Source organism: Calonectris borealis, chromosome 2 (genome assembly GCF_964195595.1).
Source record: "Calonectris borealis chromosome 2, bCalBor7.hap1.2, whole genome shotgun sequence".
NCBI lineage: Eukaryota > Metazoa > Chordata > Aves > Procellariiformes > Procellariidae > Calonectris > Calonectris borealis.
In genome coordinates, this window is record NC_134313.1 from 135424694 (window position 1) to 135481546 (window position 56853).

The following is a 56853-nucleotide window of genomic DNA, read 5'->3' on the forward strand; positions in this document are numbered from 1 at the left end:
GCCTTATGCAGATCATTTAGGCCGGTTTGCTGTGGAAGGGATGTGTATTCAACAGTCCTGACCCAGGGCAAACGTGAAGAAATCTTTAACAAGGTTTGAAGCAAGATATGAATAGTAGTTAAACTTTTTTTGGGGGGGAGGCTGCTTTTTACCTAGTCTTTACTTTGGTGCTGTCAGTGTGATGAAGCTGTGTAATGAACGTGGCCCTAGAAGCTTGGATAGGCAGAACCAGTCACACTAGCAAGCAAATGTGATGGCAACCTGTATCTTGCTCCTACCACCACCACCACCCAAACACACACCAATTGCCAGTGAGGCGGTATTGCCTCTCTCTTTAGATCCTTGTTAACATTATTTGGAATAGAAATGAGACTAGATGTTTAACTGAATGCTTTAGAGTGAGAGGGAAGGGTTTGGGTGGAAAACCAAACTTGTTTTCCAAACTCTTGCACTCTCCCACTTGTCTTCACAGTTCATTTACTGGGACCAACCAGCAGAAAGAGAAGAAATCATGTCTGTAGAAGACACTGCATAGGGTATTGCATTTTACAGGGAACTCTAAGCTCATTTTTCATGCCAATATTGAGCTATCTTCTCAGAACTGGCATCCCTGCCATTTGAGCAACATAAGAAGTTAAGCCTTCCTCTGTATTGCTGGTGCATTTGTGACAGCTAAACCTCTGACTGTTTTAAGCATTTGCTTAACCATGATGCTTTTATTTGCTTCTAACTTTCCAAAGCTTTTATTCCTAAGCTGCAATTTCAAAGGCATGCGCTCTTTGTATTAGTTTCCATTAAGTGAAGCATGTACGCTGTGCAGGACAGCATGGTCTCAACATGGTACTAGGGCACAGGATCTTTAAACGAACATGAAAAATTGTGGAGTAAGCACTCAAGCTGGGCTGTAACAGAGATGTTAGCTCGACTGATGAATGCAAACAGTGCTTGATAACGAAGTTACTCAAATGCAGTGCAGGAAATTGGTGAAATGATGACAAAAGTTTCACCTTGATAGTTGTTTCTCCTGTTTATCCCATCATCAAGGGATCCTACACAGAGCCAAACCTGCATGTACCTCTGTACAGGATGAATCTATAGACACATTGGACAAGCTGCTCAGTATTTGTATTTTACACAGAAATCACCGGATTGGTAGAACTGAAACATTCCCAAATGTTTTCCTTCCAAATGGGGTTTAATGTTGCATGGTACTGATCATTCAGACTGTCTTTGTTAATTCCTAGGTCCCAGCTTTTAAGAGCGTCAGCCCAAAGGCTCACCAAGTCAGGCAGGTAACCTGGCTGCTTCTGTTAAATGGGGGATGAGGAAGTTCTTTTCCTCTGCTAGCAGTTCTGATTATTTAATAGCAACCAGTGGATGTTCTATATAAGCCTTTTTCACAATGTGCTTTCGCAGTAAATTCAGTTATACTTTTTTGTTTATTTTACTGGGTTTTGTCTCCTCAGTTAATTTGATATTTTTTTTTTCCCCCCCTTGGGGGTGGGCGTGGGGGGTCTTGTCTTACAGACTATTACCCCTTTCCAGCTGAAAGAGTCCTAGTCTGTTCACACGGAAGCTGTTCCTTATCTCCTACCGTTCTTTTCCGGGCGCTCCTTTTGTTACTGTGCTCTCTGAGGCAGGATACTGTATGCGGTTCATATAATGGTGTAATGTTTGCTGAACCTGAGTAAGGTTCATCTAATATCACTTACCTTCAGCAGCAGCAGTAAAAGGCAAATGGTTTCAGGGAATGATCCAAAGTTACTCCTACGTATCTCTCCTAGGAGGAAATGCCTGATTTAGAATCCATCACTCTGTAAGACAGCCAAGGTTATCCTTCCCCCATGTGGATTACTTATTGCCAAGTATCATGAAGCATTTTGAAAATCTTTCTTTACAGTCAGATTTACCACCAATACCTTTATTTTGTGGGCAAAGATGTTTTATCTGCATAGTTTAACTACATTTAATAAATGCTCCTTGCTTAATTTGTAGAACTATCTGCTGCCTCATGTCAAGGAGCAGGTGAACTCAGGGGCAGTTATTCCTGAAAGAACAGAGGCTAGACACAGCAAGAAAACATGACCAGTCTGAAATGAGGGAGGTTTTTTGTTTTTAAAAACAAAACAAAAGACACACATGCACCCTTCCTCCTAAACAACACAACCATGTAAGCAAAAACCAAGGTCATGTTCTTTGAGCATTCCAAACAGCAGCTGCTCTGCAGGGAAGAGATGCAGAGAAAGCTTCAAGTAGTTTGTGGAGCTATGGGGGAAAAAGGTCATTGCCCTCAGGGTTCCTGCTTCCTGAGGCATGGCAGAGCAAGCTCCTGTAGTGGAGAGAAGCATCTTGTTTTATATAGACAAATTTTATTACCATCTTGAAGCTCTTCTAACTGGTTATTAGACCATGCAGCACTCAAAGAACACACTGCGCAATGACTTCTGAAGATGGTGAACAGTCCATTAGCAGCAAGTAATGCTCAGCGACTAAGGGCTTCCTTTAGAACTACTTTCACCCACTCTGAAGGAGCTGAAGGTTTACACTGCCATAGCATGTTGCCTCAGTGCCCTTTTCCAGAAACTAGGTGAGAGGACAGCTAGGAGAGGGGCCAACTGCACACTTAGAATGAGCTGCACGTTTTAACATGAAGACAAGGAATTTAAGCTCTTTGGGTTTTTTTTTTATTAAAAACAGATTGGCCTTGCTGAAAAACTGACTTACTGTTCTGTTAACTGAAGACACATCTATTTGTCATTGCTGCTCTTCGCTTTTATGCGCTCAGTAACACCAGTCTGTTTTCTCCTTCAATTCAGAGCATGACTTGCTTCGTCGTGACCAGAAGCAAATGGCTTAATACAAGAAGCCTCATGTAAACTGTACTATTTCCCGTAGTTTTTCCTTGCAGCACTCAAGTCTTTTTTGCACTGCTGCTACAGGCAGGACTTTCAAAGATACCAGAAAAACAATTACTGTAGAGGCTGAGCATGAGTTTTAGGGTAAGTAGCTTAAGCAGCTGTCTTTGCCCCACTCTTCTTACTGCAAACTCCATTGAGACAGTGACTCACCCAGGAAGCTCCCTTATGATAGGATTCCTCCTTTGACATTTTATGTTTAGACTCGATCTTAAGTGTCTTTTCCAACCTAAATGATTCTAATGATTCTATGAACATTTTTGTAGCTTGTTTAGAACTTTACCTAGGCACATCCAATAAATACACTGTTTTGTACTTATCAACTGTAGTGACTGGTAAGTCAGTAATCAAGACCGTATGTCTCTCTCAGATCTGTGAAGGCACACTCATTTCTCTTTCCACTCAGCAGCTGCATTAAGTTCTTGTCTCAAGATGATCACTGCTGTTAGGAGTCAGTCCAAATATAAAGTCTTCTGGCAGTGACTGTGGAGTCATCTGTGCCAACTGATCATCATAGGAACCGAGCGTCCATAGCTTCTCTAATTCGTAAGCCTCTCGCGTCTCTGGCAGCATGAAATGCATCACTATGCTACCTGCACAGAAGAGAAATTCACAATAAATTAACGTGAACTGTAAAGCACTACTACACTTCCACGAAGTCTTCAACCCCCATTCTGGCTAGATGTAACAGGTCAGCTGATGGCAGTCTCTTCTTAAGTCGCTGATTCCAGTTCTTTTAAACAGAGTTAGGAATTGGTCAGTCCTTCAAAAGACTCCAAGACTACAGCCACGAGAATGAGAGGGACAAATCTCTGCTTTAAATTAAAACACTATCACAAGATTCCAGACCAAAGAACTTACGACTTCTAGGGGAAAGAAGGAAGTAAGCTGAAAGAAATTTTACTTGAAAGAGTCCCCTCCCTAAGGTTAGAGATGGATTTTCAGCTTTCCTATATTACCAGCAACATTCAGCTACAGCCAAGCAATTTTCCTTAGGTGCGTTGCTCACACTTCTCGGGTGGTTTTTATAATGAAACAGGTCCAAACTTTAACATAAAAAGGTTTTTCTTACAGGTTTTCATTAATTCTGCGCAAACAATAGTAGAGAACATTAATTCCAGTGTACTTCTAATGCACTTTTTTCTAGTTATGCCCTTAAATTTCAATTGGTTTTCAGTTATAACTAAATATCAAAATCATTGACAGTAAAGTAACCAAGGCTTAACATCATTGGCTGCAGTGCTCGTCACCCACCTGTGCACCCTTTTAAGCCAAAACACAAAGTTAGAGGGTGAGAATCTACAGCTAGCAGTGAAGGAGAAATGCTTTCTGAATGCAAAGTCTTTTATATTTGTGTAGAGAGTTTCACACTTGTAGAATAAATATTTAAACTCAATTTTTTAGGACTGAGGTTTTACCCCGTGTCCTGGTATGATCTGGACAGTGGAAAAGTCTGTTCAAAAGTTCACTACCAGGGCAGCATACAAAGAGCCTCCACCCCCTCAGACAGGGATTATAAAAACCTGAGAAAATTGACTGAAGTAGCTTTTCTCTTTCCACTACTGTTATCTTCAATTTATTGAGACCTGTTTTAGCCACTGAAGAGTAGCTACTGCTTTCTTCTCAGTGCCAATGATCTTTAGTGAAAATTTATTTAGTATTTCAATGAGTTCAAGCAACAACAACTCAATTCCAAAACAGCAGAGTATTGTGAACTCTCCACGGCAACGAGGTTCATGGTGAGATGCTTCCTTCAACAAAGAGCTCAGGCAGAACTTCCTATTTGTCAGATTCACAAATATTTACCAAAATCAATGCACAGCCAGTCATCCGTCTCTTTCCCTTCAATCTGAGTATGAGGATCACTTTCTTCTTTGTGATGCTTGTACTGAGAGAGAAGCAATGGCAGAAAATTAAATACTTTTCATTTACTTAAAAGCACTCAAACCTAACAGATAAGCTGGACTTTGCTGAGTTGTCTAGAGTTGTTTTAAATCTGAAATGGCTTAGATTACTCAATGTTGGTTATGGAGTTTGCACAAAAAAGAATAACATACACTTGCAGCAGTGGAAAATAAGTACAATGGGATTTAGTATCAAATTTGGATGCTCAGAATTCCCGTACAGTTATCCATGAATTTTATAGGTGTCCATTTTTATCAAGGTGAATATTGAATACAATTGCTTAGCATTAGTCTTTCAGTTCTAGGTTCCCTGTAACTGCCATTACCACTTTTCTTTCCTTTCAGTTACCTTTCATTGTTGTTTTACATTGGCTAGTTAAGGATGCAGAAATGGAGATGCCAAACTTATCCTCTTCTCAGATGGGGGGGGTGGGGAGAAAACAGGTTTCAACCCATGCCATGAGGAAGGCATTTAAATAAGCCTCCTGCCTCTTGAGAGCACACTCTCAAGACTCATTGCAAGATGGGGGGAAAACACGACCGGCACACAGGTTTCCAAGCTACGAAGCACTGTGAGAGAGGGGAGAGGGTAGCTCGAAGCTGGACTGCAAAAGCTCAGCTAGGGCAAGGTACTTGGTTCCCTATGCAACACAGTAGCTTTCGCAGATGCCAGCTTGAGAGGCCCAGCTCTCCCCACCTGATACATAAAGCACCTAAGCACCCACCAAAGCTGAAGAAATTTGACAACTAGAGGCTTAAGTACTGTCTCTTTCGGATCTGGCCATAACCTACTCATTTCTTTTCAAAAAGCAACAATAGAAAAAAAATGGGATGAAGTCAGCTGCGTCTTCACAGAGCTCCTTTATTCAAATTTCTACCTTATTTCTAGCTGATGCAGCCAATCAAAAAAAAATATGGAAACCTTTTTCAACCTAAAATTAAAAAAACCCCAAAAAATCACAGCTTCACCACAAGGCCACAAGGAAACAGTGAAACTGCATGGCTCTGCCATGAAAGACAAAATACAAAATAACAAGTTGTAACAGCATGGCTGGCTAGCAAATGAGTCCTACTTCACTGGGAAAGCAATTATCACAAAATGCAACTGCTCCTCATCGTTCCCATGCAATGCTAGCTGCTGGACAATGGCCCCAGTTTGCAAACCAGAATGGAGAACTTTCAAAATGTAATTCAGAACTAGTTCTACCTTTCTTTAAGATAGCTTGTGAGATATCCTCAAAAGCAGGTTATTGTCAAAGACTCTCTGAAAGTCTGCTTAAAATAACTAAAGAGCACTGCGTGCACTGCCATCAGCTGTGTAACAGAGGTTGGAAAGGCTGATCTCCACTACAAGTTTCCTTCAGCCTTGTCTTTAAAGGCTGTGTAATAGTGAACAGATTATAATAAAGCCAAGTGTTAGTTTCTTCCTCTAACATGAAACCAGATGGGAAGGGATAAGCAGTAGTTGAGACTGCCATTTACAAACTACTGGAAGAAAAGCGGGAAGACCTCATGCTACACATGAGCACCTCTGCATTTCAGTGTGAGTAAATCATGCATTACCGTAACGTTTTAGATACTGCAATGGTAAAGCTAGCCAGCTGCCTAGCAGCACTCCCGAGCACCTGCTCTGCTTTACATCTTAAGCTTCAGCTTAAGCTTCAGCTTACTTTTTGCCTAGAAAACTTTCAATGGCAGGCAAGCTCAGCCACTCCTGAGTACTTGGCCAGGCTTCCCGGTTTCTCAGGGTGCCCAGGAGGACGCCACGTCTCCCCAGAGGCTTTGCCCTTGCAGAAGAGCTGCTCTTACAGCCACCAGAGGGAGCAGCCAGTTGTAGCAGAGGCATGTATTTGCAGGGTGGGTGGCATTCACTGATCTCTCCTGGCCTGGGGGAGATGGAGAGCTGTTGATTTAAGACCAGCAAGTTATGCAAGCAATAGAGTACATATTAAGCACTTTAAATTTAGTATATTCAAATCACACTAATACAACTTCTAGCTTGAGGCAAAATTTTAGTTTGCAAAGATGCATCAGTTCCTGCAGAGAACACAAGAACCTCCCCTCACCCACTCAGAAAGGCACTGAAAAGCAATAACATCTCCCCCTCTCTCCTTCCCCCCTTCAAGTTTCATAGCTGAAACCAATGGGACTGGAAGGAAGAAAGTACAACCAAGAGCCAAAGGAAAAATGGGGTCAGTAAGGGAAAGAAAGCACGTGAAGAGAAGGCAAGCTACAGGTTAAGAGTACACTGTGCTTTGTAACACAGCTGGCTTTTTTTCTGGATGTAAAGTTTCTCCCTCCCTGAGCCTGGTCCTTATTCCTAAACTCTACCTGTATTTTTATTCTGACCTCTATTTTTGTACTGAAAAGCTCACACTCTGCCAAAACCAAACAGTGCAAGATTTCTCTGCAGGATGGCTGCTGCTGCTTCTCGTTTCCTCCTCTACATGCACAGTTATGGTGACTATTAACTAGCAGTTTGCTTTAGTAAGCCCATGAGGGGATCCTGTGCCTCATAACATCCCGTCTTTTTTCCACCCTTAAGATACACCTGAGAACCTGGAAATTTTACGGATTAGGGTTTGAGAACAGTCAGATTAAGCTATTTTGAATGAGTGGGAAGAGCTACAAAGCTTGCTGGATGGCAGACAAAAGTGGACACAGGTCGTCATCACCATTTCACATCACTCTTGTTCTAACCGCCAAACTATGCTAGTGTCATCACTGTTCTAAATACAGAGAGGTCTGGTTTTAAAATATATTCTCCACATTTTGAATAGTACTGATAAAGGAAAAAAGTACAGTTAGTTGCTAGATGTATTCAGGACTAAATGACATAAAGATAATTAGTTTCATCTTGCCTGGTACACTCCTGTATGTGCAATCCTGGGGAAATTCCTTTCACAACATAAAACCATTCCCCAAAACCCAGAGAGTGCAGCGGGAACTGTCTTACCATTTTCAGCATGTAATGTGCCATTGCATGGAGATGTCGTGTTGAAGATCCACTCACAATTATAAAATAATTACAGTATTTTATTTCTGGAGGTAGCTGGATGACACAGATATCTTTAGCATTTTCTTGCCTTAGCAGAGCTACAACAAAGTCAATGTTGAACTTTGGAAGAACAGTATCTGGAACAGACAGAAAAAAAGAATACAGTGGCAATTTATGTTTTTAATTGCAAAAATCAACCACTTAAGAAGACATAAAATGGCACTGAACTGAATTATAGCTTAAGCTAGCCACTCACTATGGAATTTGGTTTGATACTGACAATGCAACATGAACTGCAGATTTTTAAAAACCATTTTTAAAACCATGAAAGTTGAGAATTAAGCACTCTTCTGGTAAATAACACTCTATCACTAGCAAACATCAAAGTTTCTTTCAGCTTACTTATTTCTTGTTGTTAGTACTTAAGAGGCAATGCTATCATCAGATATTTGTCAATTAAGATGAATGAAACCTAAGTACTTCAACAGACATTATTTAAACAACAGACAAAAATATTTCAGAACAACGCTTTCTGACAGGCCTATGATAATACATGGTGATGAAATTACTCTAAAATTTCAAGTAGATGAAATCAATATATTGAAAATGGAGCTGATGTGATGGCAGTGTGAAGGTACTTTTTGAGTAAAGCCACTACTTTTTCTTTTTCCCTAGCCTGTTCTGTCACAGACGATTATGATATTGTAGACAAAGATTTAGTCCTTCAACAGTTTAAGCAAGCCAGCTTAGAAGCTAGTAAATTAGTGCAACTACCTTCTGTTCACACCATGAAATCAGTTTATTTCTAATCTGCCCTAATTAGGTAAATGCAACTTGTGTGCATACTTAAGGCATAATTTGAATCTGTCAGCAATGCATGCCTGCCACTATAAAATGAATGTTAGTGCAGACCGAGCATCAGCACAAAGCCAAGCTTTATATTTACCAATATAAAGAAAAAGCCAAACAAAAGAACAATAGCTACACATACTTATAGGCATGAATGGGGATATGAAATTGGATCAGATCTCTGTAAATGAAAGCTTTTGAGCTTAGGGACTCATGCACTCTTTCAACTTTTGCTGTGGTCACACATGCAGAAAATTAGCAGTGGCCACAGCTCCTCCACATGCAGCGGTTACAAAAGTTAAATATTTGCCTGGTAGCCACATGTGAAGTCTCTAGTGCCTCCTTAGAGAACCGAATGGTCTAAACAACCCCAGGCACACCCTGCCACACTGAACGTCATGGTCAGATCTAGACTAGAGAAGATTTGCGGAACAGCTACAACAACAAACCAGCTCTGTACAAACAATGCTTATACCCATAACCAGCCATCGTGCTACCAAAACTGTTACCTACACAGGGAAATTTCTTTGTGAGTGTACATCAGAGAAACACACTCCAACTCAGCACCACTATTCTCACAGAAGTTCATGTATGTATCTACACACACGCTCACTCTGCGCTAGCCACCGACTCCTCACTTTACAGCAGGACTTCGGAGGCGACGATGGTTCAGCACAAACGCCGTGACCCTGAGGCCTGCGGTCTCAGCCGAGATAAAGGCAATTCCATCCCACTACGCACCCCTAGGATCCTCCCGCAGCTGCAGAATGAGATCTCATGCAGTTACTTTCTTCCCGAGGCGTTAATTTCGCTAAGGGCACCATTTCAGAGAGCTGGAGAGCGCAGAGCAGAGCCAAGGGCCTTCGAGTCAGCGGCCTCCTTGACGTGCCGCCTCACGACCACGCTTGGGCCTGCCAGGCCAGCGCCTTACCTCGCGCGGAGGCCGCGATGCCGTTATTAGCCAGCGTTTCACGCCCGCGGAGGTACCAACTTTGAGGGCGCTTGAGCCGTGCCTGACTAGCAGGAGAGGGCCTGCTCGACACACAGGTTCCCTCACACGCTGTGAGGCCGCGGGCCTGCGGGAGCCCTCTGAGAACACCTCGAGAACGACTAAGCTTAACAATCATGAAAGAACCAGAGCGAAGTACCAAGCGGGAAGTCAAAAGGACAACGACCGGTGTCGCGCACCGAGAGGACCCGCTGGTTTACCCCGGTAGCTCGGGCCTCCCGGCTAGGCCGCCCTTCGCTGGGCCCTACCTGCCGACCGGCGCCGCTCCGCCACCGCCCCCAGCGCCCCGGCTCCGCCGCCTCCCGCGCCCCGCGCCGCCGCGCAGCCCCCGCGGGGTGCCCCGGCCACCCGAGGGGGCAGCTCCGGCCGGGGAGCGCCCCCCACGGCGGCGGAGACAGGCCGCAGCAGCCGGCGCCCGGCCAACACCGCCCGCCACATGCCCGCCGCCGCGCTCCGACACCGCGGCCCGCCCCCCACCCCGGGCTGCCGCCCAGCGATTGGCCAGCGGCGGAGACGCCCCTCTCACCCCACTGGCGCATCCTCCCGTCGGTCGGGCACCGCCGTTGGGCGCGTGCGCAGAGCTGTATCGAGGCAGCGGTGGTCCCCGCGCCTCCACCGCAGGCCGGGATGATGGCGGGGCGGCTGCGTGCTCGGCCTTGGGGACCCCCACGGGGAGCGGCCGCTTTCTGAGGAGCGGCTCCTCTCCGAGGAGCGCCCGCTGGGGCCGTCGTGTTCCGTCCCCGCACGGCCCAGCCCCGGGGCGCCCCCGCTCCCCTGTCGGCGTCCCGGTGTGAGGGCTCGGGGTGTAGATAGGAACGTCGGGGCGGGCAGTGGCTCGGCCTCGCCTTCCCCGTGCCCGAGTTGCGCTTCTGGTCAGTGTTTCCTGAGGGGTGTCTGAGCCACGAGGCGGTGAAAGGGGAGGGATCGGAGAGAAGGGACGGGGCCTGGACGCCGGTAACCAGCGCTCCGCTGTGGGGGTTTGTTGGGAAGCCCGAGAGGAGCGGACACAAGACGCGGGCACTGCCATATAAACCCTGATGACGTATCCCAGTTCAAGCCTTGTGCCCCCTTTTAAAGGCTATGGTTTTGTCTAAAAAGCTGCAGCTGGTTTAAAACTAATACATTTTTCTTGGGTAAGTGTATTTTACATTTGTGCAATTCTCACATAGTGTCAATGGGTGTAGGGTAGTAGTGTTGCTATGTTTGTTTTGCTATGGAGAATGTTGTCAAGGCTTAAAAAGCTATGACCTAAGCAAGTTCAAGCATTTGCATTTACTGTGGGTGAAAGATGTTTCCTTCCGCCCCCTTCCCCTGGAGATGTTGGCATTTACACTGACAGTAAAATAAAAGAATTACTGTTCAGACTGTTTTTCCCTCCCTCACTGAGTATGATGGTAAAACATTGGTATTAAGACTTAAAAGGCATAATCATGTGAATTATAAAGACCTGTAGTGATAAAAGCTTTAAAGGAAATTTGACTATGCTGTACAATGCTGAAGGTGGTCAGTTATACTAATAGGCCACAGTGTCTCGATGTCTCTTGCAATGCTTAGTTTGATTGCTCTACAATTCCTGCAGGGGCTGGTGTTTTTTAGCCTGAGTTTCAGCTTAGAAATACTTTTGGTAAGAAAAAAATGTTACATCTGATGAGTCTCTTAATTGTGTGGTATAAAAAGTGTTCAAGAAGAAAAGAGGGGAGGAACAAAACAAGGAGTTTGAAATAATACTTCATTGCTTTTAGTCATTTTTAACAAACCTGTTATCCAACTAATGTTTCTGTTTCTCTTGATGACATATTTGAAAAGATGTTGTTTCTAAAGATGATGTACATTCATGTTTGATGTCATTCTTTGATGTTATTTCTCCAAAGGGGATGCCTGAAACCTGTCTTGTAACATTTGCTGACATTCACAAACCTGTTGTTTGTCAGCTCTTCTTGCCTTTGAACGACATGAAATTCGTTTGTATCCTGATCTGTTCGAAATTGGGTTCCTCAGCTGTCGTCTGGTTATTAAGAAAGTCTCCTCACTTCTCAGGTTCGTGGTGCCATTGCTCTGAGTACACTTGAAGGGAGACTGCAAAAACTGCTAGGTAACCAACAACAGTACCAGATATGCATAAGTGAACTAAGACTAAGGCAAATCCAGTTGTGTTTTCTGGAGGTAGGTACTGTTTTGGTCAGTAAGTAGGCAACTCATCAAGTTGCTATCTCTGTCTGAGACAAAGGAAATGTACTCTTTAAAATCATTAGATGGTTTATTTGTCAATGCAGCAGTTAGATTCCATTGTATAAAAGTAAAGATGTATGAAATGGAAGTTACAGCTGAAAAGGCAAAATCAAATTATAAAAATCTAATATTCTGACATAATATTAAAGGAAGATAGTGCAAGCTATTCTGTATACTTAGGTTAAAGGATATAAAAAGTTTTTAAAATATGCCCAAAAGTTGGTTTCTATGCAAAAGCCTAAGATGTCTCTGAGCATCTAACATGCAGTGTTTTGCTGAACAAGATGCTTTCTGCATATAACCTAGGTGAGCGGTAGCCTGTGTCATCATTGATCCTAAGCATTATAGCTGTGACAGACCTTATTTTTTCATGCTGCATTACAGGTCATCTTAAGCTTTTGACTAAACCTCTGTCCTGCCTCAAGCCAGAGCAACAAATACAAATTACAGTTCTTCCTGTCAGCAGTCTGACTGATAACAGAGGACATAACATTCAGACGGTAATCTTTGCAGGAAATGTGTTTTCTGTTTAAGTCAGAGAGTAGTTTTAGATGCCCAGTTATGGTTAGATAATAGGATGTTACGTATAAGGAAGATGTAACAATAGCAAATATGGTGCTTTTAATAATATAACTGAAATGGCCACAAAAGAATTAAAACAATTGGACAACCTGGAAACAAAAGAAGAAAAAAGGCTGTTGAATTTTGTAACTGAAGAACTAATCTCACAGGTATGTCGCAATCTGCATTTTTTTATATCCTCAAGTCATTTAAAGGTATCCATGCACACTGGGGAAGTGGTAGGGAAGGCTACATTCAGGTTGTGAATGATAAGCATTTGACGGGTCTGCTAAGATACGAGGAAAATATGTTTATGCTTATATATCGCATCAGGAACTGAGAACAATATGTATCTGAGATGTTCCAAGACACAGTAAATAAGCTAAATATATTGAAATACAGATCTTCAAAGAATTCAGTGCTTGGAAATGGATTGTGTAAAGTCATTTGCCCAGCCCTCAACTGAAAGTTAATTTCATTTTGATTATAAACTTCAATAGTAACAGAAAGGCTCTTATGGAAAATGAACCATTTAAAGCATTTTTTAGTCAGTTTTCTTGCAGAAGTTTACACTTTCTAAGCTGCATCATGCAAAAGCAGAAACTGGAGCATAGTGCTTTATTTAGATTGGGGTTTTCATTTATTTGATTAAGTGGTCAAAGACAGAGGGATGGAGGAGCAAGCAGAAATTAATGTGTCTTTACCGCTGGAGAGAGAGGAATGGAAAGAGAAGGGAAAAAGAGAGCCGAACGCTGCTACTCCCTGCTACGACCCTCATTCTGTTGACCCTTGTCTGTGGAGCACTTATCTGCCCTCTGGGGAGCGGTGGTGCCAATCCAGTGTCTCAAGACCAGTGGAAACAAAGGAGGCAAAGACGGCATCAGCAATTGCATCTAAGGATTTTACATGGGACTCAGAGTAAAAGTTTCAGCAGGGAGAGTCAAGCAGATGGGCCTCATCAATCTTGTTGCTCGGGTGTCTGTGGTCTAGTTTCTAGTGAGACTCGTGCACTGGTAGCCATGTCCAGTAGGAAGCTAAATGTGTCCAGCCCTGTTTTCTGGCCGTGAGGCCAACTGGCATGTAATGAGCTGTATCCATGCTATTGAACCCTGCAAAACAGGGTGCCTGCTGCCAAACTCCCGGTGGGGAACAGTGCCTCTGGTGGTTCCCAGAATCTGGGGTTTGCTTGGTGGGGAGCTAGCCAGCCTGGGGCAAGACTGTGCTCGGACCTCCTGAACAGTGTAACAGTGTCAGCAGTTCGGTGCCAATGCCTGGGAATAGGCCATGGCACGTTTCATTCCACAAGACATAACATGTGCCTGCCCCCCGTGTCTGTCTTTCTAGCAAAGGCATGAATCCTGCTAAGGCAGTAAGCAGCTATACTGGACTGTCTATTTAAGACTAAGTATTTACAAGTTGGTGTGGTTTTTTTTTTTTAAATTAACCTTTTTTTCCCCTCCAGGTTATGGATCTGATTAGTTTTGCAGGTAGTTAACCTAGAAGTAAGAAAACCCAGAAGAGGGAGGGGGGATGTTAGTTTTCAAAAGTGTGTATCCTAGATCACAAGCAAGGACAGCAAGTGCTCAAAACTACCTCATTGTTTTCTACGAAGGACTATTTTAATACTTCTAATTGCACCAAGACCCCAAAGTTACCATCCCATCTATATGTGCTTTCACCTTACCCACTGTTTTTTTATAGCAACAAGAAAACCCCATCAAAGTACAGTTCAGATATGAGTCCTGTACGTAATCTAATAGTCAGTGCTAGACTAAAGGTTTAAACAATGCCTGGTTTGCTTTTCAGCAGAGGATTTTTCTCAGTGCTACTGGGGAAGAAAATTGCTTTGAAATTGCTGAAGTAAGCAGTTAGTCCCGCCTGGTTCTCTGCTTGTCCTGCGCTTCTCTCAATAGGCTTGTATTGCTTGTATCTCCTGCAAAGAATGTGCACAGTTAGTTGCTGAAAGACATTTAAATGAAAGTCCACATTTAGCATGTGACCAGCGCGTAAGAGAATTAATCACATATTCATAACATATATTCTCTCTCCTCCTTCCCTCTTCAATCCCATCTAATGGTTAACAGCCATAGGTCAGTAGTGGTGACTAAGGCCTGGTTAATGAGAAGGCTCCGTTGCTTAGTGGAGTACTGTTGCTCTGTGGAGGTATTTCTTTCTCACCACTGACTGTGAAGGGTGAGCATACTCTTGACTCGGGAGTCTTGGTGCAGTCTTAAAGTTTCATGAGAAACATCCAAGCTAATAATGCAGTAACGTGTGCTTCTGTTAACTACTTTCCTGCATGTCCAGTGCTTTTTTCCCAAAGAATTTGTTTGTCAATTATTTAATGAAGAATTTTGGTGATTAGTTCTTGATCTGTCAGTCATTTGCAAACACTTCTTGTAAGAGTTTTAGAGCTAAATCAAATCTCTGTTTGTTAGGTTTTACTGCATATATAAATCACATCATGCAGTCTAAGTTTGCTTACTGCTTACATGCAGTTCCCAGCCCTTCTAGTATTACTATTTGCGCTTATAAGCACAGAATGTAATTTTCTATGGAAGTCTTTAACATTTGCATATTTTCCAATGGTTTTGTGGCTTAAGCCAGTAATCTCATTTTCTTGAATATTTGCCAGAATATTTGTGAACAACAATGAAAAAGGAACAAAAATATAGCTAATGCAATTTTAAGTTGTTGGTTTTGTTAATTTAAACTAGTATTTTTGGCAGTTCCTTGAACTGTTTTTGATCCTAGAAACTAGCAACTTACTTGTAAAGGACAAAAGCTCCAATGGCGGCAAACACTGCCAACAAACCAAGGAAGATAAAGACACCTTCTGTTGTTCCTGATGATGACCCTAGAGTTCAGAAAGTAGTTTGATTAAAAGTTAGCCTCGTTTTCACAGTGAGAGAGATTTTCTAAAGAAAACGTCATTTTTACTTGATTGCTGTAGAGATTGAAGTACACTTAATGCTTCTAATACGCCAAGCGTCGGAGGTCAGTGACTTTGGCAGGAGGTGGTGCTTTTACATCCTAATTGGTTTAATTCTTAGTTCCACCAGAGTGTGAGTTGGGCTTTGCCAGTTTTCTCATATCGGCCATGCTCCCGAGACACATGGCTGCCCTTCCAGCATGGAAGAGAACGGAGGGTCTTGCTGGCACTCCACGAGGTGAGGCTAATTTGCTCCTTGCCGATTGCTATGCTAGGGAAACGTTTACACTGAGAGTATAAGAAATGCAATCTCTTTATAAGCTTTAATGTTAGAATCAGCTTCATCTTTCTCTTAGGGATGATGGCCAGGGGGAAAGGGGATAAAAAAGGAGTTTCTTAAATGTTATTGTTTGTTGCAGTCCCATATGCTAAGATGGCAGAGTGTGGCTGAGAGCTTGATGGACTTAGGCTTGTTTGCCTTATCCAAGAGCTGAGGGCTCTGCTTTTTTAACGGGCTCATTCTGGGAAATTAACTTTGGGCTGTGCCTGTCATTGAACTCTGCCTTCTGGTTTGCCATCAACCATTTCACTCACATCTACTCCTAATTCCATCGTATCTGATGGAAGAAGCCAAATCATTACAAGTATTTTTTAAAAAAATTTCTGTTAAATATCTTAATTTTCCAGTCCACAGCCTGTACCTTTATTGAGTTTACTGACACTGTGACACATTCTTGGTCCTCATATTAACAACAGTGTTTATACAATGAAGTAACCTAGAGGTGCATGTTGGCTTACCTTTCCACTTAGTAACGTACAATTGCTGTCTATGAAAATCAAGATATCAAATCAGGGTTTACCATTTACGAGGTACATGTGCCTCATATATTTCTCAGTTTGTTGATACAATTGTTTATGAAGGCTTGACCTCATTCCTAGTTTACGCAATATTTTTGCTGAGACCGTAGGGATTTACCTTATTTTACGAATAAGGTAGGTCCTTGGACTAGTTTGCAAAGCAACACATACTGATGGGATGGGTCTAAATCATAGGACTGCAACTCATTCAACAGCAGCTTAAGCAAATTAAGAGCGGATGTTTTGTGCAATGCCTACATAACCCAGGCACAGTCCTGCCAAATTTCAAGGGCCAGATGTTTAGGCACCAAATTATGGGATTTTCAGAAATTCATAATTACTTGCCTTCTCTTGAAATGAGTGGAAAATTGTGGCACATGAGAGATGTTTGCAAACGTTAGATGGGCTCCTCCAGAAGGTGTCTCAAAGCAGCAACCCCTCTTAGATCCTAATTCTGCTTTGATTACAGGGGGAGCTCCAAAGTACAACTTAGCTTTGCCCTCTGGAGGAAACCTAGGAGGACCAGCCTTGTTGGGCTAAAGTTAGCCTTTGTGAATACAGTTTTGAAAAATCGTACTGCATGCTTATTTTCATCTTTAGGAGCTGGAATGCACTTACAGGTCAGGCACTGTGCCTTAGTCATCACGAACTGATTTTGGTACAGCTAAATTTATACCTAGATTAAATAAAATCAGCCAAAAATACTGTGGCAAATGACCACAAAGGGTCAGTTGCTTGGGTGATAGTAATTAAGAATTCAGAAGAGTCACTAGGACATTGTAGTGGGAGGTCATGAAGGCAATGGAGTGGGAGCAGAGAGACAGCATGATCATTTAGACTTCTGATTGAGGCTGAGTTTAATACCTGGTTCTGTCAAAGCCTGCTTTGATAACCATGAGCAAGACACACAGCGATACTCATCCAACCAAAGGTAAACCTCCTGTTCTGAAATAGTCACCCTGAGCAGACTCCGTAGCCAATGAATGTTACACAGATCTTTCCAGAACCTGATTCATGTTATCCTCATGTAGAAATAGAAACCTGGTCAAGGTCAATGGGCTACAAAGAGGGCCCAGGGCAGCCAGCTCAGCTGCCGACATTGATTCCGTCTCAAGTGAGCTGAATTCCTCTCTGTTTCTCCTATTTCTCCATGTGTGGAGTAAGCTGGCTGGCATGTCCCCCACCTGCTTTTCTGCCCAACAGAGTTATTCGGTGGAAAAACACATTATGGCTTAAGAACTGTTCATATTCTGTGATACTGAAGGGCTTGTATAATTACTGTACTCATTGGATCGTAAACATAAATCAAACCAAGTTCTAACATCTAAAATTCCTTTAGGGAAAGAATCATCTCTTCATCTTTGCATGGACTCTCACACAAGCTGGCGCAGTCTCAGCTGAGGCCTCCAGGCATAATAAAAACCCATATAAATTCCTGTGCTCTTCCCCCCTGCAGGGAAATGACCACAGGGAGAAGCTATTCACAGATGACCCGCATCTGCTCTGTGTGGACTCACCTCCATTTACGGAAATCAGTGCGCTGGCAAGGGCTTGACTTGTCTCATCCCCCAAGGTGATGTTTATACAGTATGTTCCAGGTTCCTCAAAAGCTCTCCTGATGGTGAGTAAGCATTCATCGGTGACGATGATAGGGTCACATACCACACTCTTGGACACCTGGCACGTGGGGTCAGAAACTACTGTGCAGACATCTGTGGGGAGACTGGGATGGGAAGAGAGAACACACTGCATCTGTGGAGTCCTGTTAGCCAGTTCATAGACACATTGCAGTGATGCCCCCGTTTTACGCTGGTGCTGTTTACTGAAATCAGTGGCACTATAGTGATTTCAGAGTGTTTTATTAATATATTATATATCTATTTTATACATACTTATACATTTTATATATACAGACATGTGGATTTTATATAAAATGCATATATACAATCTATAAAATTATCTGCTTGTTTCACGTATCATTTAACATTTTATGGTGATCACAGTATTACCTGCCTCAAATCAGCTTATAAAGTCTGTTACCTTTAATAAACATCATTAAGAAAGGAATGCAGATTCTTATATGTAGTATCATGTGCCGAAAAAGTAAACACTAACTTAAAAGAGGTTAATTTTTTTCCAGTTGCATTACCAAGACGATCCTATCAACTCTAATCCCCTTCTAGGAGCTAGGAATATTAGTGCAATGTTTTCCTGTCCAAGAAATTGCTTGGACACACCCATTTACTCTAAGTGTCAAAAAATCATGGCCAAAAAGAAAGGGTTTCCTTCCAATTTCAGTAGACTGCTTCCCATTTTACAGTAAGTGCTGAAATCTTGTCTTGGCCAGGAAAATATAGAATTGTTTCTCCCCACTATCTAGTTCTCTTGTTTTTACTGAGGCTTGACATTTGCTCTGAATCCTAAGAGCCTGGCAGTAACCTCTGTTGCCATGGTTTACAAATGAGTCTTGCATTATCTTTAGTTCCAGTCAAGAAATAGAAACACTGCAGTTCCCAACTTTTGTTCATGCAGCTGCATCTAAGTGCAGACAGCGTTCCAGCACCTAATTATTTTTAAAGAGGGAAGATTGACAGTTTCATTCACACACTTACCTCCCTTGGCAGGTAACAACAAAGTCAACCAGTGAGTTTTCAGCTTGACTTTCTGTCATCTGGATGCTTGTCATCTGAATAATATTTACCTCAAGGATTCCCTCTGGGAGAGGAAACAGATGTCAACGGTAGGACACATGACAAGCTCTGAAGTCTGTGTGTGCAGAACCTCAAGTGCTTGGCTGATGCTCAGTTCAGGTCTTGTTTTCCATAACCTCCTCCCTCCCTTAGCACTCCTCTTGAAGGGTTTGAAAGCTGAGAAATTTTCCAGTGCTTTCCCTGTAAGGCTGCTCCTTTCTGCTCTGCTTTCTTTTTCCATTATTATTATTTACTTATTTATTTTACTAAATCACTTCCCCATCCCACTACCCATGACTTCTGTGCATGCCAAGGTCAATTTAACCTTATGTGACCCACTGCTGGCCAGTATGCTTCAGGCATGGCAGGTTCAGAAGTTGATGATACAGAAAGTGATACGGAGCACATCCCCACCAGCCATTTTCCAGCCCAAGTGCCTGGAGACACCACATGTAGCATGGCGGCAGCTAGGTCCAAGAGAAGGATCTTATTGTGGGTCTCACGCATTTGATAAAAGGGAGCCTAAATAAACATTATCTCTACCATAGATATGTGCATTATTAACCCCATTCCTCTGTTCAGGTGTTGACCCACATCCTTACCTACGACAGAGATACCAGTTCCATAGTATCCATTTCTGTAAATATGGCAACCTCCGTCAGGATTATCTTCCATTGACTCGACAGTGGTAGAGGAGTCTGAATTAGAAGATGCTCCGGTCGTTACTGTTGCGTTGAGGGAGAAAGAATAGATACGCAGCTTTAGAACAAGTTCTGCTTAGAGGTATTCTGAACATGGCCATATGTTTTAACTGCATGTGTTACATAGGTCACTAGTGACTGGTTTGCAGCTGTGCAGTCATGTATGTATCTGTATGGGATCATGGTAATAAGCCTTAAACATACATGCCCAGCTGTAGAACCGTGGAGTGGCCTGGGTAGCCTCACTCTAAAAGCCACCTTGCTAGTCACCCATCTCTGTGAAATAAAAGTGACACTGCAAGGTTTCATATAATTAAACACTTCTTTAAAATTCCCAAATCAATTATAGAAGAAATCCAAAGGCCAATAAAAGGTTTAAAATGATTTCTTTAAAAGCAGGTATTTTCCCATTGGTCTACATTACAGCCAGTGGAAAAATGAAAAGGGGAAGTGGTGAAAATTATATCTTTCCTTTCATTTTTCATTCTCACTCAACATTTTGGTAAAAGCACATATTAAAATTCTGAAATTTGAAAAATATAGCCACATTTACAATTTAATAGTAGTAGTATTATAACTACCCAGGCTGAAACTGCAGGCCTTTTGCAAACCTTAAAACCCTCTGAGATGATAAACCAATGCTGAACATAATGAAAGTTATTCTGAAATATGATAGTGCATAAATTTTAAGTAGAAAAGCCATTCTGGGTTAATGCCATATGGAAATCCCATATTTTGGAATATGAGTAAGTTTTTTCTAGTTCAATCCAATATCATTTAATTTTGGCTGGAAGTTAATGCAAACCAGAAAGGAACTGGCTATAAGAGTGTTCTGAAATACCTCTTTCTCACTTAAAATTTACATCTTACCTCAGAAGATGACTCTGAGTAGGCAAGGCTAAAACCCTTGACTTGGCGTGGTAGAGGGTATAAAAACAAATTTATATGTACTGCATGTCCACCTGAAGACCTCTGTGTGCTGTCACTGTGGTGGTAGAACTGGAAGTGTAATGTGTTAAATGTGTAAGTGATGCCTACCATAAAATCATAGAAGCGTTTATGCGTATTGATTCTGTTTCTAAACCAATTTATAGAGGGTTTGCAGGGACTTGCAATTCTTTCATTGATGACAGTAAAACTTCTAAAGATATGATCTTAGAGTATCAGAATTTAGAGTTTTAGCACAGCTCCTAGTATCACTGCTGTTTGATAAACTCTTACCTGCTGAGGGCAGTGGTGCAGTGGGTGTTACTGGCCTGCAAGGTACAGGTATAATGGCTTGGACAGTTAAATTCAGAGTGAAGTTTCCTTGCAGAGTATAGGTGTGAGACGTAGTGGAACTGCTGGCTACAAATAACCCACTTCCATCTCCGAAGTTCCACTTGTAGGAGATGGCAGAATTATTAAGATAGTAGCTGGGATCATGGATCTTCACATCAAATGTGATTGGTGAGTCTTTGATAAAAATGGAGTCTGAGATGTTGCGGTCATGTTTTTGGAACATAGTCACAAATATTGGAATTTTGTCTGGAGGGGAAAAAAAAGAAGTAAATAAATAAAGCATAAGTACCTGGCTGCAAACAACAAACAGCTCCAAAATCCCTGAACAGCAACAGTCAGAATGTGAGACATTAATATCTTTTAACCCAGGTTTCTACTTTAATTTGATTTACTGATCTGAGGAGTGAATGTCAATAGGAAACCGTTACCCAGAAAAGTATGGGAACAAATGAGGAATTACAGGCATCTGTGGAAGATTTCATTTCCTCTCATAAATCATTTTTCATTACAAAGTAAAGGTGTCACAACTGAGCTAGATACAAAGGTAAATTACACTACTCAAGGCAATTCACCAGAGATTCCACATTCATATTAAAAACTTTTCTCAGGCTAATGGCTTCTTTTCATGCCAGGTGATCCTTGTGCTGAATTCTTTTAACACCTAAACAACAAATACCCCCAGTATTTTATTACAGTTTATTCCAGCACGCTCACCTGTTACAACGTAAATGACACTTGCTTTTGCAATTGGAACGTATGCTGAGTACCCTCTCCTGTAAATGGATACCGCCATCGTGTGTTTGCCAAGAGTGATATTTGCTGTGTTGACTGAAAGCATTGCTGAAGATCGTCCAGTTGTTTGGTAGTACTGACCTGAAACAGAACATGAACTTACATGTTTTCCCCTTTAGCCTAGCTACAAGTTGTTTTAAGAGAAGGAATATCTCTCTGAATCTTGGATTGTCTAAATCAAAATGAATAGTTTAGAATTGTCTTTCAGTTATCTGGCAGGTGTTTTTGGAGGACTGAATACTTTTACAATGCGTTTACTCCCACTGTTTCTGTGTTTTTTCAAAGGCATCAGAAAGATGTCCCAAATTTCACTAATCTAAGAAAAATTTGCCAAGGCATCTACATCTTTCCAAAGCAATTACATTACATTAAGTCATTAGGATTATGTAGTGGATGGTGTTACCTCTTAGGTATTTTAAGTGATCTTGTGTTTGTACACTTTCAGTGTAGCAAGAAGATACAATACCTCTTGCTTCATAACTTAGAGCCCTTTGTATACATTTGCTTATTTGTCTTTGTAACAGCTGATTAAGGTAGGTAAATAGTATGACCTCTACGTAAAATTTGGGACATTATTATTATTACTCATGCTGATACTGATGATAATGCTGATTTAGCCAAGCTAACTTAGGATACTAAGATTTAGTATGTAGCCAATGTCAGGAATAGCCCAAGTGTTACATACTCAGGAGCTGGAAACACTGAAAATCAGCCTCTGTGACCAGATCAGTACCACGCAGTCAGTGGCAGTTTTCACCTCCCCAGAGGCAGGAAGTGCTGCACCATCAAACTGATCTGAAGATGTACAGTGCTATGGTCTCTCTTAAATTTAAGAATCTGAAGTGGCAGTGAGCGGTCAACAAATCATCTGACTGACCTGCTCAGACCCTCTGTTTTCCTAGGAAAGGATCTTGAGTACTACTGAAAGGAAATTAATTTTCTTCAGTGGTAGTACTGTGAATGCCGATTTAAAGAGAATCTCCTGGTAATCTATGATTTCCAGACTGAGCAGCTCATGGCCTCTCTGGAAAGCGGAGAATGAATTCCACTCAAGAACGTGGAACTCCTTTAAAAGGACTTCTAATAAAACATACTCGACAAATAAGTTAGTGTGAATGTAAGTTTGCAGCGTCAGCCAAACCAAGGGATGTGTTGCAGTACTAACCAAACGTGTGAAACACGTAGACAAAGTTCCTTCTCCGCCAGCCTGGATAATAAGGGAAGGGTCTCCCATCTGGGAATACATTATGGCTGTAGTTGCTTGTGCAGTTTTCCCAGCCACAGTTGTCAATCCATTCAGTCCAGTTGTAGACATAGACTTCCTGATCCTGGGAAGTTGGAGGATTCTGGGAAGCTGGAGGATCTAAGTGTAGAAATAGGACATGTTCCCGGTCAGCTGAGAAATGTACAGAAAGTCAGGAAACAGGAGGCAGACACCCCAGGTTAGAGCAGTTATTGCGCTTAAGCAATAGGTTAAGTGGGGAATTTTTAGACTGACATTCGTTTTTTCTAAGATTGTGCTTTGTTTGGTTTTTAATGTAAACACCGAATTGTTTTGGCTTGGTGTTGGTTAATTTAGAAGCTTAAAAAAATTTTACTGTCTCATGGGCCAGACATAATTTAAAATTGCTTGCCCAAAACCTGCTATCGACTACACAGGACGCTACTGTTTCACTGGAGTTAGTGGGGCTACCTGAACATTTGGCAAACAGAATCTAAAATTTTAAGTCGAAATAGCAGCTGTAGAAGCACTGTGAGGAAGTGACTTAGTTTGTTTTGTCAGAAAAGTTTTCTATGGCACCTTTAAATAACTTAGACATGAATTTCAGTTCCTTTCTGAATAATAAGAAGACAGTTTCCTTCCTCAAACGGCACAACAGATATTAAGTAGAGAATGGATATCAGCAGTTAACAAAACATTAGACAGTCAGAAAGTAGAACTCAGGGTGACAAAAAATTTGCTCATATGCCTTGGAATGAAAATTACTTTGATCCGTAAAAAAATTTGTTGAACATTTATGAATTCAAAGGAAGAAAAGTACAACAGCCTGTTTCACTCTAGATCAAGCAGCTTCAAACATTGGAATTAGGATAGATTTTTTGCTCCGCGTAACAGTAGATAAGGTGAAAAAAGGTGATTCTCTGATGAAAAGACTGCTTGATTTTTAAATGTTTGTTTGTTTGTTTTTAGGTCTTAAAATGTGGGAGTGTGAGATTTACTCTTTCTTGAGGGTTTTTCAAGTTGCAGTTGATGGTTAGTGAGTTCTACAATTCCTAGTTGAAAAAAAAATCTCAATTTTATAATTTGACAGCTTTATAAATTTGGAAGAAAACAGTATGACTGTGCAACCTTGTGATTGAGCTGAAAAGCAGTAACAGTTTTGTTAGGAAGCCAAATTAACATCACTGTTTCGGGAAGACAATTTATAGTGAAGGCAAATCTTAAATTACCTGGTCATTATATATAGCGGGTGCAGAACAGTAAAAATACCACCGTGATCTTCTGAGGAAAGAAACTGGTGTGGCACAGGTTAGACACGAGTATAGTTATCAGATAAAAGCAACATGGCTGTTGTGCATAGGGTGTGCCTCTGATGTTTTCAAAGATTCATGACATGTTCACAGGAGCACCATAGCCAGACGTGTGTATAGTGCAGGGAGGTTGCCGTTACCTACCCTGGGTGCAGTTTCTCTTGTATATTATGTTGCCACCATTATCTTCTTTCTGGCACTTGGGAAACTGGAGAGTCACAACAAAGGTCACGTTGGATCCTACCAGTGCTGGGCTATCACTGTCCAATTTGGCTGTCACCCTTCCGCCTGTAGAAAAGAAAATTGGTCTTCATTGCAGTAAAGGATGCATCAGAGCAGCAGCTACCTTCAACTGTGCAGTATTTACATTAGAAATGCTTTATTGATTCCTCTGTTTCCAAGGGGTTTTGTGTTCCTAAGTCACTTGCACTCTTATCAAAACCCCATCTTAGAACAATCAGAGGGACTCATCATATCCCTCACATCGCTTACTGTCATTCATTTCCTTCTTAGAGCTAAGAATATGGTTTTTTTACACATGGGGGTCAATGTATTCCAAAGGAGAATATTTTTGTTTCTCCTCAGGGATGCAGCCTTTACACCTCAGCTCAGACTAGGTGATAAAAAGGGTCTTCACCAAAGTTGTCAAACTGAAGCCCACAATGCCCTACTGAGGTAGCAGTTGAAGCTACCTGTCCTCTAGGGCATGTTTCAAATAATGGATTGTCCTACAGCCCTGGTCATCAATACTTCTTAGTAAGTATTAATGTCTGAGACTATGAGTCATGGGAAAGCATTTACTGTAACAACTCACTGTTCTGCTTCCTCAGACACCGTACTGGGAATGGTATCAAAGCCAATCGGCTCTAATTTGCTATTCCTTGCAGCAGTGGTGGATATTGCACCTATGAAAAAGCACTATAGCACTTGCACTCTTCAATGAGGTGGATTTTCTGGCCAATTTTCTCAGTGTCTTTGAAATGCATATGTGCGATCACCTTTCCAGCAGTCCTTCCATCTCGGATCTCCTTCTTCCCAGAAAGGATAAAGCTTTTCATTCCATTTATTTTGATCGCTAGACCAGCCTTGTAGCTTCTTGTAGGATGTGACAGGAGAAGTTCTTCCATGGCTCAGCACATCTTGAAACCCTAGAGAGAAAAACGAACATGCAATGTAATAGCATTTTCCCTACCACCCTATAAAGACATTGCTCTCGTGCTGAACAGCCTTCTTATGACTATATTCTTGTACTGATCAGAAAACTCTTCACCAGTAGAAAGTTACGGAATTTTATCATCGCAGCTATAAACACTTACATCAACTATAACCAACATAAAGACCACCACTGACAGACTGACATTTTTCTACTTGCACTATTGCAAGCTTTCCGGAGAAAGAATAAAAAGGTTTACAACATTTCGACCATATCAGAGCAATTGTTTGTATGAATGGACATAACCCTGCAACAATCAGGCTAGTTGTACAGAGGTTGCTTGATTGCTGACTGCTTTGTGCTTGCCTGATAATAAATCTATGAGTAAAAGGCTAACAGGATAAATTCACTCTGTGTCTGAGTTGTGCTCTAGTGGAAGTTATGCCAGGAATTAATTTTGACCAGTGAAGCTTTTTTGGTGAGTTGGCTGGTGGTTTGGGTGGGAGGGGTGGAACCAATTGTAACAGAAGCTGGTATTTCCAGAAAAGGAAATTTAGAGCCGAATAGTAAATTCAATGTGTTTATAATATAACAACAAAAACATACTACCTTCATGCCTATTACTTTAAAATGGTTCAGATATTAAATAACTTCAATAACCTCTTTCTTCTCATATTACTACAAATGATGGGCTCAAACTTTTCCCAGGCCGTCTAGGATCCCTTTTTCTGTCACAAAGTACACATAATGAAAGGCAAAGTAAATATCCAAGTAACCTGTAGGAACATGTCAACCACTGTAGGATGCCATAAAAATATATTCTTAAGTAGGTTCATAGGCAGAGTTCCATTAAAGCCTGGGGGCTTTAAACAACTCTCATGTTAATCAGGTAACTGCTGGGCATGCCATTCCGCCACAACATCAAGGGAGTTAGGATTTGTGCTTTTCATGGCTTTATTTTAAAGGCAACTGATGCTGAATGCTTCTGAGATTTATACCCAAGTGCAACAAAGAGGTGGATGACTTCAAGGAAAATGCAGAGACCTGTAAGAAGGGCAAAAATGGCCCCGTGCGCTGTAACGAAACTGGCTGTGTTGGAATTTCTCCAAGTTTTGGAAAAGGCACAGAGCAGGTGTAGCCAGTCTAAGCACGGTCTTTATGGGCATGTGACTCTTAATTTTACTGCAAGGGAGAACCAGAGAAACAGCACTGAAGAAGAGGCAGGAGCTGCTTTCTCTTGATGTTTTATTGCCCGGTGAGATTTCTGCTGGGCAGGAAGGACATGCCTTGGCCAGTCCCATCTCAATGGTCACTCGGAACTGACGCTGGTAGCTCTCTTCTCCAGTCTTGAGGACTGAAAGGTTCGAGGAAAAGAACAGATTTTGCACTCAGACATATTCTCCCATGGTCTTTTGCCCTACAGGAACTCCCCGCAGTTTCACTTAATCACTTGAATCAAGTCTTTCCTGCAGATTTAATATATTTTGATGTGAGCAAAGCGTAACATCATGACTGGTATTTACTTAACGGCCTGTATCACATGCTGTATTGTTTTCAGTCTTGGTCAGAAGAAGAGTTGAGTAATGTTGTCCTTCAGAAACTTTTCTCAGGAAAAAACCAGATTAGCAACTATAAAAGTATTTCACAAAGGCTTATCAAGTTCAATTACATTTTAGGTCATTAAATTAATGTGTCATCTTATTTGAAAGTAAGTGGCTAGGGATTTTTCCTAATTTCTTTTTCCCATTCTCTTTGATTTTATCTAAAAATTAATTAATAAAAATGTTTTGATTTTGTCTGATCAAAACATTTCAATCATTGTTTTTTCCCAACTGCTCAATTCATCAAAAAGAGCTGGAGTACTTTTAATTTTATAAATGCTTTTAATTTTGAATTTTCAATAACAATCCTTGAATTCAGAAGTAATTTTCTTGTCCAGCTTTGGTAATAACTGTGGTCACTGCTTCTAAATCACAAGCTCCTTAGGCATTTCTGTGCCTCCCTGATGTGCTTTGTTTATTTCAATCGAATATAAAACATTTCACAAGCTTCAGGACAAGACAAAGACATTTTTTCAGATGAGCAAAGACTTCAGCACTAGTTTCTCTAACACATGGAACTGAAGATTTTCAGTTGCTGAATTTAAAGGAACAAAAAGCTTTAATGTATTTCTTCTTTAACAATGAAAAACACTCAAGAACAGATGTTGGTCATAACCAAAATTAGAGCAATTCAGTTCAAAATAGATAGAGTAATATTACACTACAAGGAAATGATTACTGTAATGGTTTTGGTGAGGTGATCATAGGAGAAAAGATCTTATACTCTGATTGACTTTCTTCTTTCTCGTTCTGGTTTTCATTTTGGTGAAAAATGTAGCAAAGGCAAGAAGTTCAGCATTTCCTGTGATAGTGTGTTAGCCATGAAAGAGAGAACAAAAGCCAATGTTAGAACAACAGCAATAAAAAGATGGCCCAGCAAAAGAGGATGGAAGTGTATTAGAAGTAAAAAGGCTGATGGTACGGCCAAGCTAAGAAGACAGAAAATAACGTTAACTCTCTCAAGTTACATGTAGAAACCTAATAAAGCAGGACAAAAAAGAATTTGAGGAACAACTTGCAAAAACATAAAAACTACTAATTAATCTTTTTTTCAAATACAGAAGTAGTGGAAAGCTTGCCAGAAAGTCTGTGGGGCCAAAAGATGATGTAGATATAAAAGAAGCATTCAGGGAAGATAAAGGACGAAAGTCAAATACATTAGTTTACGTTTTCATTCACAAAGGAGGAGCATAAGAGGTTTCTGTGCTAGAATTTTCCTTTACAATGTTGGAGAATCTCTCTCTAACGGAAGTGTTGGCACAAAAAAAATAATTATAGTACAAATCAACAAAATGAAGAAGTTGTCTAGATTGGGTGGCTCAAAAAGTCTGGAAGTTATTCAAGAGTGAAATAAACGAGCTATTAACCATAGCATGTAACATCTTGCTTAAAACTGCTTCAGTGGCCAAGAAACCAAAGTTGGCAAATGTGATGACAGTTTTTAAAAACACTTCCAGGGAAGATTTAGTTAGGATTACAAAAAGTTTGAGGCTCAAATTGGAGAAGCTGGTAGAAACAGCAGTGAAGAGCAGAATTAGCAGATATAGTGGATTAATATGATATGCCGTAAAAGGAGTGCATTCCTCACAAATATATTCGAGTTTCGCTGAGGGAGCCAGAGAGCATGGGAACAAGGCTGACCTGCTTATTATAGTCTGCTTGAGTTCCAGACAGCATTTGATGAGGTCCCTCGCTAAAGGCACATAAAGGAACTAAGTTACCGTGGGATAAGAATGAAGGATTTCACATGAATAAATAATCGGTTAGGATATATGAACCAAAAGTTATGAATAAGTGGCCAGTTTTCTCAATTGTTGAAATAATTTAAAATGTTCATAATTTGGAAAACAGAGGTAAACAGTAAAGTTCTTTAATCTGCTAAAGACAGTGTCTTAAGGTAGTAGAGCGGAGGACTGTATGAGACTCAATGACTCAAGAATAAAACCATATGAAATTCAGCATAGTTTAATGTAACTTTACTTACAGAACAAGGGGCTCTAAAGTAGCTATTGCCACTCAGAAACGAGATCTCATAGCTTTACAGTTTTGAGTGCAGTGCTCATTGGTAGTTGAAAAACTAGGAAAAGGCTAGGTAGAGAACGAAGATGAAAATGTCATTACAGCATTGTATAATTCCATGTGTGTTCATGTCTTGAATACTGTATGCTGCTCTGTTCTCTGCAGCTCAAGCAGGGTATAAGAGAACTGAAAAAATACAGAGAAAGGTGGCGAGGAGGCTACGAAAGGATAGAATTGGTTTCCGTATGAGGAACAGCTAAATAGTCTGTGTCTTAAGACTGGAGAAGAGGTGACAGAGGAGAATATAAAAACAGAATCACGAACAGCATGGAGGAAGAAGCAATTTGTCACTATTTCTGGAAGTACAAAAGTTAAGGAGAATCAAATGAAACCAGCAGGTTACAGGTTCTAAGCGCATAAAAGGTATTTCTTCATGTAAGGCACAGTTAAGGTGTGAAATTTCTTGCTGGCTGGATGTTGTGTGTGCCAAAAATTTACACGGGTTGCAATCAAAACCCAAGTGCATGAACAGATGGAAGAAAAGTCCAGTAAAAACTGCTAAATACAATGACTCTGCATCTGACAGAGGCAGTTCTGGTGCTATAAATCATCAGAGGCTGGGAAAGTGTCCTGAGTAAATAGCAGTATACATTTGCCCAGTTACACACCCATTACTGTTTCCCATTGGAGACAGGTAGAAGGCTAGATGGATGCTTAGCTGGACCTCAGCCTTTAAGGTCTTCGGTTTCCTTACTGTAGATTCTGGAATTGGAGCCTAAAATCCCATTTCTGGGTTCCCAGCCCTGAGCTCAGGGAGTGGACCTAAGACTTGAGTCAAGCTGGGAGCTTGTAAAGAAGCAGAGGACCAGCCCAGAGCCTGCCAACCATGGCTTGAGGATCTAATTCCTTGATTGGGCTGCCTGAGCTTGGGGATCCACAGGTCTGGGTGTCCAGGTGGGAAGCACTGCCTCTGACCTGGCCTCTCCCAGCCACAGCTGAGCTGAGCAAACTGGGAGAAGTCCATTCTGCATCTGCCTTTTTAGCCACGCTTGAGCTGGGGAAATATTGTTAGAAATTTGTTGAAATGAGCCAAGGTTTAGCTCCGGATGGCTCTATGTATCTGTGGAGTGCGCAAAATAGACAACTGAACAGCTCTCGGCATATTTCTCCAGCTCAGGTGACATTTCTAGCCAGAGCCAGGGAACCCTGAGGTGGAGCTAGCTGTTGCCTACTGGTTCCCAAGCACAGCTCCAGCAACCGCTGCACGTGCGAAAAGCAGCCGTTTTTACCGCACTGGCTCAGGATGTCGAGCCCGCGGAGGCAGGGGGAGAGGACAGAGTGAAGGAAGCACTCACGTGTGGTGGCAGCACACAGCACCGCTTCGGCCAGGAGCAGGAATCCGAGGTGGCGGCGAACACCGCTCATGGTGCCGGAGACCCTGCGTCGGCTCCGCGCGCGCAGAGGAGCAGAGGGTGCCCGGTGCCTGCACACGGTAACTCCTCCGGTCCCCACTGAGAAGTGAGAATGAAGTTTCTCTGCTGCTCTGCTCTCCGATTAAATGAAGGGCCCCAGGACTCATCATGTGATGGAATTAAGCAGAGATGCATGATTTTGTCTTCAGCTTCTTTCAGCTCATGTGCTTATGACTCACTCCCTTTGCTTTCAGCGTTCCCTGGGATTTCTGAGACCTGTTTAGAGCCACACCATTTACCTCGCAGGCATTTTTATACTAGTTTTGCACCATGATCAATTTTTGTATTTAATTTGTTTTTAAATTAGGAATGTTTATTTCCAGAAATCCAAATTAACTCTTGCCCCAGCCCGATTTGCAAATGTTACTGCAACAGCTCACTGCATTTGATGGACCCATCCTTACTTAACCATGTGCCCACATCCTGGGCAACAACTGTAAACTAAATGGAGACCGGCCAATTCTAACACATCCCTGGACTTGACTCCTTGTTAAGGAGAATGTTATTTAACCATTTAGTGGGCACATGCGTGTACCATCCGACCACGGTTGCACAATACGATGTGCCCATGGTTAGAGGTGTAATCACAGACCATATGTAGTGCTGGCCAGTCAATATCTAGCTCACAAGTTGCCATGACCTACACACAGACAAGTAATTCATTGTATATGCTTAATGGTGTGTAAAGAGAAAGGAAAAACAGACGTTGCTGCCCAACCTAATAATGAGGTATAACCGATGGCTCAGGAGGAGTAGGGTAATACAGGCAGATTGGCAAACACTGCACTTAGTGGTTCAAATTCAGGTTCAACATGCTTCACCAGCCCAGGTGTTCTTCTGCAGGCAGTGCAGCAACTGAATTTTGCTGCAGCCGTGGCAGCCTCATGAAGTTTCTTGCTTTTGTTTGCAGCAAAGAACAAGCTTTGGTGAGATGACATGGCATAGAAGTAAGTATGGTCGTCAAGACAGGAGTTCAGTGGTGGTTTCCGTGATCCCAAAGTATAGCACTAGCAAGTAAGACACTAGCTAGCCAGAAACCAGCAAGTTGGGCAACACTAAACCGTTTTTATGTTGGGCAGGACAGGTGGAAATCTGTAAGTCCAAGGCACTGTCAACAGAATGAAGAGATTGCCCAATGGAAGGAGATTTTAGAACTGCAACTACTTATAATTTTTATTTTTTTATTTGTTCTTAGTTTCTTCCATTTTTTCTAGCATTTTCTATTAGCTGTGTAAGTTATTGTCACTACCCAGAGCACCCCAGCCAGCATTTCTCTCAGTAACGCAGGCTCTGATGTCCAGTCCATCTTGTATATGAGATTCCATCCTTCAGCACCCTCCTGGCTGGGGCCAACCCTACCTCCTACTGCCTGCCGAGGAAAAGGGTGAAGGCAATAGCCCTGGGGATACCAGACTTGTTTAAACTAAGCCCTCATTATCTGGCAGAAAGGAGAGGGAGCATAAATCAAAGTCAAAGCTGTGACTGACTATGCAAAAAAATCATATGACTGCAGCGTCCTCATGTGATTGTTGCTTTTTTGTTGTTATTAAATCAACTACATTCTCAGTTGAAATGTCAGGTTTCGAAGCCATTCACAATTATTTTTTAAACCATGTGGGACATTAACTTTAATTGCACTCCTTTGTTTCCAGGTTGTTGATCCTAGAAGTGAAAAGTGACCTTCAAACACTGTGTTTCAGCACTGAGAGCTTGATCCGAAGTCTGCTGGGGGGAAAGGAGGTTTGAAGGCTGGTTCCCAACAGGGTTTTGAGAACCTCCAGAGGAAAACTGCTGACAACAAATGCCTGTTAATTAAAAACAAAAATTTATCAGCCTAAAAACAATAAAGTTGGTTAGGATGGAGATTTTTGCCATGTTATTTGATACATGAAATTGTTACATAAATATTGAGTGACACTCTCAATAAGGGCCAGCTGGTGGAAATTATTAAACACGTTGTAAATAGACTTCAGGGGCACTGAGGATCAGGCCTGCGGTTAGAGGAATCCAAACCCACCAGGGCTGGGGTAATGACTAAAAGGTGGCCGTACTGTGACGCTCCGGTCCTTCGTGTTCTCCCTCCTCAGCTCTTGGGCCTTAGACTACACATTCCTGGAGGGCTGACACAGAAAACGTTTGGATCCGCTTGTGCTGTGGCTGCAGCCAACAGCGTTACCAAGAAAAGAGGAGAGGAGAAAGCCGTATAAGAAGGGAAGAAAGAGCTAGGAGGAAGAGAGATGTGAAGAGAAGAATAAAAAAGCCAAGGAAAATTATGAGAAGTGAAGACTGAAGGGACCATCTGAAAACCGAGCTGGCTTCCCCAAGTGTCCCAGCCGTAGCTGACTATGTCTGAAAATGAGTCCATCTGAAACACTGAAGAGTTGCCTGAAACCGGTTGATCATCACCACATCTTAAATTAACTTTATAGTTTTTACATTATTATTCTCGGTCTCTGAGAAACAGCTTCACAGTTAAAACAACTGAACTGAATTGTGCAGCTGTAAAGGAGAAAAGATTTAAAATATATCCCAAATATTCTCCTAGCAAAGAAACGCACATTCAGAGAGATTTAGGGCTTAATCTGAAAAGTAGTGGGTGGGTAGGAAGTGCTTGGTACTTCGCAGCTTTAGCACCTCAGTTATTAAAACTCATTGAGGAGATATACATCTCTGCTACCTGGAGGCCTGTCAGATGACAGGGTGTGAGCACATCATGTGTACCTGCATGTCTAGACTGCGACAGAGCTGGCACGCTCGCACCGCTATCATACCACCATCGCCGCAACACGAGTACAGGAATTGTTAATCACTGCTCACAGGAACTTTAAAAAAAAAGAAAGAAGAAAAAAAAAAAAGAAGGGATTTGAAGAATGAACTTGACTTTTGGCCAAGCCAGCAAAGGAAAATGAGACGATCTTGTTTTGGCAACCAGGTACTTTTAGGTAAATGCTGTCTGCCATTACCAGTGGTCTCTCGAGGGAACTCTGCTTAAGGCGGGACAAATTCCCTTTCTGGGAAGAAGTCGTCTGTGTCTCGCTTCACATGGGGCAGTGGCCATCAGCTGACTGAACCGAGCATGTAAACAAAGCTACGTTAGCAGTCTGCAGTCTTTCTTGTGGTACAGGGGGAAAAAAAGCTCTACAAAAGCTCCTGATCAGTTTATGTCACCATCCAGCTCAGTTTACCACTGAAAAACAAATTAACCCTTGCAGCTGGACAAATAGGCTTTTAGTAATTCCAGCATCTTCATTTTTCGCTTTTGTGGTAGCTACGCATTTTACCATTTTTTATGGGAAGGTATCTCCTTGGAGTCATACTTTTCTCCAAATTCCTGTGTTTCCAAATGTGGCACTTGACCACAGCATATAATTCTGGATATTTTTTGGTGATAAAAGTCATTATTGGCCTGATTTCCTCTAGAGGGAAGGCTCAAATGAGCACACCAGCTCTCTGCCTTTTTACGGGTGTCTCTATGTTGGTCCCTCCCTACGAACGCTGAACTCACTGCTCAGTCACAGCCATGTGTGTGACAGAGTGCCCTGAAACACCTCATGGAAGTAGCTGGTGGGGAACGTAGGGGAACCCAAGAGGTCGTCCGCAGCGCTTTGACATCAGCAGATCCTCACGAGAGCTCAGCCTTGAGATACAGACCCACAGAGCGCCCTGGTCCACTCATCCCCCACGGGTGAACTTGGCTTTCCTGCCCGTGGGAGTTCTCACTAATTTGTGCAGATGACCAGCAGTTGAAGACAAAGCATGATAACAGATACCGACCCGCCAGACTGTACCACGCATCTTTTGTTTTTTAAGGTGTGTAAACAAAGCAAGTTTATTCAATGTCTCCAGGCAGGTGGTGTTTTTTTTTAACTATGGTGTCAGTGCAAGGAGGAGGTGTGGTATCCTGGTAGTCCCAGTGCTCTGCTGCCGTAGCCCATGGTCTTCTGAAGGCCTCTGTAAGCTTCTGGCTTGCCCTGTGTGCACCTCAGCTGACCCACTTTCAGTTTTGAAGCTGACACATTCATTTACAGTCTGGACATTGGTTTTACTGTACTACTTTTCTCATACTGATTTAATGAACTGTTAGTTAACGTGGTTTACATTCACAATGATTCATCAAGGCACAGTCCCGTTCCAATCAGGAGAGTAGATAATTGTTGTGAAAGTGCATGATTATGACTGTGGGAGACCCATATTTTACATCATATTATAATGAAATCCATTCGGGCCTGCCTGTTGCTCAAAGAGGTTTAAAAGATAGGTTTTGTATCATTCAGCTCAAGAGAGCGCAACCAAATTATTGCTGAAAAGTTCTGTTTTCTCTAAAGACATTCATTGATATTTTGGCTAGGAAAAAGGGAAAATTTTCTTCAAAAAAAGTAATTCAGGAACAATCAAACCAGCAAAACCCAACCAAAAAGAGAATATACTTAACAAGAACATCTGCTGTGTAGTCATTTTGGTGGGAGGACACTGAAGGAGAAGTAGTCTCACAGCCAAAGTCTGCTCCTTTGAAGCTTTTCTAAGAAACAATATAAACTGAATGTACTCAATTGTACCTTATTCCCTGTATTTGCTATGTTTCACTTATTATGGGCTGGGGATAAGAGTTCAGCACAGAAGCACGGTTGTTTTATGGTCCAATGAAATTGCCTTGACTGCTCAAGACATAACCTCAGCACTTCCCTGAAATAGGAGTCAGAATAAATGAAAACGCTGGCAGCTGAACTTTAGCATAAGATACTCTTTAATGTGTTAAGAGCAAGAATATGGGCAAAATTCTGCATTTTTTGGACTGTATTCCCACTGACTCATGGCATTAATTCAGACAGTAACCTCTTGCTTAGAGGCTAGACCCAGCAGTGAATATACAGGCAGCGGAGAGGGGAGAAAAAAGGTGAATATATTATATAGCAACCAGCTTTCTATCTAGAAGCCCAGTTTAGATAGTACCATTTATGGCATAAAAGGCAGGCAAGCTCTGAGCAAGAGGAGCTGTTGTGCTCCTAGTGATGTGTTGCTGTCACCCTAGGATCCACCTGGATCCTCCTTCTGTGGCTGACAGCATCGAGGAGGACTCAATTGGGGGCCTGGAGGGAAATAGAAGGAAAAAGGTCTCATGGGTTTTGGTTTGGGTTGGGTTTTTCCAAGTTTACCTGCTGCCACTTGCACAGAGTGGTGACGGCTTGCTGGGACCATGGGTTAACCGGTGAGGCACAGGAGGAGCAGTCTGGTGGTGCCGTAACTCGCCCGCTCCCACATGCACGCATGCATCACCGCGTCGACTCGTCTTCGGCTGCTGCGGAGCAGCAGGTGGCAGGATCAGGCCCTGATGTCGCAATATGGCGCTGGCAGGGGAGGCTGGTAAGGCAGCTGTGCAGCCCCCAGCTCCGCAGGGGTTACTGCCCCGGCCCCCCGACGCGCGGCTGGAGGGGCTCCTGCTTGCAAAAACTTTAAGAGGAACTGCTGTTTTTCTTTCACTGGGAGAAAAGTATGTTTTTAATGCCCTGTTCCCAAATGCATTACATATAATAATCTTTAACAGTTCTGATCACATGAGGGCAGGGAAATATATCATTACATATATTAAATATATAGGAGTGAGTTAGTCTTCTGAGTTTGTCTTAAACACCAATAGCCTTTATTTATATTCTCTGCGATAGGAAGAGTAAATCTGCACTGATTCTGTTTTAAATCTGCACTGGAATATGGATATTTTATTTCAACTTTCCTTGCCAGTACTGGAAAACCTAACATAACTTTATTGTGTTACTGTATGAGAACCAAAAAATTGATTTAATACAGCAGCCTACTTGCAATCCCTGGCTTAAGTGAAATATTAAGGGTAAAATCGCTCTGTCTAGCATATGTAATACCCTGATCACCAGAGCTATGAGCCCTGCACGGGAAATACTATATGACTTGATAAGAATCATTACAGAAAATGTGTGTGCATCATGTAACAGCAAAATCTGATTCTTAGATCTATAGTTTAAATTGTCTCTCCTAAAAGAGCAAAATAGCTTAACAAATCTCCCCTCAGCCATGCTGCTTATTTGCAGCTGGTTGCTCGGAGCGCTGCTGTATGCCAGGGGTCTGGAAGGAGGAGAAAGCTCCTCCGTGCCTCACACAAGGGGTTACATTTTCACTGCAAACGGTTCGGTTCTGCTGCACGTGGAAAGAAGTTGAACAGTTATAAAAATAATTCAGATCCAATGTAAGATAGTTGCAGTTCTTCTCAGTAAAGGACATTATATCCAATTTGAATAGTCTGGATTTAATCCTGTACTGTAAGTGTCTGATACCAAAGTATAAAAAATGGAATAGTCCTGAAGAAAAGAAAATAAAGAAATGAGAAGCGTGAGTGAAGAGGAGGAAAATGGATTGTACATTCAGACCTCTATAAATTTACATTGATTTTTCATGCTGCAGCTGTGGTGAGTGGTGTTCAGGTGAAGGCACAAAATTATGTTTTTATTAAATAAGAACAAAATGATAAAATGAAAATAGAGATCATTTGATCTCTTAGTTACCAATTGTTTGCTACATTTCTGAGTACCTAGTTCTCCTGTTATTACACAATACAAAAGAACTTTCAGCAAGAAAAACTGCTTATTGAATGGTGCTTTGTAGAATGAAAAATAAAAACATAAGAAAAATCAGCATTTGCTAAGACATAGACACCAAGGAAGCTCAAGTTGTAAATCATTCTTCACTGAGCAATTTTGTTAACGGTCCAACTTCTGTGGATGTTCTGATAACAAATAAAAACTACATCAGATGTGTGCTGAGGACAGACTAATTAATTACTAATACATTTCCATGTATTTGAATTTTATTCAAATCAAGTAATCAAGACATTGACAAATGTAAAGAAATGTAATATACAGCCCAAACGCTATATTTATTTTATTTAGAATATAATGGGAAATCAGAGCTTCTTTACCTTGTCATGGTGTTTGTTGTCTAGGATGAAATTCAAAAGTCTGAAGCTGGGAGCAAACTTGATGAAGCTGCTTACCTGTTTTGGCAGCGGAATTACTAGATTTCACCCAGATACGCATTTATGTTCCCTTCCCCTTCTGTGCCCCTATACTTTTACTTGGCACCTACAAATGTTTACATTTTTAGGCAGAAATAATCTACTGAGTAGTAAAACTCAGCTGGAGGTCACTGATCAGTGAAAATGAGCAAATGAACCTCGCGGTGAGAACACCGACTGATGCCGTTAGCTGCGGTGATGTTGCCGCTGGGCAGCAGGGTGAGAAGAGCAAATAGCGTCGCCGAGGCACGGTGTCACCGGGCTGGAGCGCTGGCAGCAGCAGCCGCTTTTCGGCTCAGTGTTTTGCATGGATATGGTTTTCACCAATACCTCAGAAGAAATCCAGCTCTGGGTTCTGGCAGATGTCTTTAACTGTAAGATGTCTCAAAATTGTCTCGTTAAACCACAGCTGAACCATCAGAACAGTGAGATCAGTTTGTTTGCTTTAATTTTTTGCTTAACACTTAGCACAAAAGTGACTTACGATGCATATATCCCTGTCTAACTGAAGCAAGATAAAAAGCTTCATAGTAAATGCACAGGACCATGTGACCGAGGAGAAAAGGTAGAGAGATTTTTCAGAAAGAAAATGTTAAAAACATCGCTACTGTCTGGGGGTGCTTTGCAGAGACTCTGTAAGACAGGGTTCTTCATCATCCTCTCCATCTCAGCCGTCCAAACAGCGAGAGGGAAAGCACGATGAGGTGGGGTGTTCAAAACATCTCCTGCAGCTGGGAAAAGATGCACGAATCTGAAGAAGGAGACTCCGCTGCCACTCTGCTCTTTGGGTAAATAACTAACTTTGCTTTCTGCAAGTAAAGGAGGAAAATCAAGAGGAGGGAGGGTTAGTAATACTTCAAGCAAAATGAGGGCTGCAAGCGTAACAATACGTAAAAACGCCAGGCAGCTGTGTATGTGATTATCAACAATGACCATCAGCGCTCTGCCCGCTGCGCTGAGGAATAGCAGCGCGTTCCTGACCCCATACATCCCCCCAGCACCTCTAATACCCTGTTAAGGACTCGTGCTCGCAGTGATTGAAAATGTTTGAAGGCAACTTTGATTTATTTCTTTAATTCATATGAAATGGGAAGGTTCTGAGAGAAAGTGCTTGAAGATGACATTTTGGTACAGTGGAGCAGCCCACCAAAACGTCATAAACCAGCTCCCCTTCCCTCCGGATAACCCAGCATGGTCTTCCCGGGAGCTAACACAGTCTCCCCGGCTCGGACACTACACTGACAACTGCTCCTCTGTTTAAGCAGCTAAAAACGTTTCTGGTTATTTAAATTCAGTGCTATGAAAACTATATGAAAATCACAAAGTATTTCATTAAGGATTTAGTGCCAGGTCTTCAAGGCTCTTAGAATTACAGCAGCTATAAATAAAACAAGTAAGGAACAAACTGCATTATGAATTTTTTGATGTCAAATGTAGCAAGGCTTAAGGACACTATTTGAGTATGTTGAAAGACACAGGGAGGACATTTACACTGTTCCATAGTCACGTGCTTTGGACATCAGGTGACATTTGTTGGAAAACTTCAAGACGGTGTGTTCATGCAGATAAAAGTGAAAAGTCCCAGAAAATACAATCTTCTTGAAATTTTTACTCAAATTACAGAACCTGCTTCTTCATCTGTACTGAAAGAAGAGGGGCATGCAAACTGTCTTTTATTTATCTACAACATGGTTTATAGTTTTCATTCCTGTAGTATTTGAATGCTTTTCATGTGTTTTCAGATTACACAGAACTCTCTCTCATAATGTATTTGTATTATTATTAAATTAAAAAAAAGTTTCAGGTTATCTACAACAGAAGAAAGGTGACTTTCTGTTGGGTGGGGACCACCAAATTATCCAGAGCTTTGAGATGGCTTCTCCTTAAAACAAGCATCCCTGATACACAAGAAAGGCTTTAGCTCTCAAGAGCTACGTCTGGTTAGAACATAAATGAGAACTATTCACTATTTAAATCAGAGTAAATATAGACTAAGATGAAGCAGGCAGTTTGAAAGAGACTCCATCCCTACTCATTGCATTCTCGTTGGACGGGTCCTTTTCTTCTGCTACGCCTCAGTCTAGGGCCATTTCAATGGCTGTGAGGGCTGTAGCAATGTCTGTAAGTGTCTGTTTCCCAGTGGTCACCTTTGGTTAAGTTCCTTTCTGAATCCCAATTCCTTTGGTGTTTAAGTCAGTCCTGTAATGCTTTTGCAGAAGGTTGTGTGGAGAAAGAGTTGATGGACACAAGTTTTTTGCTAGTAATAATTTACAGAGATAATGCTGAGAGCAGGTGGCTCTGTGCTTCAAGATACATCACCATCTTTAGGGAGAGCTTTTAAATTTGGTTAAAAAATTACTGTCCTGGGGGATTATAGTGGACAGTTTGGGAGACCAGAAGGGTATTTAATTCTATTTCTTATGTACCTGCAAACCATTGAAAGGAAACAATTTTGTACCAGTCTTCGTAACCTTTCATTTACCTTTAAAGTCTCGAAATAAGCATGTATTGATTTAAATCCTAACAGCCTACAGCAGGTTTTCAAACTGAATAGGGTAAGGAATTTTCAAATGTCATAGGAATAAAGACAAGACTTACCCAGTTAGGGAAAAGGGTTCCTTTGATGTTTATGTCTTCCCAGGTTTCTCTGTAATTAAGAACTAGCAAAACGAACTTGCTAATAGAACCACTTAGTGTTAGTACCGCAGCAGTATTTAGCAGGCATAAGCAGCTATCATTGCTTTGTGCTTAGCATTTCATGACCGTATAGCGATCATCCAGGCAGCCAAGCGCCAGTATTGCAGGAGTGTTTTCATGAGCTCTTGGTTCTACGGTATGGCTTTGGCTCAGCCGGTGTTCTACCATGCCAGCTTTGGTGCCGTGGATGAATGCAACCCTACTTAGTACTTGCCTATTATCTATATAATTCATTGACTGTAATACAAGATTGCTCTTGTATTAACTCAAGCTCTTGTGGTAGCCATAGGGCCAGCAGGTAATCTTTGGTGGCTTCCAACTTGGCCAATACAGGTAGCAACACTTGGGAGGCAGGAAGAGAGTGTGGCAGCAGGGAGTGAGAATAAGGAGCACAGTTACACCTTTTTTTGTACCATTAGGGTAATGCTTTGATGATCCAGGACACAAACCTCAGCGGAACCTGTGTGCCCACAGAGAAGAGAAGGTGCATAGAGATGTAATCCTCTGCTAGGGACTCAAGCAAACTTTTGCAGTCATCCTTTTCTCATTATCATCGTAAGGGGCTGCTCAACACCGGCCTTTTCACCCTCTCAGGCTGCAACGGGCCACAGCTGAAGCAAGTGGGAAGGAGGCTCTGCCCCCTGGCAGTGCAGGTATTCTAGGAGCAACGCAGTAGGGCTGAGGGCTTGATCTAGTGTTTTTCTGCTCTTTGCTTTCTCTTGTTTTACACTTGAGCAGGGGAAGTCTTGCCTGACTGTTGCAAAAGTTTTATCAAGCCTTGTGTGATAACTGTGTAAGAGGTCACCATCTGGAGATGATGGTATATGAGCAGGCAGAAGCTATGTCAAGTTAGAGGAGATGTGGTTACTGGTTCAGTGGTGTTTCCTGTGGAAAGTCTATCACAGCCGTGCTCTGGAGCCTGCCCGAGCTTCATTTTACTGGTGAATCTGAATAGTCTTAGACCTGGGTTGCCTTGAATGTTTTGGAGTCTTTTTTGGGGGCAGTGGTTGCCCTGCAAAGTAAAGGAGGCTGCATATAGTGATGCACGGTCAACTCTCTCCAGTTTGAACAGAGGGAGCCAGTTTGGGCTTCTTGAGTCTGCTGTGTGTGATGGAAAAACATCTCAAATCACCTGAGTTCATTCACATTCAGTCTGGCCTGTGCCTTAAGCCTTATGGAGTAAGTTTTGTTAGGTTTAAGATTAGAAGATGAATGAATGTGTTGCAAATCTCCTCAGCTGATATTTATAGCCAGCACTTTCTTCAAGATAATCTGAGGATATGTGAAATGTCTTGAAAAATTTCACGTGTTTTGGCAGAAATGGTATTGTCTGCCGAAGGAAAGAGCAAGCAAATTAATGTAGTGTGTCATACAGTAAGATGAAGGGTTAGTGATACAGTAATGGGTTAGTGAATGATTATTGCTAGAAACTGGCCAGAAGGCAAAAAATATTATAACAATTGTCTTATTTTAGTAAGATTGTTATTTCCAGTTTCATTTCAGTGAAAGATTGTTCATGCTTTCTGTTTCATTGTAGAAGCTCTTCTGTAAGGATCCTGTTTTCCCCATAAGCTCTGGGAGGCTGGAAGGTCCTACAACGGCAGGATCCTAGGAATGGTAAGGCTTGGGGTCCATCAGCAACAGCTCTTGGATCATGGATAATTTCATTGACTTCAATTAAGTACGAAATTGGCAGCAAGTTAGCAAGTGAAGTGAGGAGCCTTGATTCTTTGTTATATCTGAACTTACAAACATAGTATTGCTCCTTGTTCCTGGGTTAACTTCATGTTTGAGCATGGAAGAATTTTGCTTTGATATTTCAAACAAGTTGGTCTTGACCCACAGAACGTGCGTGTGAAACTCAGTTACCTATAGATTGGTGCCCTTTGTCCTCTGTAATACCCCAATGGGGCAGAAGTCTGGCAAACTACTCTAGATGCTAGATTTACGTGTGTGCTGATCAGCCAGCCAGTTGCTAACAGTATTCATAGCAGCTGAGTTTTGCCTGTTTTTCTTTCCGTTGCAACACTGATTTTGGTCTCCTTCCCCATCCAGCTGCCAATTCTTACTACAGCTATGAGAATATAGTCATCTTCGGGATTTAAGCACCTGGAAATTGGCCATGGGGTTAAAAAAAAAAAGTGACTGGTGCAGAAGGAATCACAGACAGATGATCAGACAGTATAATCAAAACCATGTTATTTTCTTGGGAAACCTGCTAAAATTGAGTAATTTGAATATAAACCAGAAAACAACATGAATTGGACCTCAGTGGTTTTCTGGCTCCTGTGCACTATGTCAGAAACTTAAATTGCCATTCAGAAGTCCTGCTTCCATAAGGAAATTTCCAGATGGCTAACAGCCGCATCACAGCTCTGGGGTATCTTTTCTAGAGGTGGGTCCACACTGAGGGTCTGCGAGAGCTGAGCACTGGGACTTCTCGGCTCTTGAGTCCTCCGGCTGACCTCCAGGGCTCCGTGAATCGTCACAGACCCAGTGTCAGAGGTGGGAATGCTGTAAAAAGCAATTTATTTCCTCTTCCTGTACACCAAGTACTGCAATATATACAGATTCCTAAGTAAATGATCTAGGATGCATAGCTATAGATTACAGCCACACACACACTAACAGGTTTTTAAAAACAACAACAAACCACCACATATTGTTCTCATGTACTCTTTAGTTACTGTATAGGACTCCCTCTCTTTGTGACTGTTTCTGTTATGTTACAGTTGGAAGAATAAACCTTCTTAAAGTAGATTATCGTAAGGATGGAATGTGGCCAGTGACCACTTAAGTAGGAGAAAATTTTTTGCTGCCAGAACCAGTTTATTGCAGCTGTGATCAAGAAACGTCTTGTGTGCATTTATTTATTTCTTCTTCAGTACTGTATTTAATATTGAGACTCTCTGCTAATCTCTTTAATGTTACCCAATATTTTTCCAAACCGAAAGTAGATAAATAGGGAAGAAAAGGTCAGAGAGAGCCCCCTGTTTTTTCAGCACAGATAGGACAGCCTTATATATTGTCAGATGTCCAACACAACTTGGTTACCTCAGTATGGACCTATTATTGGCAACCAATGTATTTTCTGATGCAAGGATTAACTTATATTGCTTGTGTTACTTGTATAATGCATGGTCTTTGATAGGCATTGCTCTTTAGTTTTACTGTGGAAAGAAGGATGGACTTGTGGTTCAACCATATAACCAAAGGTGAGGATGTCCAGGCTTTTTCCTCTGGCGGTTTTGTGGATTTCAGCAAACTTGCCTGAGTACTTTGTGCCCTTTTTTTTTTTTCCCCTCTTTTCCTCATCCTCCGTACAGCATTGCTCAGAAGGGAAAAATAGGAGAAAGTTAATCTGATTGTTAGCAGATACAGACAATTAAGCAACTGTTAGCAGACAGACTACAGTCATTATTGTGTGCAGGCCAGAGGTGCTTCCTTCTTCCCTGGGTTGAGCACCTGATGGATGACAAAATGCTGGTGCCACCTCTGCCTCCACCGCACAGCTCGGGCCCGAGACCGTCCCTGTAGCTCCCTATTGAAGGGGTGGGGGACTAGAGGACAAGCCAGACAGAAAGGTTCATCACTATATCAGTGGGTTTTTTAGGAGAAACGAAACCTTCTGACCTGTTTCAGACAAGTGTCTGGAGAACCAGAAGCACTCTCCTGTCAGGGCTGGGGGCGAGCTTTAGTATCTCTGAGTTTCTAGGTGTGGTCCTGAGAAGTACAGGCAAAGACACTGCCTGGGAAGAACAGGCAGGAGGAGTTAACCCATGGTCTTAGAAGATGATAAAAAGTTAGAAATCTTACACGATACGGAGTTTGAATGTGTGAGTACTAATGGGGGCACTAGTGGGACAGAAGCTTGAAACAGCCCCAGCTGGAGAGACAAGTCACGCTGGAGCTGTATCAGCACCTACCTGTGATGTACAGCTCTGCTTGTGTTCCCAGGCTAGCTTGGAGGTGTCTCAAATAATTCATGAACACGGTGTCCCGACAGGGTCATCAGCATTGTATGTACCTGTGAATTCCCATGTAGGCTTCAGGAAGAGGCACAGACCTCTGGGGAGGAGGGGGTTCTTGTGGCCATTTCCCTGCGCAAAACCCGCGTGGGGAGGCCAAGGGAGTCGTGTCGCTGGGTATGCAAAAGCAGGGGACCAGGGAGCTTGGGGGGAGTGGGAGGCACGCAGGGCAGGGGGTGAAGGCATCAGTCTCCAGGAAGTCAGGTAGGTGAGATAGAGACAGAGATGTCTGAAGAAGGCTCCAGGCAGGAGGATCTACAGTGAAGTTTGAGACAGCCTTATCTCAAGGCAGGCAGATCTGCCTGCAGGCTGGGTCTCTCTTTTATGCTGTGCCAAGTTCCTACAGTGAAGTTCAAGCAGCGCTTTGCTTTGCAAGGGCCGGTTGGTCCCCAGCCCCGTGGGAGCTGCTGAGCAAGCACAGAGGCTATGGGAGAACGCTGAACGCTCTCTTCTGCCCGGAAGAGTTTATGTATACCGAATACAGAGGGTTCTTCTCCAGCTCATCTACTGTCCATTTATCATATGGAAACAATAAGTGATACCAGGCTTTTTTTTTTAAATGCAACCCATGGTTATAAACTGCTATTTCAGCTCTATGTGATTTTAGTTCTATTTCATCATTACAGATACTTCAAGAGAAACCCATGCTTGCAGAAGTAAACTACAACAACAAAATCTCATGTGACTATAGGGAGTGCTTTAATGCTGAAGAGCATCACAAGCCAGAGCTGTACAGATACTTGTCAGGCTGAGAAAAACGCAACAGCACTGGTTAGACAGAAAAGCTAAGCTATCGGAGATCAAAACTGTACCTCATTAGTCTCCCTTTAAAAGTAATGTGAATTGTGGTTTTACACGCACATACGCAAATGTTGCATGTTTGATTCATACAGGAGGGTGGGTTTATTTTGTATAATTAGAACTAATCTAATTACTTTGTAGGGCATATGCAATGGGCACATTTCATGTGATTTGCAAAGATAAGGTTCCAAGAAGCATGACTCGATGCTGACTGGAAAGCATTTAGTTTGCTAAGAGTGCACTGCCATAATGAAACAGAAATTCAGGTGGAACAGGATATAACTGCTGCAGGTACTTTAAAACCACCACATCATTTTTCTGATGACTACTATGCAATTAGATCTGCCTGCTGGAAGGGGTAAGACAAAACTTGTTTGTTATGTCTCTCATGTGACACGGTAAGAACAAACCCCATGCCTGTGGAGGAAAGACAAAGCAATCCGGGTACTTGAACAAAAATGTTAATCAGCCATTTAAATCTTGTTGCTCTTCTTGCTCTTCTTCCCTCCATTTTAAGATCTGTTTTTGTGCTTTTGCAGGAGGGTAAGTCAGTCCCACGAAGAGCCCATTGCATGATACAGTGTTGTAAGAATGTGCCTAGCTTTATACTGCAGACCAAACTGAAAACTTGCAGCAGCGCTGCAGATTCAATAAGAACATTGGCTGAGATTGAGTGGCTGAAACTACTCTTTGGTTTTTTACTTGGTTATTCTTAACAGGAAAACCAGGCCATTGGAAGTGAGAGTTTCGAGACCAAGAGGCACATTCACTCCCAGTTTTAGGGAGCTGATCTGCCTCTTTAAACTCAATGGAGAGAGGTTCCCTCCCTATGGCTGGCCCCCCAGGAGCGGTGGCAGGCACACGCTGCCGCCTGCTCCGGCATTGCACTCTTGTCGCTCCCTTCAGGAGTGCTGCTGTATTTTGGTTCAAAGGCAAGGGATCAGATCTACTTATGTTGACTGCCGCATCTCTGGGGACATGTACTGTTAGTCCTGACAGGTAGGGATTTGTTTCTAGTGTTTCGGTTTTGGCTTGGCCAGATCTTAACAGAGGAAGAAAAGGACTTTCCCAGCTGGGAAACTTCCTAAGACATTGCTGAGGAAGTACTGCAATGTTCTGGTTACTAGTCAAGATGCCTTAAAAAATCCCATTTCCTCCCTTCTAAGAGGCTACCCTTTCAACAAGATGGTCATTCCATGCCACAGCCTCTGCTTTCACCAAGCAGTAATTTTTTAGCTCTTCAGTTTCCAGTCGGCAATCACTTTGGTTGCTCTCTGAACCTCCTTCTACTTGTCACACACCTCTATGGCAACTGCCTGCCCAGAACCAAACGCAGCATTACCAAGTCGTGCGGGGAAGGAGATTTTACTACGTTTCACTGATTTAAACCACTGTGGCTTCGTATCTCTTACTGTCCCTTTCAACTCTATGGTTTTCTCTGTCTTTCTGAATACTAGTAGTATGATTTTTTCCTTTAGCTGCTGGCTTACATTAGGTCAAATACAATTAGGTATTTATTTAAATTGTCTAATTGTCTATGGCTTTTTTTCCTCCATTACTGCCCAGATAAATATCAAATTACAGTTTCTCTCTGTCCTCTACATTAGGATATGGGAAGTGGACTATAAGCAAAAAGCATTCACTCACTTGTCAATGTTTGTGACTAATTGCTAACCCTAATCACTGTTACATAAACATCTGACACCTCTTAAATGCCTGTATCAAATGCCTTACTAAAAGCCAGATGATCTGCCTTTAGAATCTCCTCAAATTATTTGTAACCATCAACGATCAACAAAATAAGTACCTTTGCTTGCTAAGATACATTATTTCCCCAGTCTGCTAGCGTATCCATAGTGCTCTATCACTTATCTAAATAATTATCAGAACTATAGCAAGTCCATTAGCCGATTCCTTTACTGACCAGTACGGCAAATTATTTGGACTCCCACTGTGATGCAGTAAGCTCACATTTCACAAATATTTTCTTACTTGCCTTTTATCAGTAACTGTATTACCTCCTCATTGATTTTTCAACTGTCCCTCATTTCAAGTATTTTTAAATAGATTTCCACCATTTCAGAGTTATCAATCTCACTTTGGTGCTCCTGTATTAATAGGCCTTTTGTATTCCTTTCCCCCCAGACATGTTTGTGAAAGCTCTTCTTTCCTTATCCGTCTGGCTGTTGTTAATTTATTGTTGTTGATGCCCTTAGCTTTATTCTCTGAGGCTTAAATCTAGCCAGTGGATTATTTGCAGTCCATCTTCCTTCATTCAATGCAAGGCTACCTCACCGCTTTCTGCTGCCTATAGTGAAACTACAGAGCACATGGCTACTATGATGCTTAACTTTTAAGACAAAATTGTAATGCTTTCTGAGGCTCACTTTTTTTTCCCCCTCTCTTCTCTGCTACTAGCTCACATTTTGAGATCTCCCGCTGCTGCTAGTATGACTTGGAGGAAAATGGGCAGAGAAAATTCCATCTGTTAGATGCTTCCTCTGCTGGGGCAGCGGAGGGTTTTCCTCCTGTGTACAGCCAGTCTCGAGTGCTGCTGTCTGAGGATTAATCCATGATCTCTTGAAAACCAAAACTTCAAATCATTCTTCAAATTAGTTGTTTGTGCTACACCGCAGGAATTTCAGTGACTCATAAATCCTGTTATTTCAAAGCAAGGGAAGTACTTGAAAAATATCATGTGGAGTTTGAATGTTCTTGCCTATTTCACAGACCGAGTTCTTCTACTAATCAGAGCATGTTACACCTCTTTGGACGTTCACCTCATGATTCCTGTTCTAAAATGACCGTAAGTGAGATCTGTGAGTTTGCTGCCACCCTATATGTGTTTTTATATGCCAGACCACAATATTATGGCTTTCTGGAGGGCAGCCATATACCAAACAAAAAAGCAGTTGCAAAAAGGAAAAGTTAAGAAAATGAAAGGATTGTAGCTAAAAGGAGGGTATTATTTAGCCACTTTTGTAACAGCAACCAACTTTGATATCAAGTATACCAAAAGCAGAACAGGATGAACGGCAAAAAAACCCCCGAAATATGGTGCAAATGTTGGGAAAGATTGCTTTGATTTACTGACAAATCATTGCTTATTTTCTACAGTTTAGTAAGCCCACTGGAGCCTATAGAATCAATAGGATAGATTCTCTCCTATCCTTACCTCTACTTCTGCAGCCAGAATTTTTGCTAGCGAAGTCATATCAGACTGCTCTCTGCCATCTTATTAGATGCTCAGAAGCCCATTTGGGATGAAATATCAAGTCTTCGTATCTCTGTAATAGTGTTTTTTTTATTTTTCTTTGAGGGTGAGGAGATGATCTGAAAAAAAGCATTTTGTCAAAAAATTCGATCAAACAAATTTTTATTTATTGTCATCTAAATTAGGAATACCTCCCTTAACCTTTCCATTTCTGAATGGCATGTGACCCAAGACTTCCCTTCTCCCCTTAGGTCGCTGTAGGTTAGAATGATGTTTGAGAACATCTAGCCAACATTCTTCTGGGTATGTATGGTAGATTATTCAGATTTTTCATGGCCTTAAAATGTTTTTTTTTTTTTAAGCAAAAGCATTTCCACTTAAAAAAGCGCTTCTGCACTTTAGAGCCTTGAAAGCTCTTAGTGCAGCTTAGCCTGCTGAGATGATACTCTGAGAAAGACTGAAAGTTTTAGCTCATCACCTAAGTTCAAAAGCAAGCTACTTTAAGGTCTTCCATAGCACAGCAGCAGCACAAGGTGCAGAAGCTCAAAAATCTTGCAGTGGCCTTGTGTATGAAGATACTTCAACTTAGTAAAGATAGTTTTGGCATTTGTCAGAGGTAGCCTATCCTTAACTGTGACTTAGAATGTTCCTCTCTTTTTTTGTTTGTTGGAGAAGTCATTTAAGAGGATGAGCATTAGGAAAAAAGATTATGAAAGGTGACTTCAAAACTATTACTACTTTAAATGTAAGACAGAACTATCCACAACCCTCTAAAACATGCCATGGGATCCTTAAGGTTATCAGCAAGACTTAAGTCTGTACCTTTACCCCAAATATATATTCTTGCCATGATAGAATGCTGCTTTAATACAAATAATAAAAACTATAGAAACTTTAAAGAAACCTTGTAGCTTTCTGATACAATTGGATTTGAGAACCACTAAGGCTTCACAAATGAAATAGGGGAAAGGGTATAGCATGTAATAGAGTGAGTTCAGGCAGTTATGGCATTCATCTGACAAGCCACAAACACTTTTTTGTTTGTTTGTTGTTAAATACTAACTTTTTACAAAAGTGAATTTAACAACTTCTGTAAAGACAGGGGTTTTCTGCAACTACAGTGGCATAAACGATCCAGAGCTAAGTGAGCCCTGACAGATGTAAATGTCTTAATTTGTACAAGTCTTCCCACTTGAAAAAACACATTTCATAAGAATTAAATGGAACTCCTGGCCAATGTATCAGTATTTTGTTTGTAAGTTGCAGGAAGCCTGCACTGGGTCATTAACAACAATAACAAAAAGCAGATGCCTTATTTCATCTACAAAACAATCACCAGAAAAATCCATATAAGCAAGCTGGTACTTTTAACATAACATATGCAAGTTTCTGGTACATCTACACTGAGCACATGGACTGAGGAACCTGGATTTCTGCTAAGCCTGCAGAGTGCCCACCCACAGCTGATCATCCTAAACGTTAAATTCGTTCACGCTGTTTTAGCAAGCCATCTTCCAGTATGCTATGGAGCTTTGGTAGGAAACACAGCTGTAGTGAAGTTTTAAGTAGGACCATGGGTCCATAGCAAGAACTGAAATATTATCTTCAAGTGTTAAAGAAACAATCAATTTCTGTACGTATATCGTGGAGGAAACTTTTGCTTTCCTCTTAAATATGAGGTTTGGTAATTTTAAACCATTAATGGGAGGCCTGGTCAAGAACAAATGTTCCTTCACCTGACTCTAGTACCTCCTCTGGAAGATTTCTGACCCCTGCTTTATAGCATCTTGGCAAAATATATACCTTAATAGCATCAGTTCAGAAAAGATATTGCTAATATATGCACCTATCAAGTTTTGAGAACCAGACAACAAAATTCTATCAATTCACATAAATGTAGTAAGTAGTTTTGCAATTGCTTGCAAAGTTGTCCTGGTTTCGGCTGGGATAGAGTTAAATTTCTTCCTAGTGCTGTGGTTTGGATTTAGTATGAGAAGAATGTTGATAACACACTGATGTTTTCAGTTGTTGCTAAGTACCCTATGGTCAAGGACATTCAGCTCCCCTGCTCTGCCAAGTGCACAAGAAGCTGGGAGGGAGCATAGCCGGGACAGCTGGCCAACGGGGTATTCCATACCATGTGACATCATGCTCAGTATATGAATGGTAGGCATGGTCCAGGAAGTAGCGATCACTACTTGGTTATCGGTCAGCGTGGGTGGTGAGCAATTGCATTGTGCATCACTCATTTTGTATATTCCATCATTATGATCATCATTATTACTATTTTCCCTTCCTTTTCTCTTTTATTAAACTGTCTTTATCTTAACCCACGAGTTTTCTCTCTCTTACCCTTCCGATTCTCTCCCTGTCCCACTGGGCGGGGTGTGTGTGTGTGAACGAGCGGCTGTGTGGTGTTTGGCTGCCTGCCGGGTTAAACCACGACAAAAGTTTTATCTAAGAGGTGTCAAAACAGCAAACCACAAGCTCCTTATTCATGATGAATGCTTTCAAGGATGTCCTCCCCCAACGGTATTACATTAATGCATGCATTATGACCTCAAGCAGAACAACTAACAAAAACTGAATTGCATCACCTGGGGGAGGTAAGTGACTCCCAGGTGACAGAAGCATGTAGCTAGCTGCAGCCCGCACAGAAGCCCCCTATCTCCAAACACAATTGTCAAAGGCTGCACGAACCCTTTAAATAAGAGGCAAAAGACAAGGTGGTCCAACAACAAGCAGCCTTGCGCTGCAACCGTTTCTTTCTGGCATTCTACTCACAGTAGGCTGTGAATATCTCACCGAAGCATTCTTTCTTTTGACAAAGCCTTTTTAATATAGTTTTTGCTCAGTATTTCACAGTACAGAATATAAAAGGGAACTTTAAATTTTATTTTCATTAGTTCATTTCTTGGATGTAAAAGGTCCATTCCAAAATAACCAAGAAATAATAAAATACAATGTTCAAATGTTTGTACCTGTGAGTTTATTATTGCAGAAGACTTAGAGATGAAACAAAAATTAACTCAAATAGAAGCATTTTATTTCATTACTCAATCACAAAATTGTGTAGTTGAGGTATCAGAGAAGTTACAAAAACATGTTATTTCAGAATAAACTTAAAAGTCCTAAACATTTAAAAGTTCTAATGGTGGTGGCTTAAGAGGAATCTTTCCCATCGTAAACTTCTTTGCTTCAAATTGTTTCAACTCTTCAGCTGATAATTCGCTCTTTGGTGTAAATAACTTTTCTGAAGTAGTATTGTTTGTGACCGCAGAAGATGCGGATGTTATGTTATGTCCAGAGGCACTGGCAGTCTGTCCAAATAAAGTACTGCTTGAATGTGAGGGAGAAGCTGCTACTGCTGCATTAAAAGCTCCAAAGGCTGTAAGCGGAGTGGTGCTTGAAGAGTTCACAGCAGAAGAATTGCCAAACCCTGAAAACCCAGAAGTTCCAAAACCGCTAGTTGTTTCAGAAGTTTTAAATGAGAAGGAGGATGCAGATGGAGCCGCCGGGCTGCCAAAACCAACAGAATGGGATACGCTAGGAGAGGACGTCACACCAAATGCAGGAGGATTAGAACCAGCAGAAGAGCTCCCAAAAGCAGGGGTGTTTCCAGATGATGCACTGACAAGACTGGAACTTGTTTTAAAGGAGAAACTGCTAGCACTGTTACTGCTGCTGTTCACAGGAAAGCCTGCAATTACAAGATTTATAAAAAATGTTAGAATGTGCACACCTGTGATACTAAACCAGTGCTGTATTTCCATAACGCAAAAGAAGAACTCAAGAAAATGTTTAACTGTTGGTTCTTAATGCAGGAACTTACTTGACAACCCAAAGCTTGATGTTTGCTGTCCTCCAAATCCAAAGGCAGGCAATGGTTGAGTGACCGTGTTCTTTAATTCAGATAGCTTAAAAAATTCCAAATACATAAATGAAAACTAGAGTCCAAAACAGGGAAATGTCTTTCAATAAATACTTGAAGCAAAAATATAGCTGCCCCATCCAGTTTAATACAACTTAGACTAAGTTAGACACTGATCACTTTCAGCACGATTGCATGCTCTTGCAGCTATGAACAAAATGCTTTAAGGCTATACACTATTCTCTGTAAAACACTCCAGAAACACAAATATATTACCATTTACAGATTTTTGTCTGTCAATCAATGACCTGAACACCTCTTCCAGCTCTCGTTCTCATCTCTCACCTATTTCAGTTAGTGCTTTATGACCCTATCTATGTCATGGCTTTGACTTAGTCTGTTCTCTTACCTTGGCACATCTAGTCTTTTGTGCTAAAGCCCAAATCCCACTTCTTCACCTTCAGCACTGAACATACCAAGGGGTATGATCATATTACTAAAGTGTTAATGCACTTCATGCAGACGCCACTTAAATCAGCTTACTCTGTCTCCCTGATTATTTAATACTGGCTTTAACTCAAGCATTCTTTTCTGACGCATCTAGATTCACAAGTGTTTGTCACCTTCCCAGGAACAACTACTCTTTATATCTTCAAATTTTATCCAAATAGTTTCTCTCCCACCTATCTATCAATCTGTCATTCTGGCATTACCAAAATGCTCTATATATCCTAAGATGGCCTGGACAATCCTGGTCCCGTCTGCCGATTGTACCTTGGAAAAGTCAACATCAGCACATGGAAGAAAAGGTGGGGTGGATATTTGCCTCTTACTGTACATGGGATGGGACCCCAACCTTAAGCTATGGTTACTTTCATGTGGCTTGCAATGATGGTATTCCAAACCTGGGATCCAGCTGCTGCCTTGCTAACATGGAACCATCCTTATTCACTACTTTCCTTAGTTAACTAAAGGGTTTTGTAATACCTGCCTGCAATTCACTGATTTCATGATTCCAGAGAAAGGTGGATGTAAGACCTAAAACTGTGTTCACAGACTTTCACGTTCACCTGACTCAGGCAGAGCTAGAATATTCAGTCACATTTCTATCGCCTATAAAAAAACACGTAGATGGACAGTTGGGGCAGTTTTCAAACTGCAATCATTATTCTCATATGTAATTCCTCCTTACACCCTTTCCACTTTCTCTAACGTTCCCAGGAGAGCATTCTAAGGTTACTGTAAAGGTCTTCGTGCCACCAGTCAGCGAAACACTTTTGTGCCAGACATTTTTCAAGGCTGCAGTGCCAGAATATAACACATCGTACTTGAGATTTTCAGAACAGTTCATAGATCTACCATAAAACTGCCAATGAATCTAGGAACCAAACGTTTTCATGTCTCAGCTATTTAGGTGCAAACAAGGATGCCCTAAAAGAATCATGTATATTTGGTTGTAAAATATAGTATCCTGTGATCTTTAGAGCAATACCTATCATATAAAGTTAGTAGAACTGTAGTTAAATAGTTTGGTAATAGCTGAAGTTTCTATGGAACATTTGCAACAGCTCTTCATTAAAAACAAGGTGGCATATTACAACTATCGTGTCTTAGAAATCTTTGTAGCAGAAATTAATGTTGCCATTTGCAGGACAGTTTGGTGGGATGTGTCTAAACAAACATGAATCTAAGAAAAACATTTGCCCAAGATTAATAAAAAGTGATATCAGGAACAGAAACATTTTACCTTTCATTAACACTTACCAAAGCTGCTTTTGTTGATGCATTTAAAGCTTTCAGCTGAAGCAGCCGATTTTTCCATTGTTCTACTAACTGTTGGACAGAATTTATCTAAAAAAGAGGGAAAAAAGCACATGTTTTTATTATTGGTGAATAATCACCAATCCGAGTGATCTGACAGCTAAACTGAAAGAAGATTTCTAGAATTAGAAAAGAAACTTCATTAAGCCAAGAAGACAAGATTTTTGCTTTCCTGAAAATTCAAGGTGAGAAGCTGAAATTTTTGTTATTAACACAGAATTCCTTTCAATTCTCTTACTATTGCCCTTAAATCAACTTTTTTACTTCATGTAACAATAAGATTAAAAAAGTGTCCTGGGGCTTTCTAAATCTAAGTTCTATCATATAGGTGAATTAGGTGCTTGGGGAAATAAAACCACAAACCACACACAAAATATCTAAGTTTTAAGTATAGGAGAACAAACTCTTCGTTTTATTTCTGGCTTGTCGACTTATGTGCTCACTCATTAAGCTGAAGTCCTAAGATTTGCCTTAGCTTCTCCCACATTTTCAGAAAAAAAATGCCCACTTTCAAAACATTATAATTCAGAACACTTTAATAGTATCATCCTGAAATATTTAGCTTTGCAGAAATTAACCTCCTTAATTTAAACCAGTCCCTTTAATGTGATCCAACAGATTACTGCATAAAACATATAGAGCAATAAATAGTACCTGTGTCTATCTCATAACTGTGATTAAACAAGAAACTGGAAAGTCATTAAATAAGTAACTTTTCAGGAATTTCAAACCTGAATTGCCTATATTAAAGTTTATCAACACACCTTATTGGGAGCCTAGCCTAATTGAATTTTCCTTAAAAACTAACCAAGTAAAACATATAATGTCCCAAATGCGTGCAAGAGTGGAATGAGTGATCTTTTTGTAAATAAATTCCTTAATTTTTCAAAAGGGTCTTACATCATAAACATCAATAATTCTTTGTGTCTAGTCACATGCTGGAAAATCATGTTGCTTGGTATCAGCTCTTATACAACAGACTGGAAAATTGAGATTTTGGCTCAGTTTAAGAATAGAAACACACGCTTTGGAAAAGACATGTTGTACTTAAACATTTTGTGAGAGAACTGTATCATACCATTATCATCTCCACACTGAGACTTTCATGAACTTGCATTCAATGCTTCAGTGAGGCCACAAATGTTTTTTTTAATAGGCAGGCATAGTGTATTGTTTAATAATTTCAGTTTATTTTTTTAATTGAAGTTATTTAAAAAAAAAAATATCTCTTCTGTCTCCAAAAATGCAATTCTGATAATTCTAAATACGTGAAGCAAGAGTGGTGACAACAGCAATTCCTTCTGTAATACAGAACCAAGGGGAAAGGGAAGAGTGCAATGTAGCTTGAATTAGTTTGTACTTTGTCTATCCAATAGCCTAATTCCCTTTCTGGCACAACATTGTGCTAGCTTCCTTGATATTGGTAGGACTATGAGGGAGGAACAATACATATATATATATAAAAACATATATATTACTTCTTTTCTAGAAATGTATATACTCCTTTAGAAGTATCTGCTATTTTCAGCATTAATTCCCTGCAAGAAAGGTATGTAAAAGAACAAGGTCAAACAAAACTTCCCCAGTATTCTACACAAAGCACTATATATGCAGCTATAACAATCAAACTGACTAATAGCATACAAAGTATTAAACTTTTGAGACAGGATTCAAATAACTTCTACAAATAAGACACAAGAGCAGGGACAAGACTAAGTCAAGGAGGGTCCAGGTTTAGAAAGACCATACATTTAACTGAGACTAGCTAAAAGTCTATTGCCACCACTTTTTGTAGGAGCTGATGTGTCTAGACATTTAGACCAGTTTTAGAAGCCCAGATCTGACAGTTTTAGCCTGTGATCTCAGAGAGAAATAGGAAGTTATGGTAGAGCATACAGACTAGCAGCTATTTTTGCATTCTATTTGGTGCACAGTAATTTAAAAATATTTTGCCATTCTGATAATCTCCTAGAGTTGGTAATTAAATGAGTCAAGAGTTGCCACCTGAAAAATAGTAACAAGTCCTATCTCGAAATGTGTTCACATAAAAAGTCAGCATTTTTTAAATACTTACATAGTTCTGAATGTTATTGTTTGCTCTGCAGTTGTAATACTCCAGATGCAACTCTTCTGGCGAGAAATCTGGAAAGCCTGTAAGGAGAGGAATAATCAAAAACCTCCAAGAAAATATATTAGTACTTCCAATTGCCCTCTACGGTTATGAAGAAATGGGCCTTTGTACATTATCAGTTACAGTTGGAGACACAAAAAGGATTCATTACAGAACTTCAAAGATGTGAATGTCCAAAATGAATTTGCCATAATCCAATATTCCTTTCTGTTGCACCACAAAGCAAATCATCACCTTGGAAATGGTTCCACAGAGGTACAACAGTGTGGACAAGCGTAAGAAACATCCTAAATGGCAGCAATACGCAGCAACACTAAACATTACCTACCTGAGACATTTGGCTTTTCTTTCATCGGTGAATAAGATGAAAATATCCATTGTCCTGAAGATTCCCAAATTTCCATATCTTTCACTACACATTCGCTAGAAAACAAAACAAAATAAAACCACAGATGAAGGTGAAATTATATGGTCAGAACAAAACCACCAGAAACAATTGCCTAGTTTGAATCTAAAGTCAGATTCAAATACCTGCTACCATGAAAAACAATGAAGTGTGACACTAGTCAGAATGAACAAGAGAAGCACTCAGTTCTTTGTAGAAAAAATCCACTTATTCGGCAAGATACATAAACGTCCCTTCAAAGCATTTTACTTTATCATCTAACTGCAAGTAAATCAAACCAGATGTTAAAAAAATCCCAAAACACAAAAAGTATTTTTTAATCCTTGTATGGCATATGGTATCACAGGAC

The 56853-nt window shown here is 41.3% G+C and overlaps 3 protein-coding genes and 1 long non-coding RNA gene across 9 annotated transcripts in view; 1 reads left to right on the forward strand and 3 right to left on the reverse strand.

Moving 5' to 3' along the window:
* Nucleotides 1-1900: 1900 nt before the first annotated feature.
* On the reverse strand, nt 1901-10113 carry MALSU1 (mitochondrial assembly of ribosomal large subunit 1). The gene is made up of 4 exons (XM_075143590.1): nt 9924-10113; nt 7776-7954; nt 4722-4803; nt 1901-3508 (listed from the first exon to the last, which is right to left on the reverse strand). Exons 1-4 carry the CDS (start codon nt 10111-10113, stop codon nt 3330-3332), a joined length of 630 nt encoding a protein of 209 aa, XP_074999691.1. The 3' UTR covers nt 1901-3329.
* A 133-nt stretch (nt 10114-10246) lies between these two features.
* On the forward strand, nt 10247-32359 carry LOC142079411 (uncharacterized). Of its 3 annotated transcripts, none has more exons than XR_012672658.1 (5): nt 10247-10808; nt 11547-11712; nt 17712-17876; nt 18880-18995; nt 32149-32359. It is a non-coding gene; the product is annotated as an uncharacterized LOC142079411 (long non-coding RNA). The 3 variants fall into 3 exon arrangements; XR_012672657.1 differs by lacking the exon at nt 11547-11712 and adding an exon at nt 11713-11838 and having other exon boundaries at nt 10366-10808; XR_012672659.1 differs by lacking the exon at nt 11547-11712 and having other exon boundaries at nt 10264-10808.
* On the reverse strand, nt 13090-30609 carry GPNMB (glycoprotein nmb). The gene is made up of 11 exons (XM_075143589.1): nt 30380-30609; nt 25250-25399; nt 24396-24539; nt 22885-23082; nt 21642-21800; nt 20868-21173; nt 19548-19670; nt 18868-18970; nt 17773-17978; nt 15235-15322; nt 13090-14398 (listed from the first exon to the last, which is right to left on the reverse strand). Exons 1-11 carry the CDS (start codon nt 30447-30449, stop codon nt 14245-14247), a joined length of 1701 nt encoding a protein of 566 aa, XP_074999690.1. The 5' UTR covers nt 30450-30609; the 3' UTR covers nt 13090-14244.
* Nucleotides 32360-51149: 18790 nt separating the features above from the next.
* Nucleotides 51150-56853, reverse strand: part of NUP42 (nucleoporin 42) — an 8341-nt gene continuing 2637 nt past the window's right edge. For 3 of the 4 annotated variants that reach the window (XM_075143595.1, XM_075143596.1, XM_075143598.1), the window contains exons 3-7: nt 56427-56521; nt 56042-56118; nt 53911-53997; nt 52108-52192; nt 51150-51975 (exon numbers count right to left, since the gene is read on the reverse strand). In XM_075143595.1, the coding sequence (XP_074999696.1) occupies nt 51407-51975; nt 52108-52192; nt 53911-53997; nt 56042-56118; nt 56427-56521 (913 nt within the window). In that variant the 3' untranslated portion in view covers nt 51150-51406. The remainder of the gene's footprint in view (nt 51976-52107; nt 52193-53910; nt 53998-56041; nt 56119-56426; nt 56522-56853) is intronic. The other variant, XM_075143597.1, reaches the window with a different exon arrangement.

Bases quoted from the DNA above. Each gene is read 5' to 3' on its own strand.
- MALSU1 (XM_075143590.1), bottom strand. From the start codon at position 10,113: ATGTGGCGGGCGGTGTTGGCCGGGCGCCGGCTGCTGCGGCCTGTCTCC. The intron at 7,955-9,923 runs GTAGGGCCCAGC...TGTCTGTTCCAG, and splicing joins GGAGCGGCGCCGGTCGGCAG to ATACTGTTCTTCCAAAGTTC. The intron at 3,509-4,721 runs GTAAATATTTGT...TCTTCTGTGCAG, and splicing joins CTGGCTGTGCATTGATTTTG to GTAGCATAGTGATGCATTTC.
- GPNMB (XM_075143589.1), bottom strand. From the start codon at position 30,449: ATGAGCGGTGTTCGCCGCCACCTCGGATTCCTGCTCCTGGCCGAAGCG. The intron at 21,174-21,641 runs GTGAGCGTGCTG...TTTCCCCTCCAG, and splicing joins TGTCATTTACGTTGTAACAG to ACAAAATTCCAATATTTGTG. The intron at 18,971-19,547 runs GTAAGGATGTGG...TTCCTCTCCCAG, and splicing joins AACTGGTATCTCTGTCGTAG to AGGGAATCCTTGAGGTAAAT.